We start from the raw sequence: 72,089 nt of genomic DNA, 5'->3' as shown, positions 1-72,089 counted from the left end.
CGCCCAAAGTCAGTGAGAGGAGCAGAGCATCTGCTATAGATGATGAGTCATGTGTTTCTATGGTGCTTGGGGCAGTTTTAGCAGCAGTGTATGTACGACAGAGGGAACTGTTATCACCATGTGTTTGACCACATTGAACTGATTGTTTTAAGGTTTCTGATTGCTGTGAATATACTATTATACGGACAGTGTACCCTAAAATCAAATACACATATTTTTCCTCTTACCTGTATTCTGCTTATCAGTCTAAGTTGTTTTGGTGTGAGCTGCCGAGCATTAGAGATATCGGCTGTAGAGACGTCTGCCTTTTCTCCAGTGTAATGGAACTAGATGGCACTTAGCTTGTGATGCTCAAAGCGCCAAAAACAACATTTAACTCAAGAGCAATGTCTCCTTCTGTATCACTGCGCAGAAGGGAGCGTGCATCTACTCATGGACAAGTGTCTTGTGCTCATGACAGTGTGAGATGTAAACATTATGGTGTCCTCCTCGGCTAAGCTGTAACATTAGCTAGCTCAGTGGTGCTAGGTGAGCTAACAGTAGATGCACGCTTCCTTCTGCGCAGTGATACAGGTGGTGGGTGTAGTTTGGTAAAAAGAAAATAGTTCCTACATGAAACTGCTCACAACAAGGTCTGTGGATTATCTTGAATAACTGGGTCATGATTTCTGGAGACAGACATTGCTGTTGAGTTTTTCAGATGTTTTTTTTTTCCGCTTTACCACAAGCCGAGTGCCATCTAGTTCCATTATATTCAAGAGAAGGCAGACATCTCTACGGCCAATACCTCCAACACTTGGCAACTCACGCCAAAACAATGTAGACTAATAAATAGCACTACAGGTAAGAGGACAAATACTGCATGTAAGCCCCATTTATGCTTTTCAGGTGAACTGTCCCTTTAAAGATGAGTTGTTGTATGTACACAGACAAACCCTGATTCAATTTAAAGGTTAATAAAGACAAAAGAATTCAAGGGTCATCTATTGTTGAACTGAAAGTTACTGTAAACGCCTATAAAGTGTCCAAGCCATCACCCACACAAATAAACCTAAAACACTGCAAACAGAGCAGGAGACACAAGCTCTGTTTTTGCTTTTCACTACAGGCTCTCTGAGCAGCATCTATTTAACTAAGTTACAGCTGAATATAAATTAATATCCAGCTGATCTTCTCAGGAGCAACAAAGTTACAGGATGAGGAAACACCTTTAACCTATATTTCTATATCAGAGAGAGTGCACATGTGACAAGGCGGAGCTACAGAGTTCAGCTCTTTAGCGCTCTGATGTTTAGCAGCTGGGGGCATTTCTGTGGCCTAGGATCTCAGGGCATCTGCTGCTCTCACAAAGCAGACCAGGACCCATCTGGTCAAATGTACCCTCCCACCCCCACCTTCGCCTTATCGCCTTTTCTCCCATAATTCATCAGTCTAGTCCATTCATTTCTCATTATCATCCCTTTTCTTCTCTTGTCGCATCATATTATCATTTTCCATTAACTGTCTGTTATTTATGTTTTCTTTATTTGCCAATTATTTCCCTTTCTGCTGTAATGTGTAAATGTCTGATACAATTTCATGAACATGTCATCACATATTTGTATATTTTGTTTTTAATTATTATTATGTTGTAGACCTTTCAACAGAGGAGTGATTTACAGTGATGGACTGGAAAATTGGCTTGCTAAGCAGTGGAGCAGATTGTGATAAAAAAAGAAAAGTGGAACACTGAACATACCTAACACACAGAGAGGTAGTGCGGAAATGTAACCTACTTTTGAACATAAGATATTTCATGTGAAAGGCTAAAGACGGTTTCCGTAAAAAGACCCATCTGACTGTATTTCTTCAGGCATTATTGTTGTCCAGATTAAATTTAAACAAAAAGGCATGGACTCAGTATTTTGTTTGCACTCTCACTTATAAACTTTGTGTCCAGAATTTACATTAAACTGAACGGCTCTTTGCCCTTCTCTGCAGGTGTTTCCCCTCCCTGTCATTGTCCATCTGGACATCTGGGAACAGGGGCAAAGAATCACAGAAATATACCCAGAGATATAAATATGCATCAAAGATTATGCAGAGCAATATTGTGGGTGGATTAAACATGCATCAATGTAAATAGCCAGTGACAACCTTGCCCTATAAAATGGATTGATGACAGTGAAAATAAGCTCTCTGTATGGATTAAAACCAATATATCTGTGGCTGCTCGCGTTCATTCCCATCAAACGTCGCTTTGCTCCGTTGTGGTTGGATGACTTGAATATTCTCCCTGTCAGGCGCTGAAAATAGCACCAAGGCTTTGGTGATTTCGTGTTTCTGGGTGTGACTAGACGGCCGCTCAGGAGGGGCTCCCAGGAAACACACAGACGTGCATACCCATCAGACGGGAGATGTGCAGTGTTTCCTGTACTAGAGATGATAAGAAAATCATTATGTGACAATGCAGAGCTGTTGTTCTCGCCCCCTCTCCCCACTGTGCTCCTTAATTAGAGTGTCTCTGGCTGTGGGGAGAACCCTGGCACATCGCCTGCCTTCCTGCCTGCCTGCCTGCCTGCCTGCCTGCCTCCTCATCCTCTGGTGCTAGAGCTACCCAATCACAGATATACCTGTCTATCTATGTGCAGGGTGCGCTACTCTTTGTCTCCCTTCACTGTAATGAGGATCAGCTCCACCAGACATAGCCTACTTTTGCATACCTTTGAAGGTATGCTTTTTATATATATATATTTCTTAACCCAGTTTCCTCTTTTAATGCCAAATTTGAGAGATAAATGTTCTCTGTCTTGCCTGATTTAAAAGCATCTATATGGGACAAATGAGGATATTTCAGGCTGTGTTTATATGTTAGGTAAATGGACAGGAGGAGGCTGAGGAGGCATCTGTCTCCACAAACACTCTTTGTGTGACAGAATGTCAGCCCACACCGCCGACATGCTCATTCACTGAGCCTAAGGCTGTTTGCTTAAGAACAGCAAAGTGAAGGTGGGTGTGTGGGTGCTTGTGCTTCTGTGGCTTTTGTCTGTGTGCCCTTGACTGCATCTGTGCATACTGTATGTACGGATATGCACCAGTGAATACTTGTGTGTGTGTGTGTGTGTGTGTGTGTGTCTTTATCGAGGCAGTTTCTCACATTCTGTTCTCTGATTCATAGCCGGGGCTACACGGCTTTTTGTCTGCCTGATTTAGCAGAACAGACCCTCTGCTTTTCTTAGTAATGCTGACAGATTTACTGACTTACCTCACAGTCAGGACACAACAGCAGAGCTGGCAACTATTGGGGTCTTTGGCTGAGATGTCAGCGTCACAGATTGAAGGCTCTGCCCAAGCTGTTCTTCATTAGCGACAGCTGAGTTTCTCCCTGATATGAGAATAGCAACGCCATTATCTGTCACCGTGAGAGGGATTAAAATAATGTCCAGTAATTACCCCTCCAAACTTAAACCAGGAACACTGTTGTTATCAGCTGTTTATCACGCTCATGTAAGTGTTTTTGTTCATACACCCAACCTGATCGTTTCATTCATGTGAAACTGCAGTAACAGGCTGTGCAGCTACATGAAAATGTTCAACAAAAGATGAGTGAAATTCAAAGTGAATACAATCTTTACAAATTTTTTCTGGGTGCATTAAGGAATGCCAAACTCCTTTGTTGTCTTGTCCTGTCTGCATCCTCAGCCTTGGCCAGCCACTCTCAGACTGCCTCATGTAAGAGCAATTAGCTGTGGCTGTCATGGCAACTAGCATGACCTTTCTGTCACTTTACAAACAAGAATCTCAACCAAGGCCTGTCGTTCTTCTGAACAACTGTAGCAGCTGTCTGGAGCTCTTTTCACATTAGTGGAAAAATGTTTCTTTTCATGACAAAAATCAGACTGAGGTTGGCAGAGACGTGTCTCAGTGAGGACTCTGGACACATCATGTCTCAGCGGGTACTCAGTGTTGGGAGGTTACTTTTTACATGTAATAGTTACTAGTTGCCCTGTTAAAAATGTATTAAGTAGCTATTTTAATCGCTAAATCAAAGTAATGTAAATTGATTACTTTTCTAACAAATGTTTTAAAGGTATACTTTGCAGGATTTTCATACAAAACAATGTGTGGGTTCATACAGATGTAACTCCTCCCAATCATCACTTATAACCCACTGTAAGTGTGTGGTGGTGTATTTTTCTGCAGAGACTCTGCATGTATTTCCTTATTTTCTACTTATCTCCATGTTTGGGATGTTTATGGGTGGGTACCCCCACAGTGCTCAGGTGAGGTCAGGGCTTTATGAAAGGTAGCGACCGGAAGCCAGACTGTAAGCAGCAGGCATCCAAGAGACACAGTGCTGAAAAAAAAATGCTAATATAATGAGATGAAACACAAAATAAGAGTGAATCTGGGGTTGGCTTTCACTTTTATCTTTACTTGCAAGCATGTTTGCAAACAGTAACCAACAATCCCGCATGGTATACCTATAACTAGGTAATTAAGCTGGAAAATTGCTGGGAAATAGGCCACAACAAAAGAAGGCATCCTGCATGGTGAAAAGATGCAAAGCAACAGAATGAATGTTAAATATATTCAGATGTACAGAGGAGTAAATATAGACCGTACAGGCAGTGTGGTTGCACTGGAGCCTGTGAGTTGGGCCTAAAGAGAGAGAAGGGCCCTCCAACAATGTGTTGGACAACATGTTGGATGGAGAATGGGCCCTTATGAGTTATTGCCACCCTGAGAATATGCCTGTGTTCAAAGATGAACTCTCATTAAATTAAAAACAGTGCCATGTGCTATATGTGCCCTTGAAAAGGGCAAAACCCCATCTCTGTCATGTTTATTTTTCTTTATTTGTAAAACGGTCAGTAGCATCTATAACAAATTACATGCTTATTCTTTAACTATAAATCAACTATTCTATAAATCCACAATTAAAATAGTTAAAATAAATAAATAATTTCCTATTTTCTTTGGTATTTTTTGTTGTATACAGATATGAAATGATGATTGCTGGGTAATATGTATGTTGTTGTTATATAATGTCAAGTCTCTGATCACGTGACAAGACGATATGGGCACGATAGTATGCAGTAGAGCCCATCATAATAGCGTGCACTGAGGCCCCTTGTAACTAACTTATGCCACTGCGGATGTAACCCCTCTGTAGTCACAAACATTTTGATTAGTAACTCAAATTACATTCTTTTTCTCAGTGAATGTAACAGATTACATTTATTATAAATGTAATTTAATACATTTGTTTTGTAAGTTTATTACATAACTGTGTTACATGTCACTGGTTACCCAACACTGTGGGTATTAAAAGAATCTGTTAAATAAGTGATATTGTGGATTCCATCAATTTTTGATGCAGCCTGGTACATTTTACACGGGAAGGTTGTATCAAGTGGCACTTTTACTGTATGTGAGCCCCACTGAGACTTTGAAGGAACCAGTTATTATACTGCTAAAATAGCAATGAGCCCTTTTATCTCTTCATATATAAAGCACATCTCCAGGTTGTCATACCATAAGTTCATGTGTATTGAAGGTAGGGTTTGCTCTATAAATCTAAAATTAGATGTCAAAATTACACATTAAATAGATATCTAATGGATCTTCTGTGTTTGGATTTCATCTCCATTTATTTACACTTGAAGACAACAGAAGAAGGACGAATATATTCAGCATTAACCAGTAGTTTTCTAAAGATTTCCCAAACTGTAGAGAAAGCATCATTATTATATAAAGACCTGAACTCAGGCACGATCCTGCACATAAGCTTTTAATGCCTCGCAGTGTAAATATAAATATGGACCAGCTCAAGAAAAAATGTGCTTGCACAATTGTAGATTTTATTTTGCTGTGCCAAGGTGTAGGCTGAGAAAGCATTCTCTGCTGCAGTTAAGTGCACTTGCTGACAGATATTGTGGGCCACACAAAGATTTTATTTACCCATGTGTGATGTAACTATTTCTTGCACTGTAATTCAGGTTGAGCCTCCACACAGAGACCTGATACAGATCCAGATAAGATCAGGATAAACCTGCAGAGCTATCAGACAAACTACCAGTCTCTAACCTCAAGGTAAAGTATGTCAGGGCAGGTGAATTCTTGTGGTTATGAGGCGGGCACCTTGTTTCACCTGTGGTTTGTTGATGAGGAGACATCACACTTCCAGAGGGCAGAGCAGGAGCTCTTACAATTAGCAAATGGAGCAGCTGCACCTTATGGCAACAAAGAGCTCACTCAGCAGTTTAGCTGATGAATCATAAGAGTAAACAGAAAGCTTAATCATGTCAGATAATTATAGCAAGAGTTGAGAATGTTGTGTGAGTAACCGTTCCTGCTACAGTGAGTCCTCATATGAAACATGAATCTGAGTGAGTCATACAATACATTTTCATATTTATAGCTAAAAAATAAAGATTGCTCCAAACCTAGAAGGATAAGGAAGTCTTGACAGAAGAGTTTATCTGTGGGGTAAATTATTTTCCTGGGTCCAGACTTTGGAATCCGCCCACTCCACCAAAAACCACCAATAAGCACTGTGGGGGGAGGAACGATAAGCCAATCAGTGCCGAGGGTGGGACTAACGCCATGGTCAAGCTGTTGTGAAGCTGTTGTCAAATGGCTCACCGGAACCAATGAGAAGTAATAACAACAACGCTGACTGCTATGGACAAGATGGATGCTGCTATCAAAGCTGTTCTGAATTGATCTGACTTCTCAGTATCGCCTGACATCATAGTTTATTTTACTTCGCTCCACTCCACTCTTAAAACCCCGGCAAAACAAGTATGTTGGCATGTGTACACATCAGTGTGACCCTAAAATGATGTTAGATTCAGGTGGAAACATTGGTCTGATAGTTCTGATAGTGAAACCAGTTATTTTGCAGGGTTTGTGTAACTCAAAAAAGGTATTCATGAACTGTGCCTCAATTCAGGGGCTGCAGCCTTCAAAGGCCACATTTGGAGACCGATTGCGTCGCATCGGTGCGACCAAGGCTGTTCCATTTTGAAGGCTCCTTCAAATGCCGCCAAGAAATGGAGCCTTTTTTCCCAGAATTTGGAGGATGCAACAGATGAATCCATCGTTGACCCAGCCTATCCCACGATGCATTGCACGCCGGTTATGATTACATACTGAGTTAAGTTAACTAACAGTTGTTAACTAGCTAACGGTTAACTGTTGTTAACATTACTATTAGCTAAAAACACACAGCTTAAACAATCTTAATTTAATAAGCTGACCTGAAAACGGCCCTCAGTCTAAAATACATCAAACATCAGTGTCTCCAGCAGTGAATCATCTCCTCAAGTATTAAATAAAAAAAAAAATACATATATAAAACAACTCTGGGTCCATGATTTAGGGCTAACTAACTTACTAGCTTACTTTTGTCAAGCGCAGCTGGTTTCTAGGTAACAGGAATGCCAATGGGTCTTCAAAGGCTGCAGACCCCTGAATTGAGACACAGCTATTGATTTACAGACATATGTTTTGCCATCTTAAGTCTATGGGAAAATGTCTTTTTGGGCCACACAACCTTATGTGACGGAACTGGAAGCTGTCGTCACACTGCTTGGCCACTATGTTAAATTGGCTTCAAAGTCCAGCGCACTTCCTGAAAGTCTGCAAGGCTATTCGATGAAGCCTGGGATACAATCTTTTACCCCGTGGGAGCTGTAGGTTATGACACATGTGCATTGTAACTGGAGCTGCGATGTTTGAGGGTTAGAGCAGACGGGGCTAAACATAAAGGGATGGTGTCCGCTCAGGTGCTCTGTGGGTGCGCTCAGCCTGACGGAAGTTTTGGGTACGCTCTAATAGAAAGCGGATGATATACAATAGAACGTTTGCATATCAAAAACATTTGTTTATTATGGACTTCTTCAATAATTACATGATTGTAATTCCCACCTTTATCACTATTTTTCTAACAAAAATATTCCAACCCAAGGCTGACTGCGGATGCCTCAGTGAAATCAATCATACCCATGTTCTATGATAGTGTGCCAGCTACGGAGCCAGGCAAAGATTACCTACTTAATTTCATGATTCCAGGACTGTTATTAAATTGTTTATTAAATACTAAATGATTGTGAAAATGTAACATAATGTAACAGGAAAAAAAGATCTTATAAACATCAAAGGCCATCTCAATAATTAGAGTGAGATGGAAAAGACGGAGAAAGCGAGCATTTAAATATAGCCAGTGTGGCACACTGATTCCTGTCACAAAGGTGCCTCTAAGCCTTTTACAGTCAGTATCAAGGCAGGAAGGATAGCAACCGGGGGGGAAATGCATATTTACTTATCAAAGATGCCTTCCAAGCAGCTGTGAATCAAAAACCTTGGAACATGCGAGTCAAAGAGAAGAGGAAGAAGAAACAGGGAAAAGAAGAAACAGCTTCAGGAGGAAGGACACAGACAGAGGGCGGATGAAAATCCTCCACGGGAATATCTTTGGAGCTGATGTGTTGCATAGTAACAGACCGCATTCCACTATCTAGACCATGCATTGATTAGGAACTTCTCTTTTTGTCTCAAACGACTTTCTTTCCCAGCTTTTTAAAGGTGATGATGCGTACCCAAACACAGACAGAAGTTAAATATAGAATGCCAAAGAAAAAACCACAACAATGCACCATTTGCTGGGCTCAACAACACTCCTTGGTACATAGACTGGATAAATATATTGTAATAAACATAGTCACCGTGATGCCACCCTTTGGTTTGTGGACTCCCGTTTTGAAGCCTAAATTTCTGACATTTTGGCCGTTGCCATCTTGAATTTTGGGTGTCTGAAGTGGCCATATTTGGACAAAAGGTTGGAGCTCTGAAGGTGCGAGGGGTGGATCTAACTCACCACAGCTGATTGAAAACAGCTGGAGCTGGGGACCGATAAATACCTGTTACTACTGCAGAGTCAATTGTCCCGTGAGTGAATGCCGAATGTAACCTTTCCCATGTAATACAGTAGCTATTTGTTAGTGGGTGTCATTTGGATATTTGTGCAGTGGGAAAGGGGCTACAGATTTTGATGATGCCACGCAGACAACCTGTTGCCAAGACAACCACTTGCTTTTGTTGCCAATAAACCAAAAACCAAGTGTTTTACCTATGTTGTAAGTGTATTTTTGAAAAAGTCTGTATGCATGTAATGAGCAGAAACTGTTCTGTAACTGTATGTGACAGGACGTATATGACGAGTTGGTATGAGAACAAGTTGATCATTCTAGGATAAAGAAATGAGAAGCAAAGTGAATATTTGCATAAGTTGGCACAAGTGTGACAGTTAATTAGAAATGTCATGACCGCCTGACTTCTAAATTCTGGCCTGAAAATAAGCAAGAACGCTTACTGTTGGTGTTCCTCTCCCTTGGACACAGTGGAATTGGCAGAGGCTGCGTGGATGCTCAGGCGTGCAGCCATAAACACACAGACTCTGGCATGCAGGACTCACGCTTACTGAGTTCATCAACTGTCTCATGTGTATCATAATGATGCTTTTATATCTGCACTGCCTGTGCCGCTGAAAATGCAAAGGTTTTGAAAACTCACTGCTGTGAGCCAGTGACTGAGGCTCCTACTGTAAATCTACGCCAGGCTCTTGACACCTCTGTTGCACTGTAAGACAAGGCGATGCACACTGCAGTTCGATGGTGAAACAGGCAGAACTGATACTGTCTGTGAAAAAACATCTGCGTAGCTCTACTGTTTCCCTCAGTGCACGCACTGCATTCCTGTCTCTTCCTTTAGAAAAGTAAGGAAACACGCTCTCATCACAGATAAAACAGCTGTTGTTGTCATGACAACATATCCCTGCAATGAAACTGTTGTAGATCAGCACATCAAATGCCTGTTTGGTAATTATGCTGATAACGATGCCTTGTTTGAAAGAGTTACCATATACACCTTACTTATGTATCCTCTGTTTGATCTTCACATCTTTGCTGCGACTTGGCTCATTTTCAGTTTCCTGTAGATGCTGCCTGACAGCAAAGACCTCTTCCCATTGCAGTGCTTATGTAATCTGCATTGGCTCTATGCTTCAGTTCCCCCTTTGAGTATGTACATGCAAGAACATCCCTCTACTGTGTATATTCTCAGTGCTTTTACAGCTCCCCTGTCACTAAAGATCAATGTCATCGCTCGGCTGTGGTGTTTCTCTTAGATCCACCCCTCCTTCTTTAACACTCCAGTGTCCACATCTGTTGTAGCAGGGCAAACTTAAAGCAGCTCTGTCTTCAAAGTCCACCTCATTTTATAGTAAAATAGAGATGAGGCTTAAAGACACTGAGCTATTGAAGATATCCTCCTATCTCCTCACACACCCTCCCCCTCAGCCTTTGCTCACTCCTTGTTTCTTTCCTCCCAACACCCCCTCCAGGAAAGAGCAGAAGACTTATTGCTCAGTGGGAGGGCCCTCTGGTCCCTCATGCATCCTGGACCAAGCGTAACACACACCTCACACTCCCACCAACCTCTAAAGGCACATGCTCCAGCCTGTAGCCATGGTTCCCTAAAGAGGAGTGGCGGAGACAAAAATGAGCAGAGTGCTGTCTGCAGTAGCCGCGGCCTCTCTTTTGTCTCCCTCCCATCCTTCCCCCCACTGCTTCTACTCCTCTCATAGCTGCAGGGACCTTAGGGATAACAGTTGCACACATGCACGCACACACATGCACGCTAATCACTGATGGAGACATACTCTGTTTGGAGGAATGCACTGGTCCTTTTAATGGATGCTGATGTTTTCCCTCTGAGTTATGGAGCAGGTTCATCCATCTACTTAGGCTGCCAGATTTGGATTCAGTGCTTTGATGTGGGGCTTTTGCACATGACCACTGAGCAAAAAGGAAAACGACAGTGGTGAAATACAGCAGAGACACAATATGGTGTAATTATGGAGTAATTATCACTGCTGTGCACTCAGTCTGCTGCAGCTGACCTAATCTAGCATTTTAATCAGCATGAAGGACAAAGCATCAGACCCTGCTCTGGTGCAGCTGAGGGGACGGCGCTTATGGGCGATGTACTGGATGTCTCCATGTTATTTTGGCTTGTGCAGACACACGCAGGATGTGGCATGTTGCCAAATCCACTGTGTGTGTTTCTGTGTGTGTGTATTTATGTGTGTTACGGGTAGAGCCCAGTGCTCATCCTCTCGTGCTCAGACAGTGTCACATTGTGCAGAGCAGAACACGCCTTCGCCTTTGTGTGCGGTTGCCCAGAGATCACAAAGCAGGGCATAGAGCATGTGCATATTGTGTGTGTGTGTGTGTATGTTTGTACCCTGTGTTTTTTGGATGTAAGTTTTGGATTGATGCACTCGGGGAACATCCCTTGTATAAAACGTGCACAATACAGTACCCAAAACAACCTAAGAAACAATATGATATAGAATTTTTTTATAGAACTATACAGAAAATTAAACACTGCCATTTGATGTATAGCTCCAGACTTTTTATCTGAAAATTAAAACATATGAACAAACATAAAGCACTGAAATTTGGTACAGGACGCCTCACATTGAGTCACACTTGACATAACGTCCCTTGTATGATGTGAACACTATACACATTTTTATTTTCGTCCAACAAATACCTGCCATTCATGTAAACAAGATTGAGGAAATTTGCTCTTCTGGCAAATGGAATAGAGTAAACATACAACAGAGGCAACGCTTGCACACACACACACACACACACACACACACACACAGAGCGTGTAAGGATTAGAGTAAACTGATGATTACTCATTCAGCCCACATCTTCTCAATTTGCATGACTTGTGCCACATACACATCCCTGATCCATCCCCGTTAATGCATGAGGATGTGTCTTAAAAACAACACTGATTTTTTTATATTGCTTAAAAATAAAAATAAAAATAAAAATAAAAACAGCATCCAGTTTCTGAGGCACAACTTGTGCTTTCCCACTGTGGCCACAGGGAACATTAAACAATTGCTCACATTTGACTGAGCTCATTGGTGGTGCTGCCAGGGAAACACAAGGTCAAGAGAGAGCTCCAGGGGAGCCATGGGTTTAGCCACAGGAGGGAGTTTAGGGTCAGGGGTCACACACAGGGGTGGGGTTGGTGGAGGAGCTGCAACGAGTTTAGTCCTCAGTGAGCCAGAAGATACAGAGGGAAGGTCTTTTTCAGGTGGACGGCTGCTGGTGCTGTGTGTGTAACATTATGATGCAGAGGGTGTCTTTCAGGGTGATTTATTTAAGTCATCAACAAGATAACAAGGACATAGAGGGAAGAATATATTTTTAGTTTCACATGAATTCATTATTTCCTCTGAGATCTAAAAAAAAAATAATGTGAAAAGAAAAATCTAAATTTTACTGCCAGTCTTTGCGGGAGCTTGTATGGAGATTGCGAGGATAAAAGGCATATTAGGAATGTTGTGATCATGTCCTTTTAAATCCTCTTATACCCCCCCTCTCTGAGAGCAAACTGGCTGAATTGGAAATGGATGGGTTTGGATATTCTGGCCCTGCCCTGCACTGCGGCAGAGGCAGAAAATCTGGTGTCTGTGTGTCTCAGTGAGAGAGAGAGAGAGAGAGAGAGAGAGAGAGAGAGAGAGAGGGAGAGCACACACTGCAGGACTCGACACCTCATCACACCTCATCAGTAATCAAAGATTAGCACGTATCTGTGCAGATGCGTGTCGATGGATGCGTGCAGTTTTTGGTGTAGCATTCCTGAGCACTGTTTTTTATGGTTTTAAGACGACAGTATGGATGATTTGATTCTGCCTGCAACAGGAAACATAAAGTGACAGGTTACTTCTGGAATGTGTTGTTGTGCTGTTGCGTCCTTGCAGAGAGTTATCTGAGGACCCGGAACATGATGTTAATATTACACAACAGCACTAAGGGCTGTCCACTCAGTGCTGCATGACTCCCCTCAGATCACCCTTTGTACACCGCTGTTCAGGCCCGCAGAAAAACTGTCCAGTCCAGCCTGAACACTGACTCACTGCACTATATATATATATATATATTTTTTGGGGGGAGTCGCACATAACTTTGAGCTAGAATATAATCACTATAACTACAATGAATAGATGAATGCCTGTTGTCGTATCGTCCATCATCAATCTATATTTTATTGATTTATATATTTATCGATCATTATGTCACCAGAGATAATGATGTTAGCACTTTTATGAATTTATTGTTGTGATGTGGATTTATATTCATATATTCAGATTAGTTAAACTTGTGTGAATCAGAATTAATCCACAGTGTTTTACAGCCTTTTAAAGTGGCTTTGTGAAGCTAAAATGCCCCTTCAGCTTTTGTCCATGGCGACACAGTAAGCCTCGGTCACCGTGACCCTCTATTTGTAACACAAAGAACTTTTCTAAGGTGGCTGGTTATGGCAAAGTCTTAACAAAATGGCAGGGTTGATCCTAAAAGCTCACTGGACTGTGCCATGATGCCACTTCTCCTTAACCGAGCCCTCGAGGTACAAGCCACAGCTGAGTGGGCAATTGAACTCTCTGTGCCTGTCCAGATGTTGGCCTAATTTACTACGACTAGCAGCGTATGTGGCCCATTTACATGTCCTCACACCCAGTGTGTGTGCCTGCATGTGTACAATGTCAGCCTCTACCTCAGGTGCTCCAGCCTCCACCTCACTGACATCCCATGATTCATTTTGATTTTAGCAGCAGTGTTTTTTATTTATTTATTTAGTAGAAAAGCAGCGAGAATTCAGGATGGCTCAGGCTCAACATGCTTGCATCAGTTTCTTACTGTTTCAGTGCGTTTTGATTAAAACAGATTGTATTTTTAGTTTTACAGTTCAGGTGTTCAACAGCAACACAACCATGTCCCATATCCTGAGAAAAAAAAAGGCCGTACAACAAAATTTGTGGTCATGTTAATGCACAGTTTCTCCCAGAATCATCTGACAAGCAACCACATGAAGACCCAGGTAAATTTAGCTGCTCAACACATTCTCATCCCAATCTTCAAATATCACTGCTTGGTCAGTGGACTTTCACCTCTACATATGACACACTAGGTATTCATCTGCATCTGTTGTTTATGTTCCAGGATGCCGTGTCAATTTACACTTGTTACATGCATTGTGTCTTTTTAAAATACATGTCCTTTTTCACAGGAAATGTACAGTTTCTGCTAGTTAAATGCATACAGTCTTTTTCAAAATAAACTTACAACACTGTAAAATGCCTCATATTTGTGTTTATTTCCCAGTACAACAAAAGCACTGGTTAGGTTTAGATAGAAACATCATGGTTTGGCTTAACATTCACACGAGAAGTGAACAGCGGCCTCCCGGGTGAAAGTCCAGGGTTTGTTGGTCTCATCCACCATCTCTCCCACTTGCCCTATAGGGAATCTCAAGATCCTTATATTACATTGTTACCAGTGGCGGTTTGAAACTGCCAGTAGCGTATCATACCCTTGCCAAAGGTGCAATACGCCGTGGTGTTTAGCAACTTGAGAATGGGCTAGGCTGCCACAGAGTGCTCCACCGCTGAGGTTTGTGTGTAGGCCAACCCAAAAGTTGATTGCTGCAGAACATAAACTCTGTGACAAATAAAAGTTTATGATACATACAGTACAGGCCAAAAGTTTGGACACACCTTCTCATTCAATGCGTTTTCTTTATTTTCATGACTATTTACATTGTAGATTCTCACTGAAGGCATCAAAACTATGAATGAACACATGTGGAGTTATGTACTTAACAAAAAAAGGTGAAATAACTGAAAACATTTTATATTCTAGTTTCTTAAAAATAGCCACCCTTTGCTCTGATTACTGCTTTGCACACTCTTGGCATTCTCTCCATGAGCTTCAAGAGGTAGTCACCTGAAATGGTTTTCCAACAGTCTTGAAGGAGTTCCCAGAGGTGTTTAGCACTTGTTGGCCCCTTTGCCTTCACTCTGCGGTCCAGCTCACCCCAAACCATCTCGATTGGGTTCAGGTCCGGTGAATGTGGAGGCCAGGTCATCTGCCGCAGCACTCCATCACTCTCCTTCTTGGTCAAATAGCCCTTACACAGCCTGGAGGTGTGTTTGGGGTCATTGTCCTGTTGAAAAATAAATGATCGTGCAACTAAACGCAAACCGGATGGGATGGCATGTCGCTGCAGGATGCTGTGGTAGCCATGCTGGTTCAGTGTGCCTTCAATTTTGAATAAATCCCCAACAGTGTCACCAGCAAAACACCCCCACACCATCACACCTCCTCCTCCATGCTTCACAGTGGGAACCAGGCATGTGGAATCCATCCGTTCACCTTTTCTGCGTCTCACAAAGACACGGCAGTTGGAACCAAAGATCTCAAATTTGGACTCATCAGACCAAAGCACAGATTTCCACTGGTCTAATGTCCATTCCTTGTGTTTCTTGGCCCAAACAAATCTCTTCTGCTTGTTGCCTCTCCTTAGCAGTGGTTTCCTAGCAGCTATTTGACCATAAAGGCCTGATTGGCGCAGTCTCCTCTTAACAGTTGTTCTAGAGATGGGTCTGCTGCTAGAACTCTGTGTGGCATTCATCTGGTCTCTGATCTGAGCTGCTGTTAACTTGCCATTTCTGAGGCTGGTGACTCGGATGAACTTATCCTCAGAAGCAGAGGTGACTCTTGGTCTTCCTTTCCTGGGTCGGTCCTCATGTGTGCCAGTTTGGTTGTAGCGCTTGATGGTTTTTGCGACTCCACTTGGGGACACATTTAAAGTTTTTGCAATTTTCCGGACTGACTGACCTTCATTTCTTAAAGCAATGATGGCCACTCGTTTTTCTTTAGTTAGCTGATTGGTTCTTGCCATAATATGAATTTTAACAGTTGTCCAATAGGGCTGTCGGCTGTGTATTAACCTGACTTCTGCACAACACAACTGATGGTCCCAACCCCATTGATAAAGCAAGAAATTCCACTAATTAACCCTGATAAGGCACACCTGTGAAGTGGAAACCATTTCAGGTGACTACCTCTTGAAGCTCATGGAGAGAATGCCAAGAGTGTGCAAAGCAGTAATCAGAGCAAAGGGTGGCTATTTTGAAGAAACTAGAATATAAAACATGTTTTCAGTTATTTCACCTTTTTTTGTTAAGTACATAACTCCACATGTGTTCATTCATAGTTTTGATGCCTTCAGTGAGAATCTACAATGTAAATAGTTATGAAAATAAAGAAAACGCATTGAATGAGAAGGTGTGTCCAAACTTTTGGCCTGTACTGTACATGTTTTGTTCAGCATCATCACTTTGATGGTTTCTGAAGCATAAATGCAATCTCCAGAATTAAAAATCTAACCTTTGGCTAGAAAGAAAACTACACCACAGTCAAGTTACTTCAATGTCAACACAATGAAGCCGCAAAGACGTGTTTGGCTTAGTCTCATTTAGCCAGTGTTAGCTACTGCCTTTTTTAAGACACGTAAAAGCTTCAAAATTCATGAGCAGGGTATTTACTAACCTTTTTCCCATAGGAAAGCATGAAATTCAATTAAGCTTGTGTTAACCACAGACCTTATTTCAGACAACTAAAAAATATGCCCTTAGTTAAAGGAATAACATTACATTATCCCCTGTACACTTTTACAGGGCACAATACACATAGCCACTTCAACTGCATCCAGTTTACTTAAATTTACTGTTCCTCTTTGCTACATTATCATTCAGTATTGTTCAGCTGGCACCACCTTGCAGACATCCCTCACTGCACAGTGTCATTACAGCTTATTAGCACAAGTACATCAGAAGAAGAGGCAATGTGAGGGCACATGTGCTAGTTGGCCTGTTGGCATCTCCGCCACATTCTGTGGCGCCAGGCCAGTTTTAGACACCTCTGCAGCTGCAGCGACCAGATGTGGTGCGTTTGAAGACAGATGAGAGCAGCAGCCATTTGCATCTTTAGAAGAGACCGAGAAGCTGTGAAGTTTTCCAACAACCTGTAAGGATGAAGATGTGCCAGGTGCTTGCTATCTATCTATCTATCTATCTATCTATCTATGAGAATGTTCATTACTTTCAAATTAATAACTTGGTTTTACTGCTCCATTAATCAAAGCATGTATTATACTTTCCCAGTGGATGATATTAAAACTTTCTATCATTCTTTTCATGTTTATTATGCTGTTAATCATTTGCCTGTTACACATCCGACTGACACGTTTTCTTTTCTCAGTCTGTGATAATAACTCCCTGATAATCAGCCTCTATGATCTTAGTTCAGGGTTGAAGTAATCGAAAATGACAGTAATCCCCCATCCATCGTGATTTAAATTTGCTCTATCCTTAATGAGACATGCTCTGCATGCATGCGGTGACACGGAGCCTGTTAAAGGAATTATTAGTGCTGATAGAGTGGAAAAGATAAGCACCTCACTTCCTACAGAGATGATTGAAGTGATACACTAGTGGAGACATCTGTTCACTTTCATTAGAACACATCCAGAAGTGTGTTATCAGAAAAATGTCAGGAGGGTTTAAACTAGATGGGACTCATTTTCATATGTTAACAGTTTTTTTTTTTTTTCTAAAAAAGCTGAAGCTAAGAGAACTTGTGGATTGTCAGTGCTATGTTCAGAGGCATCTCAACAGCCAAACGCAAATGTTGTATTTTCCAGGACTTTTCATGCAGTCAAACTAGGACACTACTGAATACTGAATTTATAAAGTGAGTGTACTTAAATATAGTTTTTCATACATGAATGTATTCTAAGGAGACTTGAAATATGTACTTGTATATGTAAATACATAATTAATCTCACCACCAGCTGTTTTATTTAGATTCTTGAGTAAATATATAAATTCACATTTGGATAATTTATGACAACACTGTGAGTCTATCTTACAGAAAATCATCACAGAGAATGGTAGTTTTTCAGTAATAGCTTTTTTTGCACTTACGTGACTATCATGCTGTGCAAAATTCAGTTGGAGGGCAGGAAGTGAAAAACCCACATACTGCATGAACTTAATATAGAGAAAAATGACTACATAAAAGGGTTGGATGAACCTGCAGGCAGCAGGTATCATCAGGGAATTGCAAGTCGTGTTGGATGTGATCCATACAAAATGAAGAGAAGTGATTTTTCCCAAAACCTGACCGATTTTACTGGCGTTGGCAAGGTCGTCATTATAGATTACCTCATCCTCCAGACCTCCTAACCTTACTAACATTACACAGCAGGTTGATGAAAGTGCACAAGAGTCTATGGGACTAGACCTATTTTTTGTGCAGTTGGGTCCATGACTGAAATAAACTGCCATCTTGTTTTTGGCAGCCTGAGTAGATGTGTTTGAGTATAACTGTCTTTTATATATCATGCACAGAGCACATGGATGTGTTGTTGTCAGGCTAGCTAATGTTAGCTAATTCTAGCTTCTATATTCTACCTGTGTGGTCAGCTGTTCCCAAATGTCAATAAAAAATGCCGTTAAAAATCTGTGTCGTGGCTAAAAACATGGAGGAGTACATTGTAGTTGAATTCAACTTGAGGGATGTTTAACACAATGCTTTAACCATTGACATTAGTTTATTCCGCTCCTCCAGACTGAAGACGGATGTTTTTGATCCACATCTGCTGCTGTTTCTCAGTGAGTTGTTTTTTTTAACTTCTCCCCTTTACATCCTACTATTTTCAGGACTTAAAGTGGCCCTTGTTTTTCCCAATTAGATAGATTGGAACAGCTGTAAACAGTGCTAATCACAGGCATTTGTGCAGTGTTGGAAGTCATTGCCTGCCCCCCATCTGGACAGCGCATCAATGTATGACGTCATGTGCAAAGAAGCGTTTAATTGGCCAGACTGTTCTCATGCACTGTTTGTGCATATACCTACAAAATGTTATGAACCACAATGCATTAATATCCCATGTTATCATGAGTCAGTAATTTGTGGAGAACCCATGTAATTGAGGAGGCTGTGATCACGTGAGCAATGAGTTGACAAGGGTAAAGAAAGTAGTCTGCATACTGACATAGGTGGGGTAGTGGATTGGTCACAAAACACAGGACTTTTCAGCACATGACGTTTCCCCCAGGAGACCAGACGGTTTTGGACTGTGTGAAACCAAGTGAACTTTGATTCATCTTTAAGGTATATCATCACCATGTTTCTTTTCCTAAACCTGACCTACGTAATGTTATGTTAAGTGTGTAACGTTATTTATGGAGTGCTATTGCATTACATAACAAACAAACCGTTTTGTTTGAATTGTTGACAACATACATTTTAAATGACAGGAGAACAACATTTCAAGGGTGCCAGACAGGGCAAGCTTTATTAACACAGCAGAAACAAAACCAAAAAACAGAAAACCAAAAAAAAAAACAAAAGGGGAAAAAAATTCAATTTTCCAAAATAGATTTTAAACAAATGTACATGTCAATCAAAAAAGGCAAAAAAAGCTACCAAATAAATATTCACATCAACAACAATATTTTCATGAGACATCCTCATAGATGTCTTACAATGATTATAAAACAAGAGACAGTATGTACAATCATACAACTTTAATAGGACATGCTTAGGAGTTTGACTGCACCATTGTACCACACACTGACTACAACACAAAGGCTGCATATTAACTGACATGGTCCGTGAGCCGCCCGTCTATCCCATCATCAGAAGGCCTGGCATCAGCTCCCTAACCCAAAGGAAAATATTAAGAAATGTGTAACAAGCCTGGCAATAAATGCAGAACTGATGCTGTAATAATGGATGTGGGGATGTCTGTTTGTGAGCCAACCCTCTCTGTCCACACAACCAACCCGAAAAAGCCAGTCTCTGTTTCCTACGCTGAATTGTTGCTAGGCAATGCTGAGGAATTTGGTGTGTGAACATGAACTGGAAGCCTTTGTGCAAATCACCACTTTAAGTTCCTCCGACTACTGGGGGGCAGTCCACAGCTCCATAAAGACGCTACAACCATCTCAGAGATATTTCCAAAACAACACCAAGACTCACATCATGCACTTAAATACCGAAAAAGAGAAAAGAAAATACACATCAATCAAATGAAAAAAGAATGGAAAAATAGCTTTCTTTGGACAGGGCCAGCCTGTGCATTTTGATTACTTGTTCTCCTCACGTTATTTCCTTTTTTCCCCACTCACTAGCCCTTTTTACAAGATGATTGTTAGACTTTTGAAGTAGATTTCCAATTTCGAAAACATATACTGCACTGTCAACTCACTCAAGCAGCTTATTTAAGTCCTGCCGCCTCAATACTTCTTATTATGATTATGTAAAATTGACAGCAAAGTCTAGCATCTTCAACTCAAAGAGCACTGTTCCCTCTTATTCACATACTCTCATCTATTTCATAGCAGGACATCGTCATTGGTTTTTCTATATACCAGTGGCTACTTACACGGAGGAGGAGGGGCAAACACAGATCAGCAGCCTCTTTGTACAGCAGAGATGGTTTCAGTTCAGTCTATAACATGGATGTCCATGGAGCGCAGTAGCATGACAGTAATCACAAAGCTGCATCTTTATTGCCGCACAGGTTACCTTGCATCACAAGCACTTAAATCATTATTGCTTTATGGTTAGAAGCACAGAGATCAATGCTGCACACACACGTAACCATGAAGCCAAAGATTTAAGCTCAGAAAAGGGGTCAAATTTTTGCTCCGTAGTCGTCGTAACGTACAGTAAGTGCTGCTTATTGGAGGTCAATAGATTAACAAGAGTGTACGACACAAAAACTAAAGTCATCTTGGAAGAGTAGAGCCAGGTTGGGGTGCTACATTGGATTGTTGCAAACGAGAGAAAGCCAAAGGCATTTAACAGTAGTCCAAAAATCTCACTGACTTCCGGGAACATGATATGAAAGGCATTTTTCAAAACTGCATACCATTTGAGAATTGTTGAAAACCTGTCAACAAGGCAATGCTACAAATCTTTTCTGAAGAATATTTGAAACTGCAGACCAGATTTTTTCCCATTAGCAGTCGGCCTGACTTAAGTAGGCGTTTTCCTATGGTTTTAAATATGCCTCATAACACTGTGACTGGCATCAATAACCAGCCACAGCTTCATAAATAACACTCGACAGCTCGGCATTGAGCTGTTTTTATGCTCCTGGTCACAACAAAAGCATATTTTCTCATCCATTAAAATGTGTCTGTACCATCACCCAAATTGTATTTTAAAATCGACACCAGCTGTGACAGCAGAGACACCGGAAGCCCAACTACACTTCGCTTTATTTTTTTTTTTTTTGCGTCTCGTCATTTCTCCAGTCGTTTTGTACACACAGAGCCTCTTCAGCCTCCTCCACTTAGTCCACTGAAAGCTTGTGGAGCACCGCTGTCCAGAGCTACACAACCATGCATCAACAATCCATGCAGGTTGAACTAGTCTAGACTACTGTCTGCACAGCAGCCTGCGCTCACAGCTCTTATCCCTGCTCTCATCACCACTGAGACAATGAGAACAGCTCTCTATGTAATAGCTCTCGCTGTGGTTTGTCCCACTACTCCCTCTACATCTCTGTGCTTTCACAGGCCTAAATGGGGACACCAGCGACAAGCTATTTCACACCTCACACACCTTACTAAGAGGGATGTACAGGATTTTGCTAATTCCTGACGGTTTCATGCTAGATTTATTTTTGTACTTAGAAAAATATCCATTGAATTGTCTGAGAGGCATTTACATCACAAGATTAAACGTCACACGTTGCACATTTCCAATTTGGACAAAATCAACATGTGCCTAGAGATAGTAAAATCAGACAGATGTAACACCATTGTAGTTGCATACTGTTTTACAGGTGAAAAGAAATGATAGCTTGATGATCAAACCTTGACTGATATTGTTTGTTCGAAAGCAAGATAAACAGTAGTGGAAAAAGATGGATGTGCGCTAAAAGGTTCAGGAGCAAGTGGACAGCGAGGTGTCCACCTCTTCTGAGGGGTGTTTGGTTTCCGGGGGGGTGAGGGAAGGATTCAGCAGGAAGCCCTGATAAAACCATCTTGCCCACCCCCCCTTCCCCGAGACCAAAGAGGCAGGGGCTGGGGGTTGCATGTGAAGACTGTAACCCAAGAGGTCTCCACTCACATGACCGAGCAGCTCTTGGCCTTCTCCTTCTTGAAGGTGGAGGAGAGCAAATCCGACTTGCTGGGCAGGTGAAGAAGTCTTTTGGAGAGGCGGCGGGTGGGGCTGGGCTTAGGGAGAGGCTGCAGCTTGTTGATGCAGGCCATCGCCGCTGTGCGGAACACGCTGTGGATGCTTTTCTCCGAGGTGAACGCTGAGCACTCCAGGTATGCCTCTGCACCCAGCTGCTTAGCCATAGCAGAACCCTGCAATAAATGTAATGAGTGATGAAGGGTGCTGCTCATGACATCCTTTAATATATTTTCATAAGTTTCTATGTGCACCAGGGTCACTATGTAATGTTGAGTTCAGGAGGAAATACCCCTGCAAACTCATTAAGTCAAACTAAAAATAAGGGAGCATGCCACCAGTGACTCCTCTAGGTGATGATTTATTATATTCTTTACCCCTTTGTCTTCATAAAAAGACACAATAGGAATTACTGATATTTATAATTTATCAACTGCCATTGTAATCATAATGTTTTCCAAGGAATAAATGGGTCAGATTACCAAAATGATTCTGACATACTTGAAGATACAATTTTACAGGATACAGGATTTTTTTCCCACACCGCACAGCTCTGACTAGCAAGAATTAAAGCAACAACACAAAAGTTTCCAAACTGCACTATTTGCACTATATAGCTAACTTTTGGATGTGTGCTGCTTATGGTCTGGGACCAGGTTGTGTTCCATCAAAACTGGGGAGTCAAAATTTCCTAGTTCTAATTTGGAAATTTCAACTGGAACGCACCCTGAAGTCGGATTTCCAAGTTGTAAAGTTGGGAGAACCTCATCAACCACAATTTCAACTGGAGTGAAAGCTTATTACCGCATCTGTCTTATTTGTGTCTCATTAAATCAGTCGTACACACAGTACTCTCTAACGTCTATCTGTGGACATGCTGCTACGGTATTTGTATGCACAAATTACTGCATATTGCTTTGTTACCCTAACCTAACTAGAGCAAATCCCACTGTAAAATAACATTTTTCCAACTTGTTAAACTGGAACACTGTCAATGTAGGTGTAACATCATTCCCAGCTCTGGCTTACAACTTTAGAGGTAATAGGAATGCTGCAAAAGTTCAGACCTCGCCTGCGTGCTGTGGCCAGGAAAGTCTCAAACACAGTAAAATAAGAAGAAAATAAGAGAATACAGGCAGAGGGCAGAGTATCTGTAGATAAATACACTGCCACACACTCATGGGTCATAAGTGATGATTGAGAGGGATTACTTTTGTATGAGTCTATACAGTGTTTTTCAAGAAAATCCCACATAGTATACCTATATAGTATAAAGTTTAGTTGTCATACATGTTTCTGTCGATGTTTTTAATCTGGGTATTGACTTTATCTGTTACTTCTTGTGTCTCACCTGCTCATACGTCATGGGAGTCTGTTTCTGATTGGACAGCTCCATCAGCGTGCAGACATCTGTGCGCAGGTCGGTCTTACAGCCAATGAGCAGGATCCGTGTGCTCGGACAGAAGTCAAGAATCTCAGTTTTCCACTGTGAATACAAAAGGACAGTCAGTTCAGAGGATCCATTTTGCCAAAGTGTATAGTAAATAATGACCTTCACATACATATTAGACAGTTTGGTGGCATATTTTAACAAAAACAAGCTATATATGAAGAAACTGCTGATATTCAGTGCGACAATGGGACACAAAAGAGAAGTACTGAAGCCGTTACCTTCTTCAGACTGCTGTCCACAGTGTCTGGACGGCTGATGTCAAAACACAGCAAAACTGCATCTGAGTCACTGTAGCAGAGAGGCCTCACGTTATCGTAGTATGGAGAACCTTGAGGAGCAGAAAACAGAGAATTTAAATGGGGATAAAACACACAAAGGCATTTCTGATTTCAAGTTTCAGGTGCCATCAGTGATTTCAGTACAGCCCCTTTTGATCACAGGGATTCAAAGAAGAATCAGTGCAGTGCTGACTATTGCTCATTTGTGACGTTTAAGAGGAATCTAGTCCATTCTTTTGAAATACTGACAAAGATTCTCAGTGTTTTTGTTATTTTCATGCTGAAATGGTAACACACTTGTAGTTTCCATACTTTGTAGTGCTTTAAAGTTTCTCTGTAAGTTTTTTTGTTCCTGAATGTCTGATGGAAAAGGATATTTTGATTCACACATTCAGAGGTATATTTTTATATCACAGGCACAAGGGTTGAGGCTAAATTTGCTTTGAAAAATGTTTAAGAGTGCATAATTTGAGCCAATGATTTATTCGTTTTAAGTGGAGATAGTTTCAGGAATCGATTGCTGTGACAACAGGCAGTTTGTCAGGGCAAAAAGGGTGATGGAGCAGCGGAGTGGCGGAGGCAGAGCAAGAGAATACAGCTGCAGGGATTATGTGCAATCGGCATCACTCCTCCTGCTGAGCCTCACTTTGCTGTCCCTGCAACTGCTCTTTTCCCTGCTCCTATATCCTCTGCTGGCATTTCAGAGGGAGAGAAGATGACAATCGGGCACTAAATCCTCATTGATCTTCTCTTGCAGTAGATTACGCAAGTGGAACGGTGGGGCTCGGGGCAGGCAGACGCTCCCACTCATGCTCAGAATCCTTAAGTAAACCACCCACCCCCCAAAAAATCCTCTGCTCTGCGCGCAATACCTCCAGTCCCTCTGTTACCACAGCAACAGCCTTGGAATCCACCATCTACATCAGGCATTCCTCCCACCTCTCCATAAAGGCTCGCTTTAACTGCCAATCAATCATTTTACACCGCAAACTGCCCACCCACCTACTGTTGGGGACATTCCTCCGCTCTGCAACAGAGTTGGGGACCACAGACATTCATCCACATGGTAACACCACACCTTATTATGACACACAAACTCAGTATTTAAATTTGGCAGCAACCTCAGGTCTGCGATCAGATGAAACAGAAGAGGAGCAGCTCAATGGGATTAACGTGTTTACTTTAGGCTCGGTGTGAATCCCAAAAGGGATTCGGCATTCCTCTTATAGCTACAGAAAACAAAAGCAGGCTGTGTAATCACTCATTAGATATTACACAACCATCCTAATTGATTTACAGCGTGGAAAAACAATGCATCAGACGAAAACATATGAAAAAGCACACGCAACATGGATGTGTGCATACAGATCAGTTTCATGAATACTTAATGATTTTTCCACATTATCAAAGGGTAAAACTGAATTTGCCAGCTGCCGGGCGCTGTGAGTGGAATAATGACAAGCTGCGATGAAATTCCTCAGGGCTCAATGTCCTGAAGAAAGTAAACATCGCAGCAAAGGAACAAAGGGACATGCTTGTTGTATTAAAACTGGGGTTCTGTGCCTTTGGATAGAAAAACGACTTTGTTCTACTCTTAAGTAGCGAATTAACTGAAACATTCAGATTAAAGCAAATGACTTGCTGTGTTTGTTCAAAGAGGACAGACGTCGCCACCTTAAGAATGCAAATGACATTATTGCCCAAACACTATTTACACCTAGGGCTGGAGTAGGAAAGCCACGCTCATCTGTGAGACAACTTTGCGTTAGCTGACTGTGAAAATTGACACACATTAAAATCAGAGCAATTAGCACCACTAGGATGATGAGTCTGTGTGTGTGTGTGTGTGAGTGTGAGTGTGTGTGGGGTGACTCTGAGGTGTCTCATAGGTTGAGTCAGGGGGGCAGGGCGCTTTATAAATCTTCTCAATCTCCCTCAAGGGGTTATCACAGAGCCGGGAAGCTGGGTGTGATTCTGCATTAAATGGCCACTGATCTAAATACAGCAATCAATGGAAAGCTGCACAGGGGGTCCAAGAGCCTTTGCAATTAAAGCTGACAAATTAGTTACCCTGTCAAGAGGGAGGGGAGATGGAAGGGACGTCTAGGATTTTTTTTTCTCCACAGAAATCGATTTTATCATTTATTTTGGACAAAGGATTCATGGTTCAGTGGGTGTATTTATCCTATCTTCAAAGGAATTAAATAAAAAATGGTATGAATGTGTAAATATTAGTATTTGAAGCTCCACAGTGTACTGTTTGGGTACAGTAGCAGCCTTGGCAGCACTCTCCCGACACTCCAGGACCCAGTTTCTAATCCTGGAAGAAATAGCTGAGTCTATTGTGGCAAGAAAAAGCCAGGAGGAAGAGAAGAGGGAAAGCAGGAGTGTAGCCTACTGAGGGAGATCACAAAGAGCTCTCCTATGCCATTAATCCTTCACCCCCTGCAGTCTGATATCACAGAGTACCAGTCTCTGTCTCTTTCCTCCTTCCCTCCATTGCGACAACCCAAAGAATGGCTTGGGTAGATCAATACACATGCAGAGCCCAAGCATGCTCCAAATGTTCCCTTTCTTCTTTTTTCTCAACAGCATGCCTCCACAACAGATGGAGAGTTTCTGAGGCATGAAACATGGAGAGTGAGGCTCACTAACTGGGGAATGGAGGGAAAAGAAAAGAGCATAACCAAATTCCTGCGGCTGAGCTCAGCAACATCCGTCTTGATGGTGCGGTGCCCAGAGCTATGTGTCGAGGTGAAAATTGGGCCAGAGCAGGAGTAGGCTTTGCAGGCCGAGACGACGGGCCTTGTGGTGGAGCATACAGGTGGGGGAGGGGAGAATCTGTTTTTTCCAAGTGTACGGAAGTAAGACTGTGAGTGTATTTTTGTGCATGTGTGCTAAATCAACTGAGTGACGTAGCACGTCTTCATCATTAGCACACTCCTCTCCTACAGTGAGAATACAGGGGTCAGACAGATTAATGATCCAGTGATGGGATGACTCACAGATTTGGGGATGAGAGTAGCCCTGCCCCTCCACCCACACTTAGCCGACTGGGAGCTGCTGCTGCTGCTGCTTCTGCTGCTGCTGCAGCTGATAACTACGGACTTCACAGCCAGGCCAAAAAACACACTACATTGCGTCAGACAGTTGTTCCTTGGCTTCACATGCCAGAGCCAGTCAGAATCAGAGCTGAAGACCCCTGCAGGGAGAGAGAGGACGGCTCTTTGTTCCTGAACATCACCACGTCTGAGCTGTTAACAAGCTTTACTTTGTAACTTGACACTGTCAAAGCTCATCACACTCTGGATTTTGGAAGTTGACTCAAACAGCAGATGGTTTAAAAAATTTAAACCAAATCCTTGATGTGCATTCAATTAAAAGTGTTTTCTACTTACAAGCTTTCACAGCGTCACAGCCAGAGCCTCTGAGGTAAAAACTGTCAATCTTGTGTATGTTCAGAGACAAAGTTTCTCTCAGATAACTAAACACTACATTCTTACACTGCGTAGGCTTCAGAAGGAGGCTGTGGAGGATGATGGCCGTATACAGTGCAGGACTTTGACACCATGTCCAGAGTCCTGTCTTAGGTTTAGGCAACAAATGCACTTTACGCAAGGGTTAGGGAAAGATTGTGATGTGGGTTACATTCTAATAAAAAGGCATTAAAAATAAAATGCTGTAGTCACTACGACTGGGTATTGTCTTGCAAGATTGCCTTTTTTGGTGGGGAAACAACTGGAATATGTTTTCAGTGATCATTTTGCTAATACGTTCAGTATCAACATTTTTGCAACCTGACAGATACGTTAATTAGCAATATTTCCTTATTAAGTTAATAGAAAACATAATTTACATTTTATTTCCCTCCAAACAGATTTGCTGTTTCAAAGTTCTATGAGAAAGGGCTGAAATTGTTTAAATGTTAATGCTAATACCAATCAATTAACCCAGTCTGTTGAATAGATTTCATCTGCCTCTAGTCTAGAACTCTAAAATAATGCAATTGTATTCCTTATCCTTTATTTTAATCAAAAATGGATCCAGTGCTTAAACTATTAATCAGTCAAGTGATTTGTTGCATTGGGTTATCATTGGAGTCGGTTATTATGAAACATATCAAACACTGGATGGTTCCTGCTTATCAAATGCGAGTATTTCCTGTTTTTCTCTGTGTGACATCATTGTAAATCGGATATTGTGTGCAAGAGTGTGGGGTTTAGGGGACCTCTGCCAGAAAATTTAGAGCGTTAAACACCTAATTCCCAGCATTCTGGTGCATTTTTACGCACCAATTTGTGCCTTTTCTGCATCAATTTATCATATAAACATCTTTCGTTTTGTCCAAATAAAGCCATCTGTTACTTTCATGCTTTGACTGGGCGTAGGGGGGTGGGGGGGACACACAAATGCACATGTTCTAAATATTTATGGTGATGTGCCCACTGTGTCCCCCCCAAAAAATCTCCACCTATGATTGTGCAGACTGTTGGTCAGATAAAACAATCAAATTGCTACTTTTCTCTACTCTCTGATGATTTATAGATCAAACTATTCATCAACTATTGGATCAATAGTTAAAATAATCTTTAGTTGCAGCCCTCAAACAGACTGAGCCCTGAAAATGACTTACAGCTGAGTGGCTGTTAGAAAACGACTGACATCTATCCATTAACATGATTATTGTCTATTAACAGTGCCTCTCCTTTACAGTCATACAGATTGTTTCATCAGCTCAAATGGATATTGGGTTCATTACATATCAATCCTGTTCATTAATCATTTGATGAAATGATTATATATATACAGTTTCTTCTAAAACTCAAAGGCTTTATCAGCAAGACCATTCAACCTGAAATAAATTACCCACTAACACCATAACGAGATTCATTATCCACTATTCATGAGTTACAGCCACTGGACACTGTTCGCCTTCCCCTCTTTCTCTCCTCCCCTGCATGTCCAATCGGACCGGGCTGATTAAAACCGGTGGATTGATTTTGGTCTGTAAATCCATGGCGGGGCTGGGAGAAGGAGCTGCCTGCCATGTGGAGCCGGTGATGAGGTCAGTCCAATCAATGAAGGGGAGTCGGGATAATGAGGAGACCCTCTCAGTGTGGTGGGGCCGCAGCGGCACAACTCCACGCAATTAGAGCAAATTACAGTAGGAAGAAGAAACAGTACAGTGTGACCAACAAATAGCACCGGTGCCTATCGTCCATCACTGGGAGCCTGACATGAGATACATGAGAGTCGTCCATAACAAATGATGTGGAGGAGGGTTGATGTAAGTTTTCCTCTCAGTGGAACAAGAGAGTGAGAATGTGGTCTTTAAATCAAACCTAAAGCTGGTGGCAAATAAAAATATTTACATCACCATTAATAACTCTGTGATGCCTTTCGTGGCTGATTTAATTCAGTAATTTCAACTGTCTGAAAGACGTGTACTACATACATTATTGTGTCTGTATTCAGGGTTGCAGCGGTGCACCGGTTTCATGGTATACTGTGGTATGAAAATTGAAGGTTATCATACTATATACAAAATGCGGACTATTTACACATACTTCCAGAAAAATGGTTTCAAGTGTCAATACATGAATGGGTTTGTTCAACCAAAAAAACCCTCTGTTTTCTTTCCTTTAAGACTCATTGCAACATACACTAAAAAATAAATGTGCACTACTACATACCGTGATAATGGACACCAGTATATTTTCTGAGATGGTTGTTTCACTGTGTAAATCTCACTCTGTTGCAACCCTAGCTGTATTGCATGGCATGTGTTTGTTATTGGGTGTGTTTATTGTTCCTTGTAATGCAAATTAGCCAGAAACTAACTGGTGCAGTTTTGGATTGTGCGTGGATAACAAGGAAGCAACAAAGAAAGGAGTCAACAGAGGGATGAAAAGAGTTGAAACAATTAAATATATGAAGGACAAAAGTGTAAATGGGAACAGAAAGTGACAGGATGAAGAAAGAAACAAAGTAAGAAAGACAGACAGACAGCATGTCAGACTCATTGGGTTGGTCAGAAGGGCTGGCCCAGTGGACCTATTCAGAGTCTTAATCCTCTGCATCATGCTGTTCTAGTGGGTGACCCAGAGCAGCATATGGAGGCAAATGCAGGTCACCAGAGTTTCTGAGCTGCCTCCTGTCTGTCTGCTCCAGAAAACCTTCCTGCTCAACAGGATGTCTCTGTGTGCCCATCATCCCCCGGCACCAGGCCCACTCCTGCTGGCCATACCAAAGGTCCACAGGCTGAGATTAAAAAGCAGGATTTGGTCTGGGGAGGGAATTACACTCACTTTTTTTCCCCCTGTTGCTGCTTCTGGATAACGGAGGGAGGGTAAACCAGGAGACCAGAGTAAATACTGCATCATCTCAGACAAGTGGGTCTGTTACGTAAAGGATTTGTTGTACGCAGACACGCAAAAACACACGCGCACACGAGGCAACTTGCAGTGACCTAGTGAGGCTGCAGATACATCCGGCGCGGGTGAGGATGGAGAGGGGAACCATTGTGCAGTGAGCATGAAGGGAATCAAACAGGTGCTGCAGACCCGTGTTCACAGTATCCAGGTCAACACGACTAACAGCGGATCCCCCGGGAGATCCACACTGACACATTGACCCTCTTTTTCACGCTTAGGGTAAATGAACATATGATGCACAAAGTCAGCAATAACAACAAGTGAAGCGGAATAATCCCTGTCTCTTTCTGCCTAGTTTTCAGAGAAACACACTGGGCACAGACATGTACTTGTAGATCTGTAAATACTGTGTCCTGCCACATGCAGAAATGCATCAGGTGATATAACAAAAATTAAATCAGCTGCAATATTGAGATTTGGAAGAAGATGGAGAAGCTGCAGCTCAACAAGTGCACATTTCTGCATCAATGATGGATGGAAACAAAGAGTACTAGGCCTGCCTATTAGCCTTTATGTAATCAAACACCACTTCCACGTTGTGTCCTTTATTCCAAGATGAGAATGGTCATGAAAATTACATTTCTTGTCTCTAAAAGAAGAACATCTAGATAAAAAAAATCCAAGATGCAGCTCTGCTTTCAGCTGAGATAGATGCTCATTATATTCACAGCGCATTGCCTAATATTCTCCTTCAGTGCTGCAGGCAGAATACAGGCCATGATAGGCCAGACAGACAGACAGAGGGAAAAAGGTGATCAGTTACCTGAAGTGTCCCACAGACTGAGCTCCACTCGCTGCTCCTCCAGCTCCAGACAGGCTGTGTAGTTTTCAAATACCGTGGGCACGTAGGTCTGGAGAGCAATTAGCAACATGGTGCCATTAGTGGGGAGGTGTCAGTCAGTCAGCTACAGGTAATGGGATTTATCTGGCTAATTAGTGCAACACGCAAACACGCACTGAGGGTTTAATCAAATAATAACACTGAGAATAAGATATTTTTCTCCCCCTCAGTTTGGAGGAATTTCGGATCAATCAATCACATGAATCACTGCAGCTGCAAGAAACATTCTGCACAGACAAATATAACATGAATCATCCATGTATGCGTAAAGAATAGTCTACATTTCCACTGATCATGCGATAAAAAAGCAAATGCATCACAAAGTATTACGGTAAATGCACGCAAAATTCACAGAGAGGACGATTTTTAAAGAAAATGCGCATGAGTGTCTGCAGCATGCGCACTACTTTTCTCTGTGCCACATTGACTCATTTGAACAAACTTAACACCGTAAATATCAGCAAAAATACAAAACAGCTTATGTGCATTCACATTATGTTCATTTCTCACTATCAGGAGCCACATTAGAGCATACCTCTGGATAACAATCCTTCGCCAGGACTTGCAACATCGCCGTTTTTCCGCATTGAACGTCTCCCACAAGAACCAGTTTACATCTCACCACGAGCGGCTGTGTATTTCTCCTTTCCTTCATGGTGGTAATGATGGTCCAGTGTTTGTTGCACAAAATATGTAAAAACAAGAAGCAGAACAACACAAAAAAATCGTCCCAGTGTGATGGAGCGTCCCGGAGTCTGGTTCTCGGAGGATGCTCGCAGTTGATCTGATTGAATTTGCCACTGCGGCTCTTTATACAAGCGAGCAGCAGCCAATAGGAGCTCTCCATTCCACAGGCTTTCTAACATCCCTGTACTGCACTCTGTTCTCAGAGAGCAGAGACAAGTTGTTTTGTCTAAGATGATACAACAGCTGCGTTATGAGCAGAGATTTAGTAGAATACTTTAGTCAGAATACTGTGCAAGATTTAATTTTAAGGGACATATATTAATTCGTGTTTACCTGCAAACTAAATTAATTGTTATGAACAATTAATTTCCAATCATTTAATCTAAAACTGCTTTAACTTTAATATCTGGGGCTCATGAATTACAGCACAAAGCAGCCGGTCACTGCAGACTTGTCTTTGTCACCTGTGGGTCCTGGCTGTCACTTGGTCTGCTGCAAATTGATTGATTAGATTGACTTGGCTGGCTGGATCAATAGCACAGCACTGGCCGAGGACAACGGGGCTGATAGACCAAGCCACAGTGGACTAATTAGTTTGCTTTGATCTGCACTACAGAGTCAAGACGATTTTATCTAAACAGCTTAGATTCGTCTTTTTGAAATTTGCTCTCGTTCTTTGACAACTGGACTGAAATTCCCTGTCTCAGATTTAGCAGTGTGAGGAAAGGTGATATAATTGGCTCTGGAAAATTTTGACAATGATGTTCTCAGACGTGGTCAATTTCCTCTTAAATCCAACATTTCTTACTGCCCTATAAAGGACAGATACGTACCATTTCAAGATTGTTTCAGTGACTGCTGATCAAAAGGTGGTGTGACTTGTGTTAGTAATACCACCATGTCAACATGCAGTGGGCTGGTGTGAAGCCCCCTGATAGGTGACCAGCTATCGGCTGCCCACAGGGTCAGGTCAGAGGTCCTTCCTCTCACTTGTGCTGGTAAAACCCCTGGAGACACAGGCAGACACTGACTTTCACACCCTGAAGGTTATTACTGTATGGAAACAGCATCTCATTGTTAGGAAAAGGAGAATTAAAAGATAAAAGTCAATTAGCCGCCTTCCTCTGTGTCTGGCAGCCTATTAGCTAATTTACTTACTGTTGCCAATCAGAGCCCTCGTGGTTGTTGCCCCAGTGGGTCAAAGCAATTTGCCTCTGTTCATAAACAGCCCATATCATTCATCCCCCCATGCTGGGATCTGTCTCTGCTTTACAGCCCAATATGTCTTGTTGTCATCGTACACAGCTCTGATTTGTGGGGGTTGTGTCTGCATGCAGGAGAGGAAGTGTTTTGTATTGCTGTTACCGTTTCATTTGATAGACTGCACATTCTCTCTTTGTTCATAGTATTTCTCTGCGAGAAGAGCGTGTTTTTTACACCTGCCTTTTAAGTGAATGTTGTGAAATAATAATGGTTATTATCAGTGGAAAAACACAACGCAGCACAGGGCAAAAAAAGAGGCACTTTGCTGTAATACAATTTCATGTTTGGCTAGATTTTATATAAATTAAGTTTTTAAAATTACTTTAGTATTTATCCTGCAGTAGGATGGAAAAACCTCAGTAACAGCTTTGATGCTGGTGCCAAAGACTGCTGAAGCCGTTATGTAATTTCAAAAAGGTAAATCAGTGCACTAAAAGGGAAAAGAAAGACAGCTTTGAGAAAGGAGGCAGCTAAATCTTTCAAAAATACAGGGGAATGAACACAACTTACTTGCTACAGAGGGGATTGATATTGATATGTAACTTGGTTAGCTAGTTAATATTATAATAGTTAGCATGCTGATAATTAAAGCAGAATGCCAAAACTGCAGTTCCTTGAATGGCCACTTGAGGCTGGCTCCAAGAGTGAGTCAGTCCCCACAGACCCTTGTGTTGAAATGCCCAACTTCACAGTAGAAATAAACATGTTTACAGCGTGGTACAAAAAATGGTTTTGGTCTCTGTAGCTAACTTCCCTATTCATTCGTGTGACAACGTTGGTTAGGTAAGGTAACCATGGCCCCAGATTCACAGAGAAGGCCTTTAGGCGTACATGTAGGCGTAGCTACTTCAGTCTGTTTTCAGTTTATGAAAGTTAAAAGCCTAAAAAAAATACTGGTCAGCATTTGGTTGTACTAAAAGTGCTGATGTTTGGCTCTTTCAATGAATGCATTTTGATTTAATTATTTTTTTTTAATAGCAAAAATTAACATTAGCATAATCACAGTTAACCATAGACTAGAAATTAGCAGTCCTAACCAAGCTAGCAGTTAGCATTAGGGTTAGCCTCATCTTCTCATCCAAGTATGATCCCTTCTTGCACCAAAAATCCAAAATGGTAACGATCAAAATGCCAAACTCAAGTCCTCAAAATGTCCACAAACCAATGGGTGTTACGTCCCTTTTTTTTTTTTTTTTTACAGTCAGTGGTTTAAGCCTTTTTGTAAACATATGGATTGTGCATTTAAGTTTTTTCAAGTTTTCATGGGATACTTCCATGGTTCCAAGAAACTGGGCAAACACTTATTCACTTTAATTCAGTAATAAAGCAGGATTTTGGTGAGGTCTACTTCTTGGAACACAGTAATCCTTTCTCGGTGTGGGGCCCAGAGTGAGACAGCTTTCCACGTTGTCTAATTCCCAGAGTGTAATGGAGACCTAAAAACTGTGACAGAAATGATGTTCTATACTTTTCTAAAACCTTGTTTGTCGTTTAGAGTAAAAGCTTCACAAAGAAATTTCAGAATGTGGAGAAAAAAGGGTTGAAATACACTGAGATGTGAGATTGTCCAGCTTTAATGCATTATAAACACCTGATTGATGACTTGTACAGGCGTGACAATGGATGCATTGAAGAGGGAAGGGGCCCTCTTGAGCTTCATATGTACAGGGCTCATATTTTTATGCTAAGCCGCTGATTAGTCGTGAATAAAACTCTAATACAGAAAGATAGAAACAGTTGAGAAGAAAAGTTGCAGACGATGAACTCTCTCTAACCCTTCTAAAATAACTGCAATGGATACAGGGATGTCCGTGAAACCACCACAGAGCTCCTCTGATGGGACAGGGAGAGACAGGTGGTGGTGAATAATCATCAGGCATAAAGTGACACCTTCCAATATGGCTGACACTAGAGGATGAGTAGGAGGATACAGGGAGGGGGGTTTACTACTGGCAGGATAAAGCATTGGCACCTTAAAGCATCACACCTCTATGTATTTGGTGACAGCGTTGGTAATTACCATCAACACAATGAAAGAGTGACAGCAATATACACATGGCAAAAGCTGAGTCACTTTCCTTCTCACTGGATCCTCAGGCGGTTACAAATGTTAACAGGGAGACTTCCTTGTTTTGCTGCCACAAACTCATCAGCAGATGGTGTTGTAACCCAGGATTAACATGACTTTCACATATGATAGCAGCAATTTAGAACAACTCATGTTAGATCAACCAGAGAGGGAATGTCAAGCTGCCTATCAATAAAACGTGGCATTATGAGTGCAGGACAGATGGTAAATGATGATCATATGCGGATAGAGGTGGGAATATCGTGGGTCTCTGTAGGAAGTGGAGCTCAAGTGGAATTATAATGAGTGGCACATGGGTGCAGTTATGAATGATTTGAACAGACTGTAGCTCATCAAAAAAACATGTGTGGACTGATTAAAGAGAGTTAGAACATGCCAAAGGTCCCTACTTCTCATGCATATTGACTTATCTCTGACCTCGCCTTATCATATAGATTTGATACAGTTGTGCAGAGCCAAAACAACATCCCAGCTTGGCTTTGCCAAACGTATGTCAGACACTCCAGACACCCATGTTAATGTCACAGGAGCTGTACGCAGCATACTAAGCATATATATGATTCAGAGTCTGAGCTGGAATTGTCTGCACACAGTTCTCAACCTGGAGGGAGCTGAGCCAGCAGCTAGCAGCTGACAGTGCTAACAGTGGCAACAGTGCTGACTAATGTGGGTTTATACTTCTCGGCTAAATAGACGGCGTACCTACAGCATGGGCTCTGCGTCAAGAGAGCCCACACAGTACCTTTCACTGTAGCCTGACATGCACCTCCTCAGAAATGTGACTACACTATCATAGTTCATATCATATAATTTACTCAATGTAAAATGCCATAGGCCTGTGCTTAAAACATTAGCATGTTGTATTTGTGGAGAAAATGTGTTCAGCAAAAGACAAGTGCTTTGTCTGTGAATGCTGTGAGTTATAGTGAAGCTTATTTGTGTACTTGTGTTTGAAATTGTCTCTATTAAGCCATGTTTAATGTGTGTTTAAGTGAGGTTGGGCACTGACGCTGAGTGATAAGACCTGGCTCCAATTCATCCAAATAGTGAGGTCAGGCCAGGCTCTGTGCAGACCACTCAAGTTCTTCTACACTTCTTCTACAAAGGGCTCTGTCATGTTAAAACAGGAAAGTGACCTCTCTTAAGTGTTGCTACAAACCTGCAAACATGCTAATGTCTAAAATATGATTGCATGGCATGCTGTTGCACTGAGATTTATCTTAATTGGAACTAACCAACAGCAGAGTAGTATACACCTTTGGCCAGACAGTGTAGAACCAGTTACCAGGACACATTTAAAGGGTTAGTTCACCCAAATTACAAAAATATACTGCATATAGATTGTTTTAATTTATATCTAGTGGTATCTAGCCATGCTAATACATGTCCACGTTTTGAAATACATATGTAACTTCTTCTAATTAAAATAATGGTGGTCAAAGGAGTTTTATTTGTGGTATTAGCAGGATTGAAAAAAATATGTTTAAAAAAATCTGTAGCAGTTTGTTTTGTGAGCGATAATGTCACAGCTACTCTCACAATCCAGGTATTTCACTGTAGTGTTGTCACAAATATGATGATTTGATTTAGTGACATACATACTGATTCTGAATATTGATTTTTTTTTTTTTTTAAATATACATTTTCTGCAGTATCGATACACCACTACAGTACCAGCAGCACTTTCTTGCTCCCCTTACTGTTAAGATTTACTATGGTCGTTCTAACAATGACCAAACATTCCCCATGGTCAAAAATGGTTTTGAACATTGATATTTTTCAGGGTATTGGATAGCACTTTATTTGAACAGTCCACCTACAGTTAGTTTACAGAGTATTTGTGACATTTTAACAGCTTATTGGTTGAGATTCAACAATTCAAATGTTTCGCTTTGTCTGTAGATGTTAATCTAGAGAGCATAGAGTTTGAATATAGAGTATAGAGTTCAGCCGAATAATTCTGAGAATATGTAAGTATATTCATGAATTATCACACATACTTTATAGATAATCTGCTAAACATCTGCAGACAAATACAGTGGAATAAGATGTTAAAATGCTACTAATGATCTATAAACTGTCTGTAGGCCAACTGTCCAAATAAAGTGTTATCAGGTATTGTGTCGTGGTTTGAAATACCAGTAATGTGGCAACACTGCTTTGTTGTGCAGGTTTTATACTGATGTTTTTTTTTTGGTAGTTGTAGTTTTAATGAAAATGGTCACAGTGAAGTTTGGGTTGGTAGAAATCTCAGAGACATATATCACAAACTCTGACCAGATAAAACCAAAACTATCTGCAAAGTGACAAATATGGTTGTGTTGTTATTATGGTGAACTGGCCTTTTAAATAACAGTTTCAAAAAGAGAGAAATAATCACTGTATGACATGTCTGATTTACATTGAGCTGACTACTTCACATCACCACACAACCTGAAACTACAGACAGGCCACTTCTGTCCTCTGCTGGTGGTGTTAGGAGTCACAGAGGAGAAATAAAAACACCACAGACAAAAAATGTTACTTAAATGTTGTTTGTGTTTTATTCACCCCCTCTTTCAAATGTGCTATAGACAAATGCACCCTGTACACATCATCATCAGACACTGTTGGATATCATTTATCCCGTCGACTTGTCAGAAACCACGTGAAATGTTGACATCATCATCAGACCAGACAACTTGTTCGGTATTGGAGGTGGGTACAGCATAACGTTTAGTGCATTTATTGCATCGTAAAGCAGACATATAAATGATAGTAGTGCAATTATACCCCATCATAACTGAGGAGATACCTTGATAGTCTCAGCTAGTGTCTCGTCAGTGCTAGACTTTGTATTGCATACAGAATTTAGGCAAGTGAAACGCAATAGGAAATGATAATTGTAAAAAATTGTGCTTTGGACGTCCAAAGAATAATTCACTTTTTGTAGAAATTTCCTGCAATAAAAATTAAGCAAATAGAAGGAGTTGAAATCTGTATTTTTTATTATCGAAAGAAGGTACTGTGCTCTCTGTGTTTCATCAAGTAGAAGTTATGTATCTCAAACCTGGTCCTTCAGAAATGAATGTGGGTGTCGGTGGAAGCAAACTTTACGGTGGTCCTAAATAACTGCAGTGCATCATTCTAAAACGAGAGGAACATACGGATAAACACATGCTTTCTGAGGCATTGAGTATAGAGTTGTGTACTGTGACTAAAACCCTTCTACTTCCTGTCAGCATTTATTGTTTCTGTGCAATTTGATAATAATAATAATAATAATAATAATATAATATCTGCATATTGAATATACAGTATGTACAATTAAGCCTTGATATATGTGACTGATTATGTACTCTGAAGAGTGAATGGCTCATGTGAGGATGGTCCTAAAAAGCCCTTCTGATGAAACAGGAATACAATATGTCATGCACATACATTAGATTATTTACATGTGTGGTATGTCAGCTGAAGTCTATAGTTTATATGGTAAAAGCAGATGCATGAATGAAGAGAATCTCAGTTAAGATGCATTCGTTTTTGTGAGTACTGTACGATATGGAGGCCGGTAGATGATTAAATTAACACAAAAGAGACGGTGGGTGGCTATGTGAAGTTTGGAAGTTTTTGGTATTTGCAGCAAAGACATTTAATAAGTCCTACAACTGGAAGTTGTATATATAACTAGTGAATGTGGATGCTTATTAAATGTCTTGTTTGCAACGGGCAGAGAAATAAGCAGTGGTGGATATAAGTGTAACATAACGACACCACCAGAGGTCACCCTCCATATACTTATAGGCCTGCTGTACACATGCTGAGTTTAGCCGTTAGTGCCAAAAGATAATTCGATAATTTACTGGGCTTATTAGGAAGTGACCCTTTGCAATCTGTTGATGTCTCTTCAGTGGAAATATAGTCTTCTCTTCGCACAGTGGTGTAGTGGAAGGTGAATGTAACTCCTTTTTCACTTCATTCTGAAGCTCCATTGATGTCTATAGTCCACCCACCTCTCCAGTCACCAATTCACCACTGAGCAGCAGTGAAGTGTGAAATGTAAATTACATCACTGATGTGTTAAAACAAAACAAAAAATGCAGATTTTCCTGACTGCTGTTGATGTGCGTACTTTAGAGCTAACATCACCGAGAATTACATTCAGCACACATGCTGAGGTAACAGTTAACTGTGTTATTAACCTATGCGTCTATTGTCTTTGGAAATTTGACAGTAAATCTACTTGATGAGGTGTTTTCAAGTCACCTGGAAACCTGTTAAATCTCTCACAATTTATCATTTTGTTCTCCTTAATGTGATTAACAGCCAATGGCAGTTTGTGCAACATCTGTTTTGAAAAGTATGGTTTCTCCTAAAAAGGACAGAGTCATTTTTTTTCAGTCTCAAGCTTTAAGTTTTAATTTAAAAACCTCATCTGAAGCAGTTTGATGTGAAACAACAGCTAATAAATACGAAGTGTGCCAAAACTGAAAGCCTGAGACTGAATTTCATGACGTCTGGAACGAATTTTAATTTTTTTTTTTTTTAGTATAAAATAAAAAAAATCATATTTGACAACAGCCACACTTTTTGGTTAATATTGAATTGCATTTAGGTGATGGGATTTACCACCAAATATTTTCAAACAAACCACAGTCATCGTAAATTAGCCTCGCTAAGACAACGGACCAGCTTTTATACATTCACAGCTGTGACAGAAGATGCATATAGACTGTTGATGTGCAAGTATGTGCTTGTCATGCATGAGTTTTGCATCACTGTTGCGTTACAGATATGTGATCAGCTTTACTAAGAGCCAAGATATGAATCATAGATAGTAGTATAGATAGCTACTGTAAAAAAAAATAAATAAAATGAAATAAAGGCTACTTGATAAACAAAAAGAGAACGCAAGTGCTAAAGGAAGAGGAACGTTGTCAACACAGGTGAGACCATGTTGACTCTGCTGAACGATTGTGCCTTCGAGGAAACATTTGGTTAAACTGGAATCTCAGCTCACAGAGAGCTGTGGAGATGGAGGACATACAGACTTGGGTTTCTGTCACTCTCTGCACTCTTTGGCCAGAGGGGGAAGCCAGGTGTATCAGAGAGGAAACCCTGGGAACCCTATGATGGGAAGCTACTCATGTTTGTTTTGTGTGTTATACTGATAGCATTGCTATGCTACAGTTCTGTATGCTAACATACTCTGCCTTCACAAGTGTTTAATTTGCCTACAACGTGAGCTGAGTTAGCCTATGTGTGTCTTGGACGGCCACCCCTGGGTGTCTGATCACACATGGGCTGGCTCAGCTCTGCCAGGAGGGGGGTGTGACTTCCTGTGTGAAAGCAGGGAGTTGGGGACAAGGTCAGGTTGGGAGGGAGGGTGAGGGAAGGTGGCGTGCAGTGACTGCACTGCTGTACTGGTTTTTGTTACCAGTAGGCGTGCAGCTGTAGAAAGCGGCCCTGAGTTGTCGCGTGGAGGTGGGGGCAGGGAGCTCTTCCCAAGGGGGCAGCAGTGAGGTGGAGGCTCCTCTTCCGAATCTCCCTCCTCCTCCTGCTCCTCTCCCTGCTTTTGTGTCTCCTCTTCCTCCAGCTCACCAGCCTCCTGCTCTTTCTCTCTCGCAAGGGACTCTACTCTTGTTCTCCTCTTCAGTCTGGGTGTAGGCCAGAGAAGGTGGTGGCTGGTTTTGGAGAGATGAGGGCTGCTGCTGCCCCCTGGTGGCGCCCTGGTCTGCAGAGGGACAGATGGAACATTTCAAGGGGGAAAACAGCACCAGAAACCTGCAGCAAAGGACCAATGCTCACCAAAATAAGTAAGAGAAACAAATTCCCTCTCACCTTTGTCTCTGGTAGTGATCATTCTATCAACTCTTGAGTCTCAGAAAACTAGTGAACGAACACAGGAGGCAGAAAAGTTGTGATTAATAACACAGCCAAAATATTAATAAATCAAACATCAGTTGTGTGTTTGTCTTACCTGTTGGCTGGAGTTAGCTGAGGGTGGGGTGATCACGCTTTGGTCCAGTAAGGGGTTAACAGGGGCAGAACAGGGGAGATGCGTAGCACGCCAGTAGATATCCAGGTACTCTGCAAGATGCTCGCATGCATCCTCCAGCTGATTCTCATCCAGGATGACATCAAACATTTCCTGATGAGTCAAAGATAGAAATATGAGTGTCCATAACAGATCACTGTGTGAAGCTTTTTCTGAGCATATAGCGTTATGTAATTATAAAGTTTTAGGCTGAGTGACATACAGGTGGACACTGTGCTAGCTTGTCTCCTGCCATCATTTGGACATTGAGGTGTTTGCTTTGTGACTTCCCTCGAGATTTGATCAGCCTCTGAAGGACCTGTGAGATGAGCCAGAGACAGAGAGAGTCAGACAGTAAAAAAAAAATCCAAGTAATTAAAGTTATCAAATTTCTGTCATTATTTTCTTTGTTTATTTAGTCATATCAAGTGAGTGCGTCATGGCTAATGATTTTAAATCTGAATGAAGTCTTCCTTCTTTCAACCTCCTTTGAATTTGGAGAGGATTCCAAGCCCTTTCTAACCTGGGTGGTCAAAGAGCAGCACTACGTCATCATGAGACATGAAAAACAAACAAAAAATCCCTCCTGTCTGGAAATTCATGGTGAGCAGGACTACATAAAATTATTATTTTCAATACTGATTAATTATTAAATCTGTTAAATGTCCAGGTGCAGTCCAAAGCGACATCTTCAGATATCTTTGTGGAGGTGGGTGTGGTTAGTAGTCAGCTGCAGGGGAGAGGTGTGAGGGGATGGCTCATGAGAGTAGCACCAGGTGAGCTGATTGACACAGCTGTTGCTGGTTTGTTCTGATTACACCTCTCCCTTTTCATGCAGTAGTGTGCTGGCCCTCGGAGGGCTGCAGCCCAGACCAAAGAAAAGGACACTGCCTGAGTTTTTGGTTTAAAACTGAGTGGACTGGGAGAGATGAGCTAGAGGAGCCAGGCAGCCATAGGCACATGTTGAGGACTGAATCACATGTTGGTGCTGAATCTGTGCGTTTTCGCTGGGGAACTTACAGGGGTAGCGAGATGGATAAAATCTTATTTTGTCTGACCAGGAGTCCAAAACCAAAATATATTCAGTTTAAGTGACATAAAACAGAGAAACAGCAAATCCTCACATCGGAGAAGCTGGAATCAGCAAATGTATGATTTTTTTTTTACTTGAAAAAACAATCAAAATGATTTATTAGTGATCAGTTTCTTTTTATTTGTACATTTCTGTTGATTAACTAATTAATTATTTCACTATTTTAGCCCTATCTTTAAAGGGATAGTTCACCCCAAAAGCAAAATATGCATTTTTTTTCTCTAACCTGTAGTGCTATTTATCAGTCTAGATTGTTTTGGTGTAAGTTGTTGAGTGTTGGAGATATCAGCTGTAGAGATGTCTGCCTTCTCTTGAATATGAGGGAACTAGATGGCACTGATGTGGTGCTCAAAGCTGGTGATACAGTTGGTTGGTGTAGTTTAGTAGAAAGAAATAGTTCCTACATGAAACTGCTCACAACAAGGTCTGTGGATTATGTTGAGTAACCAGGTCATGATATCTGGAAAGAGACACTGCTGTTGAGTTTTTCAAATGTATTTTTGGTCCTTTGAGCACCACAAGCTGAGTGACATCTAATTCCACTGTATTAGAGAAAAAGCAGACATCTCTATGGCTGATATCTCCAACACTCAACAACTCACACCAAAACAATCTAGACTGATAAACAGCACTACAGGTTAGAGGAAAAATATGTAATATGTTTGAAATGTCCCTTCAATAATCAGCAACTATACAGGCTAGCATCTCTTTGTGAAGTTTATGTGGGTTGTGCTCTACTTTAGGAGAGGAGACTTTGACGTAGACGATGATGGGAGCCAGAGAAGTTTTGAGGAGCTGTGCTGGGTGATTGATGGTATCTGCATCCAGGACGACCAGCTGGAGAGACTTGGCCAGCTCAAAGATCCTCTCTATCTCACTCTGGACCTCAGCTGTCAGCAAACCAAAGAAAGACGAGCAGTTGTATGAGACACGAGCAACATCGGTTACTTGAGTTTCTCACAGACTTAACATTAAAGAGAGAGGAGGCATCTATTCTTAGCAGGTATTAGTCTTTATTTAGCTGAAAAAGATCAAAGACAAGTTTCTCATCACTCACCCAGACTGGAGCGCGTGTTCGATCTCTCCATTATGGCCTTCTTGTTCAGCACCGAGCGCTTTGCCAGTGACAGATCAGCAGTCACCCGTGTAATAGAGATCCTACAGAAGAAGCGTCTCGTCACATCACATCCACAACTGTTCAGCATTTCAAAGGATGAGACGAACTTGTACTCTCTTGCAGCTAAAAATAAATCGTCACCAGCATGTGTCCTATCGACTATGAAACTTGATAGCTAGAATCCCAGGAACAGCTCTGAAGCTCGGTCACAGTGTCACTGTACGCTGAGCTGCAGCTGTAAGGAGAGCCACACAGACAACCGTACCCACCTGCCATCAAATCTGTGCTTCAGGAAGTCAAACAAGGCTTTCTGCATCATGTCAGTTACCTAGGTGACAGATAGGTGGAAAGGAGAGTGGAGAGAAGAGAAGCACACACACTTAGCCCGACAGTATTAATTATATTTCTCACTCACTTTTGATTTTGGTCACACTTTAGTGTTAATTCCCTTATTTAACATTCAAAAGCACTACACCAGTCTCCACTTACGGGTGCTCACAAGAAGAGTTATAGTTCACATATTATTCTTTAATTACCTACTTTTACCTGCTAAATATGGAAGCCCATTTCTGACTATGTGATAAAATAAAAGAGCCTGTAAGTCATTATAATGAGAAACTTTGCTGAAATAATGACTATCTCAAATATATTTCGTTATTATGACGTATGACGTATCATTTCTCCTTGTTTTGAGATATTTAGTCAATATACTGAGAAAGTTTTTCATTTTGAGATACTTATTCATAATTTTGAGAAAGTTTCTCACTACTGTATGTGTGTGTGTGACACAAAATTCTTATTTTGAGATAGCCTAATAAGTCATTATTTTAAGATAAGTAAGTCATTATTTTAAAAATACAGTCATTCATTTGAAATAAGTCACTATTTTGAAATACTAAGCCATTATTTTGAGATTCCAAACATTTCTCATGATCTTGAAATACAAAGTCCTTATTTTGAGATACTAAGTAATTATTTTGAAATACTGAGTCATTATGTAGAGATAAGTCATTATTTTGAAAAAAAATTCTCATTATTTTGAGACACGGGATCTTTTTTTCATTAAACTGGCAGAAATGTGCTACCACATTGTGCATTAATGTGCATTTATTGAATGTTTATATACAGTTTGTATATACTAAATATGGAGACTTAAAGTGGTAATGGTAAATAGGTAAATGGACCTGCACTGTATAGCATCTTTTACCTACTAAAAGTGCTTTAACACTATTTGTCACATTTACTCATTTACACACACGTTCATACACTGGTGATCAGTGCTATCATACAGGATGCCACCTGCTACACAGTTACAGTAAACATTCAGTCATTTACACACCAACAACCTTGCCATCGGGAGTAGTTTATGGTTTCAGTGTCTTGCCTAAGATACTTTAACATACAGACTGGAAGAGTCAGACTTTGTGATTAGTGGACGACCTGCTCTACCTCCTGAGCCACAGCCACCCCAATAAAAGGGAAGTGTTAGGTGTTAGACAGAGCTAGTCTTTGTGGGATTAATATTATCTATTTTACAAGAAAGACCAAAGGCCAAAATGGCAGCATCATATAGCTAGCACACAATCATTCTAAATATAATAGGACACAACAAAACATTTTTTTCACTATTAAAACAGTTACATTCCTCATGAAGAAAGAGGGTATTAAAGACAGTCACCGCAGATAGAAATGAGTCCCATTAAAGTCCTTCTCAAAAATGTGCTTGTTTTATTGTTACTTTACTTGGATGTTTGAGCTTCACTGTACAGAGTTTGACACAAGAAGACTGTTTTTAGGTTCACCTGCTGACGGGGGAAAAGTGTCTTTGTATCCCCTTTTTTTTATAGATATAGAGCAGGGATGCACGATAATATCGGCACATCATAGGTATTGGCAGATATTGGCTTTAACATGAACTATTAGAATCAGTCAACATGCTTTTTCTTCATTTGTAAAATGAATAAATATTACATACATTGGAAAGCATTCTATTTCATGTCTCCATCTGCTGGTGGGCCATCATGATAAGAGTATGCATGCATAATATGCTGTTAATTCCACTACAGAAGAGGCCTGATGATCACTAAAATTTGGTGGGGGAGAAAAGTGGATATATTGGCAAAAAAAATCCAATATAGTGCATCCCTAATATTGAATGCTCCAGGAGTGAGTTCTAAACCCCAGAAATGAGTTAACACTTTAGCACTACCATTTCCCTTGTCTTGAAGTCAACCAGCTTTTTGAATGGGTTTTTGGTTTGATGCTTGAAATAAGGTGGTTAACACAAGCTTAAGGGATTTTCACATTTTGTTTTATGACATAAAATATGCCAACACATAGCTCACTTACAAATTTGGCAGTTGCATTTACGCCTTAAAAATCATAAAAGCGGTGTTTTTTGTGAAGATTATCTTGCTGAACAAAACATGTGAGTATCACAAACATTTGTTTTCAACAGAGCTTATGTTCTGCAATCCAAAAGCTAATGGGAAAATCCCATAGGCTTTTGATGAGGGAACCAGGGCGATGCCATGTCGGCCTACAAAAAAACTGTGATCCCTGCAGCACTCTATGCTTGGAGGATTTGTGACATCACAACTAGTCAGGAGTCAGTCATGATCCAATATGTAAACTTATTAGGTGTGATGAGGAAACTTAAACTGTCCAGTGTCCATACACTGAGAATGAATTTCTCTGTGACGTAAGAGACGTCCCCTTTTCCAGTATTTAATTTTTTTAAATTAACAATATTGCCATATTCATAGATTTTTGATTTTTCAATGAGGGAGAAACAGTGGATGTAATTTTAAGAATTTTTACGCAAGCAATAGCATCTTTTGTGAGAAAACCCATACGCAGAGTTTATTTAAATGTCTTCCAACATGTGTGGAGGAGATTTTTAAATATGACATGGAGAGAGATTGAGTGTTTGTGTGAGAGTGTGTGTCTGCATGTGCACTGCAGACAAGCAGTCTATTTTCAAACAGTCCTGAAAAATGGATGGCCTTCAGAATAGGGGATGAAGCGCGCAGTGGTGTTGCTCGTCTACGATGTAACAGAGAGAAGGAGGAAGAGAAATGAGAGGGGGAAAGAGTGCAAGAGAGAGAACAATGGCGAGCAACCGAAAATAATACTATGCACAAGAGAGACAAAGCAGGGAAAAGGAGAACGAGAGGGGAAGAGAGAGAGGGAGACAGGCTGGCGTTCACCACTGGAGCATCCCCAAAGCACATCACTAGAGCGATGCATAAATATTTCACACACACACACAAAACAACCGGCTTGGCACACAGCCTGCGCAGTCACAGAGGAGAGAGCAGGGCAGAGAGAAAATGTTGAAGCACAGAGACATTCTGTTCAATTACACGCCTCACATTTCAACATATTCATCCACAGAGTCATTGGAAATAGACATATTCTAAGATTAATCGAGTTTAACTGCGATGTGTTTTCATACATCTCATCCCATATGAGTTACACAGAGTTCAGTGTAGGAGACTATCACAGACGGTAGCGAACATAAAGGGGCATGCACGCTGTTCTGTATCACTCAAAATGGATCTAAGATTCCTGTTGCGTGTGCCATAATTTCATCAGGATGTGACTGCGGTGTTTAGTATCAGTGTTAATGGGATAATGGAGGCGAGAGTGATTCCCTTCAGATCAAACCAGGCAAGTCCTACTAGACCAGACAAACTGGAGCAAACAATATCAAGCCCAAGAACAAAAGATCTGAGACTGAGCTCAAACCTTCAGATATGCCACATAATGTCACATATACATGGTGCATAAATGTGTGTTAATTACAGCACCATGAAGAAATACATTAAATTTGCTTATGTGCATTAATATTAAAACAAGACTACATTCTAGCAGCTCTGTGTGGATGTTCTTAGGCACAGCAGCGCTATGAGCTAAATGCTAACACTGAAATTCATAAAACACTCTCACAGTGACAATACATGCTAACATTTCACATTTCTCATGTTCACCATCTTAGTTTTGCGTGTTAGCATGCTAACATTTACAAATTAGGACTAAGACAACATACACTACACAAAGTAGAGCTGAGGCTGATGGGAATACTTTTGGCCGTATTTGGTCAAAAAACAATTAAAATTGTGGCATGCCCAAAGGAGGCCCTGAGGGGGACCAAGGCCCCTCTGACACAATTACTGCCCCCTTAACTGGTGCCCCCAGGCAAAAATAACTGCAAGCCAACAATTCTGCCTCTAACAGGCTGTAAGCTAGGTGAAGCTAGTGGTATCTTGTGAAAGGCATCCATTGGTATCAACCATGTCAGTATAGCTTGTTGGGAAGTGGGCTAAATAACATTGGAAACTTAGACTAAATTTTGGCGAGGGTACAACTGGCAGGGCCGTTTTCAGAGGGGTCCCTTTAACTCCCACCTCAAGATATCTGAATGAAAATGGGTTTGATGGATACCCATGATCTGCTCTACATTTGAGACTTGCTCACAGTAAATATTTTGTTCCTTACAATGAAGTACTCCTTCAAATTAAAGGTGTGTATTTGCCTTTTTAAGGAAAAGGACAACCAGCCAATTTAAAGAACAATGACACACCTAACATGTATAGATATATACCACATTAAAACAGGACTGTTGTGGAACTCAAAATGTAACTGTGCCAGTGTTAGTCTATGCACATCATATAATTAGTGAAATTAAGTGTAACATAAGAAACCAACATAAATCGGAATGCAACAACCTTTATCCTTATATTGACACAGTTTTCAACTAGCCTATATGCTACAACAACATAACTGAATTCCTGAAATTAGGTTATGGTTTTTGGTTTTGGTGTGCCACCCTAAGATTTTCAGTGGCACCATCTGGCCACCTCTATTATTAATGTCTGCAGGCGCCACTTGGTGGTGCTAGACAAAAGGTTAGAGGATCACCAGAGTCAGTAAGAATCCTCCTCTGGGTATGTCTCCAGTTCCATGGTAGTCTACCCAGTAGATGTTGAGACAATTCAACAAACCTGTCATTCAGGTTTGTCATTCAGTCCACCACTTTGGTGGACTGAATGACAAACCTGTCCCTAGAGTCATGCATACATGCAAGCATTGCTAAAAAGTCATCAATTTCGTGATGTCAGGTGGTCCTCAGTAAGAAAATACTCATATGTCAGATGTTATAAGCTGCAGATGTTTGGTATTTTTACTTGATAAATGACTTTAAGGCATGACATGTAGGATTTTAACATTTTTAACTTTGACATGCCCATGTAGTGAAGACACACTGTGGCTGACAGCAAGCTGATCCATAGCAGAACCAGTCTAACTAAGAGAGCAGCTCTGATGGTTGTCTTACCTCATAGCCTTTCAGTGAGGGGCCCACCAGCACCACCGGCCTCATCGAAGGGACCACATCATATGGAGGAACATGTTCAGTCTGCACAGGCCACAGGCACAGGCAGGGTTTGAAGGTGGAAAATATACAACACGCTGAAGTAAATTTACTGTCATGATACACACATTAAGCTAGCTGCTCTGCATGTACAGAGCCATATAAATGCACTAAAATGTATTAGGTTTAGCAGTTCCTAAATAATAAATATGGAAGAGGGCCAATGGAAAACATACCTGTTTCTGCTTCTGTTTGGCTTCAGAATAAACAGAACGGACATTAAACAAGGAGGATGACCGCTAATGAGAAGGCTCGGGCAATAAGTTATTACTTCAGTATAACATATTTGAGTTTTAAGGCTACTTAAGAGTGTATTAACAAAACAAAGACATGCATGCCATGCTGCAGTAAAGTAACATTTACATTGTAGCCCTTCAAGAAAGCAGCTTTTATTCATTTATTCATACATTTTTGGCCAGTCAGTGGTCATCTCACATAATCATCAAGCTTTATTTTGATGTAGATGGCAGACTATGTTCAGAGGCTGACATTTCCAAACACACACATTTATTTCCTCTTAAAGGGAATATTTTAGCCCAGGCCTAGCCCTGTATGTAAATGTGACCCTGTGAGAGCATGCAGTCCCCGTAGAGGCAGAGCAGACAGACGCAGCAGCAGGACTCCTCCAGTCCCACTTACCTGCAGATGGCGGGGTGGACCTCCAGCCTCCAGATGAAGCGTTCCCTCCTTTCCTGTGGAGCAACATAATGCAAAGCTTCATTATGCGAAAAATCCCCTCAGGAGGCAATTTAGAGAGAAGGACTTCCAAAACAGAGCAACACATAAGCAAAAACTGGTTACGTCAAAGGAAGAAAAAAAAAGTTTTCAAAGAGCGTCTGAGACGAGAACTGGTGGAACTGGGGCAACACAGAGAGAGACAGAAAGACAGAGACAAGTAGAGGGATAACAGAGATCTCTCAGAGCTGTGTGACCTCTGACCTTGCCGCTGCTTTCTGCTCTTGTTTTATCCTCATAGCTTCAAGTTTGACTGGGCTCGGGATGAAAGTGATGTCTGCCCCTTCCTTCACCAGCCGACCAATCCACCAGTCATTGTTGTATTTCTGCGACACAGTGAAATGACTCAGGAGTTATGCAGCAAAATATCTTGACACGGATCAAGTTTAATAATAAAAGTCTTTATTTGTATGTAACATGCTAATCTTAATGCTGAATGCCTCTGACCTCTTTTATGTGCAGGAAGTCTTTGGTTTCAAAGTTAATAGCGGCACCTTGGACCGGACAATCCTCATCAAGGGCCCCACAGTAACTCACATTGGTTTTCACTGCAAATGCTACTGGTTTGGACTGTTGACAGACAAAAAAGACAAGAATATAAATTACATATATAACAATGTGCAGTATCACTGCCTTTATACTCGTGAAAATCTTTAGTCTAGAGATCATAATTGACAATACAGAAGTCATTTAAGTGTTTTATATATAGCCCAATATGACAAATCAAACCCAACCACCAGTATAAACACTGGCACTGCATGTTACTGCAATCCACAGATACCTAACATTTGTATGTTGTAGCTGATATGTTGGAACTTTACATTTCTTTATGTTTCAACAGTGCTGTAGTTAATGTGTGGTTATGTTATGGCACAAAAACCCACTTGGTTGTGGTCAGGAGAAGATCATGTTTTGTAAAATGCTCGCATCTGGCAGCACAAACACCGCTGGAAATGCTGTAATATATCGCTAAAAAAACAACCTTTTTTTTTTTGTTGGCCTCAAACAGCAGTCTGCAGCGGTCCTCCATCGGTCCTCCATCCTCTCATGACAAAGTTAGCTCATATATATGAACTTCGTCACTTTAGAAACGTTCATATGATATGTATGAAACTCACAAATATAACATACATAGGTTTGGAGAAACATACAATGCCAAAATTTTCTGTTAGCGGCTAGGCTAGACCTTTATCAATCTACAAAAAGATTAAATCAGTCTATTGTAAAGCGATCTCTAGGTGTTAACATGAGTCAGCTGTTTGAATGCTGCTCTGCTGGAGCTGAAGGTGAATTTAAAGACAAGCATTGACCTTTGACCCTCAGGCTCTCACCTTGGCTCTTTCTAGCTGCAGCTGAGCCTGGCGCTCGGCTTCACGCCGAGACGCCTCCTGGTCCTCCTCCAGGGACAGGTCGGAATCCGAGGGTCGACTAGTGTAGGAATCGGCTGAACCCTGGAAGAAAGGAGGAGAGAGAGAAATAACTGTTACAGCTCAGGCAGAGAGGAGACAAATCCACCACAATACCGTGCCTAACACCTTCTAGCAGCTGTTGCTCATTGTTTAGAATGATGACATATAGTTAAAGTATAAATAGCTCCGATGACGCTCCGGACAGATCACCTACATCTCCCTCTGTGTCTCCCATGTCTTTCTCCTTGTTCAACCTGTTTCTGAACCTGCCTGTCCTTTCCTGAAGCCATGTGATCCAGCCTGCAAGGACCAGAGAGTTCCTGCAGCTTTCCAAAGCAGCCGTCTCAGGGGAACATGTGCATGAGTACTGCAACAACACCAACAACCAGCACAGTGCTTGTCGTCTATTTATCCACTCAGTCAGGCACACCACATGTTGGAAAATGCTCAGTATTCAACAAGGAGAAAAAACACTAAGACACAACTCTGAGAGGTCTAATAATACAGGATAATGCAACAAAATCAATCTTTCCATTTCTAGACTTCAGATTGGTCTGAATCAACAAAGGATGTGATGTAGAAGTTGTTTAACTAGAGTCACTTCTAAATATATGTTTTGAGTTCAAAGTTTGTGTTTTGAATTTGTTTGTGGATCACTGAATCAACATGCTGTCATTAAAATGTATTAATTTGAAACTGCAAACATTTTTAAAGGTATAGTGTGTGGGATATAGTGGCATCTAGTGGTGAGGTTGCAGAGTGCAACCAACTGAAACTTCTCCCATGTGCCATGTGTATAACTGTGGTGGCTGATCAAAATGAGAAAAAACACAAATGTCCCTATCCAGAGCCAATTTTTGTTTTTTCCAGTCAACAACATGGCAAACTCTGTGGAAGAGGACACACTCTGAATGTAGATATAAACCAGGCCTCCAAGGAAGTGTGCCAGACTTCAGAGCCAATTTTCTTAGCAGCGAAACAGTGTAATTACGTCTGTCACATGATGCCATGCGGCAAAAAAAGGACTTTTTTAATATTGACGTACATGGTGAAACAGACGTTTGTAAAACAATGGGTACATTTTTTTTGAGCATCACAATCCACACAAAATGACTTGTTTCACTTTTGGTATTTGATCCATTCAGTCTGACAACATTTGAAAAGTCTCGAAGTTAGTGCTAAAAATAATTACATGTAGCCTAATCCTAATTGATTTGGCCCTTGGCACAACTCTTACTCCTTACAAAGAATTAAAATCTCAATCATCAAATACATCACACTTCTGAACACCCTAAAACAAACAAAAAAGCAGCCTCTTCTCTATGAAACACTGTAAAGGATCATAATAAAAACTCACTGGAGTACACTTACAATACAGACAGAGAACCTGTCACCCTCTTTACCCTTAGAACTTCCAGGCTGATAAAACTCTCCCAAAGCTCACCTCACCAGATCCTACATTTGTCCTCTCACTCCATCAGCATCCTGTTCTTCCCTGGGGGCTGCAGTCCCAGCTGGGTGCAGGGCTGGAAGCCTCCTCACATAGCAGACAGGAGCACCCACAAAAGATAAATATAGCTCAATAACAACATCATCCTTTATTACCTTTTCCCCCCCTATCTGTCTCCTCCTCCCTCTTCTCTTCCCTCCTCCCCACCATTTCCACCCCTCCTCCTTTTTTCCCATGCCACCAAAAAGAAAAACTGTTTCAGCTGAATCCAGCACAGAGTTTGTGGATATCATTTGAATATCAAAGGCTGCCAGAGGTGGAGCAGAATCTGAAGAGTCTACCAGCAGAAGAAACAAAACCTAATTAAAGCACTTCGAGCTCTGCAGATGGATGAAGAGGATTGATACTCTCAAGTACAGACTCTTCAGTGTCTCTTTAGCATTGACGCAATATACATTGTCTTTACCTACAGTTTACTGATCACACTTTGTAACGTTGCAAATGTATATTGTTTTGATTCATTGAAGAGGACCAACAGTGAATTCCTGTATAGATTAAAAAAAGACAAGTGAACACTAAAACAACATTCCTTTAAAGTTGAAGCAGTCAGTCTGCCAGTCTTTTTCTCTTTGTTACTGTCCAGATCCCTAAATCCTTTGTTAAAGCATCACACCGCTTTGCCTAATACTGCATGGATTCCCAATGAGCTTCAACAGTGCAAAATGCTCAGATGTCTTTGCTGTCTAATTTTTGGCTTTTGAGTTGTTCTAAACCTGCAGAGATTTCAATGTTAGATTCAGACACTCAGATATTAAGGCTAACATCTTTATATTTTTAACTATAATATTCTCAAAGTAGCCTCCACTGCTGACTAGGGATGTCACAATTACTTGATTTCACTATTAACCGCGATTTTAAACGCCACGGTTAATTATTCGTAAAGATTCCTCAACACCATCACTCTCCAAAGATTATGCCGCGACGTGGAACCATATACAGTAGGTCAGCGCAACTCGCATGAAACAAAAACAAAGTTACACAAGCGGCGTCTCCGAGTGATGAAGTATGGATGAAGAAGACTTATTCCCCCCCAAAAAACGGATAAAGTCAGCCGTGTGGGATCATTTTGGCTATCGCAAAATGACCAAGAGGTCATTGTTGACGACGGCTTTCCAGTTTGTAAAACATGCCGCAAAAAAGTCACGGCCAAAGGATCAAACAAGAGCAACATGATACAACACCTGCGGGACAACCACCCGGCTTTACAGTCGCAAGTAAAGGTAAATGCACAATAACTGGGTTAAAATACGTCAATCTCAATTTATCTAATGTAACATTGAATTAAAAAATTATATGTTAGCGTGTCATTTGCAATTAATGGCGTAGTGGTATGATACGAGTTGGGCTTACAGTGCAACGTGACAAGCTAAGGCACGTCTCAAAAACTTTTTTGATGGATAGTTTTGCAGTTTGTGTGCACACAGCGTGAGGCTTTAATGGTTTTGGGTCCGTGTAGCTCTTTGGAGTGAGACGACAGGCAGAAACTCACATCCACACAAGTGTGGGATTTCACAAATGCTCGTTGTTTATTTTTACATCAACTTAAAAACACTCCAACCTTACCAAGCCTGGTTGTACTACTATATTTTCATACATGAACAAAATAGTCGCCACGTGTACTTATAACCATCACTGTTGTGTTGAGAGATAAAAGAAAAAGCAAGAGCACATGGAAATAAGTGAAACTTAAAGATCTATAAGGAGTGTTCATGTGATTTTACACATTTATAGTGTGAAATTAATTAATGCTTAATAATCGTGATAATCGTAAAACCGTGATTATTTCTCTGACAATAATCGTACCAAGAAAATCTATAATCGTGACATCCCTACTGCTGACAACAGTGTAGATATGGGTGGAGAAAGAGTGTACTGTATTGTAGGATGATTACATTACTTGTCATGTATAGACTATTTTGTCACCTGCAGTAGTGTCGTGGTCCCTGTTGCCCCACCATTTTCACCACATGCCAGATGTTTGAAGACAGTTTTAAAGATTAACTGTCTGAGCTTTCAATACAAAGAGTGACACAAGAGTCACTGATTTAATTCACTGACAAGTTTTTAAATGTGTAAAATATTTCTTCCAAATGTATGGCAAGTTTTACATAATCTCAAAGTGAAGAGGCCTCTGCTCCTATCTCTTATTCTCTCTCTTCCTTGGTGCCTTTCAACTACATGATAAATGCTTTATATTACAGCCAATTACTATGTAGAGTGTCACCTCATTGGTAACTCTGACACATCCCTCAGTGCTTTGCTGTTCAAAGCCATTCCCAGTCAGGGAGATTTCATACTCTTCTTTTTGTGTGTGTGTGTATTTATTCATTTTTTATTATTTCTCTCCGTGTGCATGAATGATTAAGTCAAATGTATTGTGTAATTGACCTTGCTGTTTGTTGAAGAGACCCAATAAGAAATGTGGAAGATTTTAAAATGGTTGTCGACTGAAAAGCCAACAGAACGGACTCTGAAACAGATCCCAATCATCTGCAACACCAAAAGAATTATGGGCACACTTACTTTGAGCTTTTACTAAACAGTTTTACTCTTTCAAGATGAAATTGCTATTAAAGGACAGGTTCACATTTTTTTCAAATTTGTCTTAAAATAATAATAACATGTCCATGTAGACATTGAAACAAATTTTGCTTGCTATGAACATTCCTCCCATTACTTCTTAGCATGCTTCCAATGCAATGATGTGGGGCAAAACCCACAGTTCTCATATATCTGAAGTTAAAGCTACGTTTGTGAGTTTTTTTAATTAAAAAAAAATACTTTTTGCTATTTGGTGGACACTGTGTCTATATTCACGCAGCACTACACACAACAGATAATGTCTGAAAAAAATCATATTCCTCCGTCTACTCTGTTGTCTTGTAGCACTTGTAATGGCCTTACCGCACATGAATGAAAATAACCAATCAGAGCAGAGGAGTCTAACGCAGCTGTCAGTCATGTCAATCACTGCTCATGAACTGCGGTCAAACTGTCAAACTAGGCAGCGCTGATCAAATATGAATCAAGATTCTGTTACTGCATTGCCTATTTATTGCCTTTGAAACATATTTAGGTGTACTGTTTAGCTGTTAAATAAGAAAGTTAGTACAGTTTTTGGGGGGTGCCTGGTACTTTGGTTGACTTTTTCCAACATAGGGGCTGGGTCACAAGAATTCTCATTTCACAGCTAAACAGTACACTAAAATATGTTTCTAAATTTAGTTATAATGAGAAGTAGATAACGCAGCAACATAATCTTGATTCATATTTGATCATTGCTGCTTAGTTTGACAGTTTGAGAATGGTGATTGACATGATTGACAGGTGCATTTGAGACTCCTGTTGGGAACTTGCTGTAGGTAATGGGTCACCAATACATGGTGTCCCGTGTGAGGCGATGTTCCAACACTCCTCCTTTTTTTTAACAGATTATCCGTCTCATGTACTTCTTTTAGAAAACAGTTTCAGCGTCACAGAAAGTTATTCTTATAAAAGAAACATTTACATTCGGGCTTCAGTCTGTAGTTAATCAAGTGGCTACCTTCCGAAGTTACTGTCATTTTAGCTGCAGTGGACAGGTAGGAACCCAAAGATGACATTTTGTGCAAAAAAAAGATTGTGAATATTCTCACTTGACTGTGGATATGGTGCCTCACATTATTTTTAAATTGTTGATATTTCACAGTGGATTCTAAGAAGCTGTTGCGCACTCAAAGTAACATCTTGAACCTGACTGAGCAAACAGAACCACAAGAGTATGGGCTTAACTTCAATGTTTAAAGGTAAGCATGACTTCATAAAAAGGCAGGAGAAACAGCCAAAACCCATGATATTCAACAGATGATCCTCACAGTTCAATGCGAAGCTATAAAGTAGCCTATACAGAGTTGAGATAGACAGAAAAACTGTATGTGTGCAGTACAGTATGTCCAGTGTGAGGAGAAAGAGGGAGGGAGGAGAGGATAACTGGGGAGATGCTGGCAAAGTGAGTGAACAGGAATAGACTTCTGTTGAGACAAGAGTGAGACGGGGAGGGGAGAAGAGAAAAACAGAGAGAAGAAGATGTCTCAGAGCAGACAGACAGGGGACTCATGAATGAGAAGACTGAGTTTGCATGCAGAGTGATTAAACGAAAAGGGGAGCATCAACAGCGTACCTTGTTACAGATGAGTCCTGTAGCACTCGAGTCGGAGGCAGACATGATTGTGCTGCCAGCGCTCCCTTCTCCCCCATTGCACAGAAAAGGCGGAACCCTCCTCCCCTCAGCCCGTGGTTACGGGGGGGAGAGAGAGGGAGGCGCGCTCAGGCTAAGTGCTTCACAGCTGACGTTGCTGCGCTGCCTCAACAGCCATTTCCTATACAAAATTGATGCCCTGACTGCAGCACTGGTGTGTACACACCCGCCTACTGGTAGAGTACAGTGGGTTTCTTCAGCTCCCAGCCTGCCCTCATGTAAGAAAAGGAGCTTTTCTCTGGCTTCATGCACCGCCTCTCCTCTCCTCTCCTCTCCTCTCCTCTCCTCTCCTCTCCTCTCGAGTTGCCCCACCATGCCACAAATCTCATGTATTACTCTCCAGCATCACATTAACACATTCCTTTTATGTCCTGCTTTAACAGGTCCTAAAAAGTGACATCAGCTCTAGTTGAGCTGATGAATACTTTACTCACACACTGCAGAGTGTCATTTTCCCATAGATACAACTTCTCCAAATGAGACAGAACAAAGACTGAGCCCTTATGTAAGCCATGCTAAGTGATAATAACAATAACAACCAAGCAAGAGACGGCTGAGTCTATAATTGTCTTTCCTTTCTTAATTAGTACCTCTCTTTGCTTAACAGGTGACTGCTTTAACAGCTCAAAGGGTGTAAAGGTAGCGGAGTACAGGGAGACAGAACGACAGGAGGACATGAATGGAGGAATGAAAGCAGGAGAGGTGAGGAATAGAGGAGGGCAGGGCTGTGCCCGCCTGCTTGTCTGCATGCCCTGCACCATCCTTCTGACAGGAAGGTGATGCATGAGCCTACATAACAGAAATGCAGCGGTGAGTCAGCAAGCAGCCATCTAGAGTCAATCAGATGTCTTAATAAGCCAGCAGAGAGGTCTCTATTGTAGGAGACAAGCCTCGTTGTTCCTGGCGAGCCAGGTCGGCATGCCTTCTCTTCAGGTCGCCCCAGGCACTGAGGACCCTACTTTAGCGTCCATTATGCTGGCAGCGTGCGCTCTCCTTACCCTCATTCAACTTTGGCTGCTTAAGAATTAAGTGCACTCCACTGGGGCTTTTAGCAAAAAATGTCTCAGGGCTATGTATCTACATGGCTTTTTAAAAGTACAGGGAAGCAAGCATACATGGACACACATGTTATTGTAGTGGGAGCAGCTAGCTTCCTCGGATGCTCTGGAGCCAAGAAGATGGGGCGACAATTTTCATCATTAGTGCATGCAGCAGCCATTGAGTAGCAGCTTTTCAAACAGCGGGAGAGGAATGCAAAGATGGAGAGGGAGCGAAAAGACAAGAGATAAAAAAAGAGCTAGTAACTGAGAGAAGGAAGGGAATTTACCTGAGCAGTGAATTAGGTTAGGAAAACTCGAAGACAAATCCTGAAAAGTGATTTTATAAATGTGCATCATGTCATGTGTCATGTGTGTTAAATGTTTAAGCTGCTTAAATTTAAACGGAACGGAGGAAGACAGAATAACAAAAAGACAACAGGAAAAGGTGAAGAGTGTGAAAAAAACAGAGGGACAAAGACGAAAAAGGGTGCGGGAAGAAGAAAGCCAGCACATTAGAACAATGGGACTACAGATTAACAGCAGAATCATTTCTTTTTTGTTATTTTTTGCTGTTCAGTGGGTCTAAATATAGCTCTCCTCCCCTTCCACTCCTCCCATCACAGACTGGGGTTGGCAGTGGGGAGAGGATAGCGGAGGATTGTCAAAGTTCACTGAGTTTTGATGAATTCCCTCAAGAAAGAGCAAAGCAGATTTGAGACTGGCTCAGCTATATTCACTGAAGCCAGATAGCCCATCTGAATGTGAACTAAGTGTCTATATGGAGAACAAGAACAGACAGCCACTGAGGCTCGTCTTTGCTCAGCGTATAGCACGAATTCAGTCTCTGCTGCAATGATATGAGATGTTTTTTCTTCTCCTCTCCAGCAGGATAATATTACATCCAGTGTTGTTCAATCCTCCTGGTAATGTGATGCAGGCATACTTCATAATGTTTCTTTTTTTAGCACTTCGCTTTAAAGTTCACAGAAGCCGTCACAATCGAGGAAAGGAAGGTAAATGGTTACGCATGTTAATTCTCATCACGATGTACGTTTTTAAAAACAAGTGCCAACACAGAAGATGAGTTTTCATATTAACAGTTCTTTTCTTTGAGAGATATTTTCTTTCTTCAAAATCCTTTTTATTGAACAAAAATTAGTAATAAATGTAATAAAATACAATCGAATCCAGGCAAAACATGTTTAAATATCTGCTTAAATATCAAATATGTTCCTGTACTCCCTGATAATGCTGCAGACACATTTCAGTTGGTACAAAAAAAAAATCAGGGTTTGATACTGAGCCCTTTATTTATTTTCTTGCTGAGCACCGCAGAGCCACCCAGTGCAACCACACTCTTGTGCTGTAAGCAACTGAGAAGCTCTGCACCAACTGGGAACTGTGTGGCTTTTGCAAAAGGGCATTTCAGAGAAGAGAGAGTTCCAGATTTTCCCCAGCAAATCTGCAGATTTAAGCAGAGAAGCTGCCCCGCGTCTCCCACCTTTTGACTTGTGAAGATGCACCTCACATATCGGTGTGCAGTGGGAGCTGAGGCAGCATTACAGGCAGAGGTGGATCGGCCAGACAGAAGGTCTCCTGACAGTGCAACCAGAGTAGGGCAGAGTGGATCAATAGGAGAGCCACCCAGATTGATACTCCATCCTGTCCCGAGCAGCTCCACCCTCCTCCTGCTCTAATGTTGCCTCAGGATACTTTCTCTCCCTGCCTGTAATGAGCCCTTGGCAGCCTATAAATAAGCACTTCCAAGTCATTTCAACGCACGCAAGACAACACACCAAGTCCTCACAGTAACAGCAGTCTGTATGGCGTTTAAAGAATCAGGAGCATCTCCTATTAGCCAACTGCAAAGAGAAATACTCCTGATGCAATGAGGACAATGCAATGATGTGAATCATCAGGGATGGGTCGACAGTGAAGCTGGCATATAGAGGAGGAAGAGGAGCAGGACGCAGCGAGCCCGGCCGGCGATCTCTATCTTTCATCCCCACTGTCGACTTGGCCTTGCTGGCTAAGCTGTGCATACTTAGGCTTTCATCCCCCCCGGGGATCCCTCAACCTGACTTCACCAAACTGCTTCAAAGTGCAGGGAGGCTGGAGCTAACCCACATAAAGCTGTGTACCTACAGTGCAGCACAGAATGGCACAGTGCTGCTGCATCCTTCATTAAATCAGATGTGTTTGTTAGACGCTGACCTGATTTAAGTTTCGGTCAGGCCTAATTGGTGCGTCTTGGCTAGTGGGCTGAGCTAACTGAGGGAATGTCAGACTTATCAATATGTAATGGTGCCCTACATATTCGCACATCCCGGCTTTACATCTAAAAACAGAGTGTTTCCTTTCAAGTTTGAGACATTTTTTGCACAGGGTTGTATTATCAAAATAAGTCATTTGCGTGAACAGATTGCAAATATTACAGCCCATAAAGACAGATGAATCAACTGGAGATATTTATAAAAAAAAAAAAAAGATGTCCTAGATAAGACCAGCCAAACATACAGATGTCATATAAAAAAATGAGACAGATTACTTCCTTACACTGTGACTTTGTCCTCGTCTTTGATAAGTAAAAGAAATAATAAAAAGGCAGTGTTTCTTGACAGGAACTCAAACAGAAACTGAACTGGAATCTTTGGCCCTCTCAACATTGCTGGTTCATCAAATTTAATCAAGGCATTGCACACTGATGCGCCAACAAACACACATATGCATGCACACACACACACACACAAACACACAAAGCACTTCGCTCCTCGCGGGACAGGCTTTTAGTGCTCTGTCTCATGCAGTATTTAATTGACCCCACACAGGAAGCCTAGCGGTCCCAAATGCACTCCTTCCCCCCACCAACAGAGAAAGCATGAACGCCTGCAAGTGTGCCCACAGCTTCCCACCACTGCTCCTCTGTCACACAACTGCACTAAATGCCATTTTCTGCTTTAGTGCAACTCAGACTTTCCACAGAAATGTCAGCGCTGAGGGTGAGGAGTTTGGACGTACATCAAATTTGTTCAAAGCGCTCCAAATGTAGATGAAAAACCAACCGTGCCCCACTTTGACAGCCGCATACGTCAACTCACATCAAACTTTCACTCAAAATTACAGGAGTTGAGAGGTTTTCCTGTTTCTCCAAAGTAAATCTTTTATCGCCATCTAATCAGATATTAATCAAAAAGCTTGTATAGATCTGTTGTTAGGTTTAAAGTGGCCATGAATGCAATTTGCAGCAGAGATGAGATGCAGAAGAGATAGCAGCATACTTACTCAGTTGGAGGTAGGAGAGCCCACTCCCCGTCTCTCTTGCTCGCTCTCTCTGCTAGTCAGTCATGGTGTGCTCTCTCTCTTGGGTAACACTGAAGTGTACTGTAGCATGCTTGTAAGCAGTCTATCCCTCTCTCTTTCTCTACACCCCCCCCTCTTATTCTCCACCACTCTCAGTACACAACCCTTTGCTACGTCAGTGAGGCTCTCTCCACTCTGCATATCATCTTTCTCACCCTCTCTGCTGCTCCCTTCGCTTCTCTTCATCTCTGCCTCTCCTGTCCAATGGGACTCTGTATCGCAACCGCATGCTAAGTTCATTCACGACAGAACATCGCTTTGGAGATCAACATTACCAGGTGTAGTTAGGTTGGATGAGATCATATCTCACAGCGACAACCAGGCTACGAAAATCTCATCTCACTGCTACTGCGATGTAAAATCAATCCACACTTTCAGATCGGAGTGAAAAATTTATTCTGAAGCACCATATTCTCATTTTAGTCACATCTTATTCTCACACACATAATGGACAAAAGTATGTGGACACCTGAACCTGAAACATCCATATGTTACTGTCAATCTATTTCCAAGATCACAGGCATTAACATGCTGCCTCCACTCCTCTGGGAGGACACAATTTTGGAACATAGTTGTGAGGTTTGCTCCCACTCACTGTCGTGAGTGTTGGTGAGGTCATGCACTGATGGTAGGTGAAGGTCATGGCTCACAACTGGTGTTCCATAAAGTGTTTGATGCTGTTGAGGTCAGATTTCTGGTGTAGGCCAGTCAAAATATCCCACATTAAAGCCAGGAAACATATTTCTTTATGTGCATGGCTTTGGTCTGTGTCATGTTGAAGCATGGATGTGTAAAGAGAACTGGACACAGCATTGAGGGCGGGGTCCTGTCATTCCTATGACAGTTGCTCAGTGGCGCATGACGCCAAATAAGCTTGATTTCTGCATTGTTGGGGCCATAGAATAAACGCACAAGAGATTTTGCCAGCCAATGGGCTAACACCCGCTGTAGTCCTCTGCTAACTTGAATGGGAATAAAATGATTTAATCTGGTGGCTCCTCTAGACTTTCAAAATGCTATTGGACTGAATAGAATGCTCAAAAAAAGTGTCCATTGATTTACAGATGTCTCTGTCACAATTAAAGTCTATTGGAAAAAGTATTTTCGGCCCAATGTCATCACATGACACAGCCCCAAGTTGTAGTTACACAGTTTGGCCGCTATGTCCAATTGGCTTCAAAGTCAGGTGCACTTCCTGGAGGCCTGTGTTGAAGCTGCTGCCACAAGGTGGTTTCCAACTGGTGGGTCGCAGTCCACAAGCAGGTCACAGGTTCATTCTGAATGCACCGCAGGTGACTCACAAACATGTCAAGTTTGTAAAAAACACTTTATATTGAAGTACATTGAAGTACCAACACAGAGCTTTTATATTTACGTGCCATTTCCTGCTGTAGACTGAGTAACTAACAGACAGCTACTGGACAGAGACAGCAAGCTAGCTCAACAAGATAACCAAACGCAAGTATGACGCTGAATATATTAAACTGTGTGGAACTTGAACTAATGAGCAACGAGAAATCTGGACCCCGTGGCTGCACCAGTTGGAAGCCACTGCTCTAAAATATAATTGCATGTTGTATCATTAAGCTTTGCAATGACTGGAACTAATATATCAAGTTATGACCATGAGCTCCAGACCAAAGGTACACACAAGTACGCAGACAGGGCTATCCACAACCACGCTGTATAACTCACAAACACAAAGACAAAATCTCAAAGGGGAAAATCCGCCATCTACAGTCCTATCACACTTTTATTTCAGCCCCTGAGGATTTCAACATGTCAAAAGCCAAAAGTTTAGAGACAGGAGAAAGTCTTGTGGTGGCGAGGGGATATGGGAGCCATGTAAGTTGTCTCTGTTCGACATGTGGAGGCGTCCCCTGTGTAGCCCTCTGTTCACTGAGTGTGTTCAGTAGATGTCATGGCTTGCTGCGCTTTGACACCTGCTCAGCTGCCGAGTGTGTGTGTTATGGATGTGTACAGATGTGGATGTGGGAGGTTTAAAAAAAACAAGCACGAACCAACCAAATATCTCAAAAGAAGAAAGCTGTATCTGCTTCTTGTGTTAATTTGTGTGCAGAACATTGTGCGTACGACACAGTGTGAGATCAACAAAATGTATTTAGAGACAGACCGGTCTGACAGCATAAAACCATGACTACGGGTGATGTGAAAATCTCCAGCAAAGTTGAGATTCATAATTCATAGGATAGGTTGCAGGAAACAGTGAGGCGGAGGAGGAAAAAAGGAGAGAGAGAGAGAGAGAGACGGAGCAGGCATTCACTCGAATTCTGCATGAGCAGTCGATGTGAATAAAACATGAATGAATGAAGGTTTGAAAGTTAAACTTCACAGTGCTTTGCGCCGAGCGCGAGACAGGCAGGGAAAAGAGAGAGAGCAGCTTTAGGAGCTGCACCCAAGCATTGAGTGCAGATGTCTGTCAGTCTGTCCCATAAGAAGCGCCTCTGTGGGCAGAGCTGCTGCTGGTGCATTATGGATGAGGGGCTATTTTAAGGCAGCGGGGATGCTGCGTTTTGATTTTTGAGTGGAGGTAGATGACACCTGGCTGCTGCCAAATCCTTTCATGAGGCTCGTACAGTACTTGATGGGTTCAGACATGCAGGTACAGTGTGTGTTCCAACACAGACCTGATCCCTGTTTGAAGTGCGCACACCAGGAGGAGGTAAACAGACTGCTGGGACGCCAGTGAAGTGAGTGATAGTGTCATCAAGCAGCTCTTTGCACAAACACTTTACTTTATGTACAGATAAAGCACACATATATACAGTGTATTACAAATATCTGGGGCAGCTAGTTAGATCACTGAGCAGTTCATTTAACCACAGCACAAGACGGTTTTTCAAGCTGTTAATGTAAATATTACCTGTAAATTTCCAAAAATACATGACATCACTCTGCAGTCCAAAACAAATAACTAAAAGCATGTTCTCTTCTTCATGAAATGAGACATTAAGCAATGATCACTGTTCCAAATGTGATGATGAATAACATAATTATTTGTCATGGGCATGCATGTTCATGCTGCCAGCTTTAAATTGGGTGTTCAATGCCTTTAACACTTTACATATTGTTTACAAAGTGCCAGAGGTGGGACCAAGTCATTGTTTTGCAAGTCACAAGTCAATACTGACAAGTCCCAAGTCCTAAACTTTGAGTTTCAAGTCCTAAACGACTAATAATGCGCTCTACACCAATTGTTCTGCCATTTTAACAATAGAATAATGATATATTAAGTTTACAAAAATCAGGAATACTTTTCTTTGTTAAAACAAGTGTGTTGGAAGTTGTTGTGTCTCCATCTGTAATTTTTTTTTGTTGGCCATCAAGTAGTTTTTGTACGTGAACAAAATTATCTTTGGTATCTTTTTTCCCCAACTAGCTCAGTAATGTAAGATTAGGTCTTTATGATTCTCCCTTACAGTATGTCTGGATGCTGTCAGATTGATTCAAACAAACATTTTAATCTTTGGGCCTGGAGAAAGGTATCAAGTACTTTTGTCTTTTTCCTGTCGAGTCTAAAGTTATCAAATTTGGTTTTCAGTTCTAACTCGAGTTCAAGTCGTGTGACTCCAGTCCACACCACTATGAAGTTCCATTTATCATCAATAAACAACACAAATTTAGTCTCGGCACTACTGCAATGGGAAGAATTGAATATGCAGGAAATGCACCAAACTCCAGTCTTGTTTTCCGTCTCATGCTGCAACCTAAAACCTTTGATCAATGATGTGACAAATAAGTGAGACAAATTTTGCTGGTTACTTTACTTTTCAAAGAACTCTGCTCAGTAACTTTTCTCTTTCCTCAGTATTTTTCTAAAGTAAGTATGTCATACCTCACTAAATGTTATATAATGGCACAAATTGCGTAAGTCATTTGCAGTCAAGACAAGATGTTTAATTTGAAGAGTGAAACCTTGTTCAACAAGATGCTAGAGAGACTTTTAGCACTCTGGCACACCGGATTAATCTAGTGCAGAGACTCGACCCCCTGCAGTTTGCCTACCAGACACACACTGAAGCAAATGTTGAAATCATCTAGCTCCTCTAGAGGACCTTTTCCCAGCTGGATAAGAATGGCAGCACAGTCAAAATCATGTGCTTTGACTTTTCAAGCACCTTCAAAACAGTCCAGGCCCTCTGGGTGGGAAACAAGCTCATAGAGATGCAGATGGACGCCCCAAAGGTGTCCTGGATCATGGATTATCTCACAGGTGGGCCTCAGTTTGTCAAGCTTCAGAAGTTTGTGTTAATTATGGAAAATGCAGAATCATTCTCTCTGATTATTTCTTCTATTAATCAGACCGGAAAGAGTAACCTAAAAATTGAGTTAATGGCTGGGATGATCAGGGTTAAGCAAGTCATCAACTCTCAAACACATTGATGTATTACTGAGCACAGGCTCAGGGGCTGAAAGTGTCAGGGAGCCTCCCTGGCCTTCACCTGAAAAATGTTGCTCAAATTAATACGTACCAACTGAGAAGATATTCAGAATAACGACAAAGAGATACAAAAAGATGCAAAGGAACAGCAAAGAGACACAAAACAACTACAGATAGACACAGAATGATCAAAAAAAGACCATAAATTACTTCAAAGAGATGCAAAACAACGACAATAAACGACCAAAAAAGACCAAAAATTACCACAAAGAGATGCAAAACAACTACAAATAGACACAGAACGACGAAAAAACAAGACCCCAAATTACCTCAAAAAGATGCAAAACAACTACAAATAGACGCTAAACTACCACAACCAGACACAAAATTACCACAGAGATACCAAACCACAAAATGATAGATAACAACTACACCACAAAGTCTGTGGGTCTCCTATGTAGGAAAGGTGGTGGGGGCCTTTTGCATATCTGTGCCCAGGGGCTCATTGTCTCATATTCCACCCATGTTAAAACAAACACACACAAAAACAGACAAAACAGCCTAAAATATTAAACACTATAGGTTTTGTGGCTTATTGAGGATTGCATCATTATTTCATCACACTTTTCTTCATAATAACAGAATCCTCTGTCCTCTATTCACCAGCTATTAGTGGATCACATTCGCACACCTAGAGAGCATTATTACATTTGGAAACACACAGGGATTACAATTCTGAGTCATTGAGCTGAATTACATCATGCGCATGCATATTGCATTTACAGCTTTTACGTCATCAATTGCTACACATGACAACATTGTTACAGAAGGAAGGTCCACTCTATATTCCCCTTTATTATGTAGGTGTGTATTTCCCAAAGGTATTCATTTTGTTTTGTGAATATGAATCTTTTCCTGATGCCATTCTGTTGCAAAAAGTAATAAAAGTATACAGTAAGAATATAATTATGACATAAACTTCATAAGCATGCACGTATAAGTCACGTGTAGTGCCATGGATTGAAGAGTAGAGGAATATGAATGTTTTTCTCATTCAAATATATGTAAAACCTGATTTATTACCCTCTCACTGCATGTTTGATATGTGACAAAATCATTATTATATCTTAAATGCAATTACTGTAGCTCACCCTGGAGCAGAGCTGTAATTATTTTTCCCATAACCTAATAAATGATAAGGTGGAAGCTTTAACAGTCCAACAGAGCTGGATTTTCATCTGTTGCTCCTGCTGACCAATTATTTCATGCACATGTTTACTGTGAACATTTAAAATCAAGCTACATCTATCTGTCCCTAATTTCATGTGGCAGACTGACAGTGCCAACAACAGCATGCCGAGACTCCTCCGAAGTGAAAGATTCCCGGTGAGGTCAGCGTGCCTGATTTAATTATCGGTATCCCAACAAGAACCTGCTCCTACCTTTTAGTGCTTGTTTATGTCTGGAGGTGCAGTAATGAAGGGCTACACGACGTATGCAGCTTGTTTTCAAACCCCTTTCTTCTCATTCATTTGTTAATTACCTCCATCATCCCTGAAGAGATCCAAAAAGAAGAGACAAACTGAAAACAACCCACCTCGTTGAGCAGAAAGACGCTTGAATTGGTCAGGGACATCCGCAGTTAACGGGGATCTCGGTCACCTCAGCCCAACTTGGGTGAAAAAACCACAGTGTCTTTTTTTGTTTTACGGTAAAAGGCATCAACTAAAGACAGAGCACCGCGCCTCGTCCCAACATTTCCACAAGACGCGAGAGAAAACGGCTCGGCTGCTGCTCAGCGCCTCATTGGGATGTGGAGCTCCGGCGGCATCTGAGCTGTAAAATCTCTTGTTTCTGGATTCACGGCATGATCAATGACTGTACACAAAGCCATAGGCACGGACACACGGATGGATAGATTACAGCTTTCTTAATAAATTATGCAAGACCTGCACTTTTCACACAGCCAAGTCCCCGAGAATTTTCTGCGGCTTTTTCTTTTTTCCCACCAGGATTTCTATTTTTGAATTTGAATATGTGATGATGGTCTGTGAGTTTGCCCTCAGCTCCCTTGAAAATGTGCCCTATTTCTATTTTTATTAGATTTAACAGCATTAATTCATATTAACAGAATTAAACTGGATGCAAATATATGAATGACATGGGATGAGCCATTACGCACACGGAGAAGATTATTATAGTCCACACTGTTATGTAATTGTCAGAGTCTGAGAGGTTCCCATATTTCCTTTTGTTATAGTTTGGTTGAGGTGCTGTTTTCAGCGGAAGGAGACGTCTTGTGTTCGCTGGCTGAGGATGTCCAGGCAGGCAGGCAGGGGTGAGATGCGGGTCTTCTCGGTTTTCACTGATCCAGCACTTTGGCCCCCTCACATCCTGTAAACGCATTCCATTTACACAGGGCCAATCGACCGCCCCAGTCAGGTATACTGCCAATGTCAAAAAGACAGGATAAAGTCACTGTACACACACACACACACACACACACACTGGAGCACCTTTTGTGGTTTGTGATTACTCACACAGCCCTGGGTTGAAGCAGCTTGTTTGAGTTTGTGACAACCTGGGACAAGCAGAAATAACGTTTGGCAAAATCCACTGCAAGTCAGATTTGAAGATCACCTCCATACATGTTCCAAGACACATATAAAATACTTGCAAAATAATTTGTGTCCCCACAAATTCAGATATTGAATTAAAAACTCCTAAAATTATACCTTGGGGAGAGGGATGGTTGTAACATCACCACAGTCGCTAAAAAGGGATGACTTGAGCATCATGCATCGGTGTAGATTTCCAGGTGTCGCAAGGGACGAATCCCCCTCAGTAAGTAGAACATGTAGGCTATATTTATATTGTCACTACAATGTGACAGTAGCAGCAATAATGACAAGATGTCTCATGAAAATATCAGCGGTAGGGAAGAATTGAGCCCAGTCTCATCGAAGTCATCGGAATCTGATGCTTGGACAGAGACTTGCGCTGTCAGAAACCAACGGAAAAGGTGTCCATTAACGTCGGCATGATATGCAGCTGGTTGCCATTATAATTTAACGGGGCCTGGTGGTGTCAGGGGGAAACATAGCAGGACAAGGACAAAAGTTATGGTGGCGAAAGTCCGACTGGGGAGGATGAGAGGGGTGATGGATGGGTCCAACATACACTGACTTTCACCCAAGAGAGCGGTGTTTGTGTCCCGTAAGATTCTAAAGCCAAACCCTGTTTTTTTTTCCTAAACCTAACCACATGCAGCTACGACATCACTTCTTCATGCCTCCTTTGCTTTTATATACAGAAGCAAACAACATCACGCTGCTCCTTTGTGTGATTATACACTGTATCAGCAGCAGTGCTTTCAACATCAACAACGATATAACGTCAATCACAATCATTTATTTTTGTCATATTGCATTTGATCTTGTCCTCTGAGAGTAAGGAGCTCCCGAATCTCATTGTTTTCCCGATTTGTGGACATTTACAGCTGCTGTTCTTCATCTTTGAGTTAGCCACTAGTTGCTACCAGCTGCTTTTTAAATCTTCTGCGGTGGGTTGCCAACATAATGTGTAATCAAAACGTCACACCTGTTCCATCCACCATCACATCCAGCTTTACATTTTACACAGACCTCGTTTTGGGGCTGTTACTACTCTGTTCCCGGCTCAGAGGCAAGACCACCTTGTGCCCCCTTTCCGCGATTGTACCTCACAGAAAGGCAAGGCGGCATAATGGCATGATATTCCAGCCTTGAACAGGCAGTGTAAAAGTGGCTACAGTGTACGGGCGGAGGAGCTGCATGATGTAAGAAGGGGCATGGCCATTAACCAGTATATAGACGAACATCAGAATCTTAAAATTTATCCTGTAGCTAACAGACAATAGGGGTGACGTGCTCCCTTTTCTGACCTTGTTAAAACTCTTGCTGCTGCATTTTGGACTAGTTACAAACAGGATATAATAATACAAAAATATAATGAGTTGCAATAATCTAGGTGGGAGGATATGAAGGCATGGATGACATTCTCCAATGTCAGAAGTATAGAGAATTGAGCTGAGTTTGGAGATGTGCAAAGCTGCGTGAGACTTAATTTTTCTACTTGACTGATATATTTGTCTAGCTTCAATTCAGAATCAAATATGACCCCAAGATTTTTTACATGTTATTTCACTGAGGGTGTGAAGATAGGGGGAAATAATGTTAGTCAAGTGCTGTGGTCCCAAAAAATAACTTAAGTTTTACTGTCATGGAGCTGGAGAAAATTTGCAGCCATCCAGAATTTGATGAAGACGTTTATTGAGGTCAGTTAGGTTGCTCTTGTTGTTCGGCTCTGAGTAGAGGTATATCTGTGTGACATCCTCATAACAGTGAAAAGATATGTTTTTGAATATTGTGGCCTAGCAGAAGAAAATAAATGGAAAAGAGCACTGGACCAAGTATGGCACCTTGGGGTACACCACAGGAGACAAGTAAGGAAATTAGTTACTGACAGAGACAATGAGGGCTCCGTTGACGAGAACCAGATTAAAGCAGAACCAGAGACCCCCACTCATTCCTTGAATCTGTGAATGAGAATAGAGTGATCAAAGTGTCAGAGACTGCAGTCAGATCTAGGAGCAAGAGAATGGAGCAGTTACCCGTGTCAGCAGCTAGGAGGAGGTCATTCATTTTTCTTAGTACAGCTGATCCAGTGAAGAGCTCTGAAACAGATTGGAGATGTTCAAAAATGCAGTTTTAGGCAGGTGGGACAACAGTTAAAAAACAACTTAAAACAGGGCGTTGGTGGCTTAGTGGTAGAGCAGGCACCCCATGTACAAGGCTGTTGCCGCAGCAACCCGGGTTCGAGTCCAGCCTGTGGCCCTTTGCTGCATGTCATCCCCTCCCTCTCTCCCCCTTTCACACTTAACTGTCCTGTCCATTAAAGGCAAAAAATGCCCCAAAAAAATCTAAAAAAAAAAAATGAACTACTTAAAACAAGAGTTTTAGAAAGAAAATGTAGTTTGAATATTGGTCTGTAGTTATTTGTATATATTAATGAAAACATGAAAGTAGCAGAGGACTTTTATTTTGATAAAATTAAAGACATTTACACCTTAAATTGATGCAGAAAATGCAAATGTTTGTGCATAGAAAAACTCAAAATTTTCTAGCAGAGCACCCTCCTTTTCATATGTGAAATGTAATAGCTGTGAAAAGAGGTTACAGATTTTACAGCCAAAACTTATGAAAGTAAAAAAAAAAGGTATGAAAGTATTTTTTTGGACCAAGTCAATATTTTGATTAGTCTTGATACTGTTGAAGTTGGATTTATGTAACTTGTATAAGATTAGAAAGTCATGTCAAAATGTGAGGCAGTTCATCTATATGCTCATTTCAACCCCCCGTGCTGCTGCAGCTAGCCAAACAATGGCTGACAGGGGGCATTGTTGTTACAACTTTTAAAAAGTGCTGCAAACTGACCATGACAGCAAGATAGATACTTGCAGATACTGCAAGACATTTCCTCAGAGAACAAATAAACACAGCTGCCCTGTGTGGGTGATCACAGGAGTTATAAAGTCTTCAGTGTGCAGCGAGAGGATGTCCTGACTGACACAGCAGACTCACTCCATATGAAGTACTAAGCATATGAAGTAGGAATTTGTTGTTGTATCAGTTTTTAGTGTGTGTTTTTTGGAAATACTCCAGTACTGAGGCAGGGTGTAACAATGGAGCTTGATGTTTCTGACATCAGTTAATGATTCTGTATGGAGAAGTTGGAAACATTGCTTTTTGTAGTAGACAAATAAGGGCACCTTGAGTCAAAATTTAAGAGCTCAACGAAAAAATTCAGCAAGTTATAGGTGCTGAGACAAAAAAAAGTTACAACCATCTCCAGTCTCCAGTACTCCTTTTCAAAATCCAGAATCAGACTATGTAAATATTGTTTATTTATACATTTTAAACATTAAACTACTGGACACAAGAGTTCTCCTACTTCTTTGTAAAGTTCATCCTCAGTGTTTGTGCACCGGATGCTCAAACCCAGCCAGCATTGGTCACATGGGTCATGCTGGGGGGCTACCTGGGTACAAAGTGGGTATGGGTCCAAAATGGGCATCTTAGCTGGGGCCCACTTGGTAAACCCACCCATGTGGGCAAATGGGGCTGTCACAGCCCAGCTCAAAAGCTATGACAAGCACGGGAGACAAACGAGCTGGCTGACAATAATGATAATTTATTTACAATAAAAAATAAGTTAAATCAAACCACAACTTATATAGTCAGTAATCAGTCATGAGGTGCATGTGTGAGTGCGTGGCAGTGTGTGTATGTGTGGAAAACAAAGAAGAAAACCCAGAGCTGTCCTTGGGCCAAGAGAGAGAGAGTGAGAATGACGGCAAAGGGAGTATTTATGCTGGAGAACACACCGGGCCCAGGTGTGGCTCAGTCAGCCATAGACCCTCCATTTAGCTCCTGCAACACAGACTAAAATGAGCAAGAGAGCCATCTAGAGTATGGGAGGAGGGTCGTCACAGGGCCAATATGGTCCCATAAAGGGCCCATT

The 72,089-nt window shown here is 41.4% G+C and overlaps 3 protein-coding genes across 4 annotated transcripts in view; 1 reads left to right on the top strand and 2 right to left on the bottom strand.

The window, feature by feature from the left end:
* LOC117258028 (putative E3 ubiquitin-protein ligase DTX3) overlaps positions 1-982 on the top strand; it is a 9,666-nt gene extending 8,684 nt beyond the window's left edge. Inside the window, exon 3 of the mRNA XM_033628490.2 lies at positions 1-982. This exon is cut by the window's left edge and continues 1,926 nt beyond it. The gene's annotated coding sequence lies outside the window, so the exon portion shown is untranslated.
* An 18,265-nt stretch (positions 983-19,247) lies between these two features.
* On the bottom strand, positions 19,248-31,931 carry rnd1b (Rho family GTPase 1b). The gene is made up of 5 exons (XM_033630116.2): positions 31,672-31,931; positions 31,059-31,146; positions 23,802-23,911; positions 23,482-23,616; positions 19,248-22,306 (listed from the first exon to the last, which is right to left on the bottom strand). Exons 1-5 carry the CDS (start codon positions 31,789-31,791, stop codon positions 22,061-22,063), a joined length of 699 nt encoding a protein of 232 aa, XP_033486007.1. The 5' UTR covers positions 31,792-31,931; the 3' UTR covers positions 19,248-22,060.
* An 8,537-nt stretch (positions 31,932-40,468) lies between these two features.
* Positions 40,469-67,288, bottom strand: cacnb3b (calcium channel, voltage-dependent, beta 3b). 2 transcript variants are annotated; one of them, XM_033629387.2, is made up of 14 exons: positions 67,126-67,288; positions 50,902-51,021; positions 50,018-50,140; positions 49,775-49,896; positions 49,475-49,527; positions 49,012-49,031; positions 48,740-48,820; positions 43,671-43,729; positions 43,342-43,442; positions 43,023-43,174; positions 41,415-41,510; positions 41,135-41,305; positions 40,996-41,043; positions 40,469-40,888 (listed from the first exon to the last, which is right to left on the bottom strand). In XM_033629387.2, the coding sequence occupies exons 1-13, from the start codon at positions 67,162-67,164 to the stop codon at positions 41,014-41,016; spliced, it is 1,167 nt and encodes a 388-aa protein (XP_033485278.1). In that variant the 5' UTR covers positions 67,165-67,288; the 3' UTR covers positions 40,469-40,888; positions 40,996-41,013. The 2 variants fall into 2 exon arrangements, with proteins under 2 accessions (XP_033485278.1, XP_033485277.1); XM_033629386.2 differs by lacking the exon at positions 67,126-67,288 and adding an exon at positions 56,649-56,767.
* Positions 67,289-72,089: the final 4,801 nt, after the last annotated feature.

The sequence above is a fragment of the Epinephelus lanceolatus genome, chromosome 8 (assembly GCF_041903045.1).
Source record: "Epinephelus lanceolatus isolate andai-2023 chromosome 8, ASM4190304v1, whole genome shotgun sequence".
NCBI lineage: Eukaryota > Metazoa > Chordata > Actinopteri > Perciformes > Serranidae > Epinephelus > Epinephelus lanceolatus.
The sequence above is the reverse complement of the archived record's forward strand: the minus strand, read 5'-3'. Positions and strand labels throughout refer to the sequence as shown.

Bases quoted from the DNA above. Each gene is read 5' to 3' on its own strand.
- rnd1b (XM_033630116.2), bottom strand. From the start codon at position 31,791: ATGAAGGAAAGGAGAAATACACAGCCGCTCGTGGTGAGATGTAAACTG. The intron at 31,147-31,671 runs GTATGCTCTAAT...ATTGCTCTCCAG, and splicing joins CGAAGGATTGTTATCCAGAG to ACCTACGTGCCCACGGTATT. The intron at 22,307-23,481 runs GTGAGACACAAG...CATTTATTGCAG, and splicing joins CTCCCATGACGTATGAGCAG to GGTTCTGCTATGGCTAAGCA.
- cacnb3b (XM_033629386.2), bottom strand. From the start codon at position 56,693: ATGTCTGCCTCCGACTCGAGTGCTACAGGACTCATCTGTAACAAG. The intron at 51,022-56,648 runs GTACGCTGTTGA...CCTTTCTTCCAG, and splicing joins CAGGACTCATCTGTAACAAG to GGTTCAGCCGATTCCTACAC. The intron at 41,044-41,134 runs GTAAGACAAACA...TTCGTTCACTAG, and splicing joins CAGCTAACTCCAGCCAACAG to TTTTCTGAGACTCAAGAGTT.